Below are 72,089 nucleotides of genomic sequence, written 5' to 3'. Positions count from 1 at the left end.
ATAGAAACATATTCAGATGAAGGTGAGAGGACAGCCAAGATAAAGCTAGCCTAGTTAAATCCTGGGCCCATGTAAATTTCTGGCTCATGAATTTTGGACTCCCCCAGTACCTGACAGCTCAGCAAGCATAGTCTGTACCATTTTTGAATTTAAGATGGGAATGGATTATTATCTGTTCCACTGGCAAGCACAGCTCTGTCAAGTCTGGAAGCTTATCTAGTCCTAGCTCCACATCTGTGAAATAATCTTCTTTTGAGCAGCAAGATTCACCTCCATCTTTCCTGGTTCCTCTTACAAAAACACAGCTTCAGAAATTTTTACTACACTCTTTTAAAAATAACTTTACCAGTGGCACTGTCACAAGCAGATGTGGAATTGGGCATGAGACTGAGCCCATAACCTGTGGCAGAATGAAAATCACACATAGTTCACATTTTTACTGGTCCACACACTGTCTTGCCAGAGAGAAAAAATATGCCACACAGATGATCAGCAAAGAACAAGGAGTTTACTCTTTGAAATGCAGAGCAACATAGATACAGTCAATTGCATTGACTCACACAATGTCCTTTGGGAGAGATTCAAATAATCCTTAGGCGTCCATGTAGAAGATCTTCTTCCAGCAGCCCAGAAGCAAACCTGTCTTGATAAGCTCCTGCACGGCTAAAGACTACATATGTAACTGTTGCCAAAACTCCCAGGCTCAGCTAGTCTCTCGGACGTAGCCCAACCAATCAGCTTCATGCTTTGTATTTTCAGTTAACACACTCACCAACTGATTTTTACATGCTCTAACAAATCTCACCTATTTTCAAAAGGCGCTGAAGACTTTTCTCTTTGATTTCCTGGACTATGCAGCTCAATTGTCCCTGATGTTGTTGGGATGGATAGTGACCGGTATAATGTTGGGGGGTGGGATGTTGGGATATGGAAGCACAACTTCCATATCCATGAGGGGCTATGACACACACACGTGCACACATACACCCTTTATTGGCGTACAACAACAAAATTGACATACAACACTAGTATATGTGAGAGGAAGCCACAGGGAGGAGGGAGCAAGCTTGTTTTCTGCTTCCTTGGAGACTAGGACGCGGAACAATGGCTTCAAACTACAAGAGAGGAGATTCCATCTGAACATTAGGAAGAACTTCCTGACTGTGAGAGCCGTTCAGCAGTGGAACTCTCTGCCCCGGAGTGTGGTGGAGGCTCCTTCTTTGGAAGCTTTTAAGCAGAGGCTGGATGGCCATCTGTCAGGGGTGATTTGAATGCAATATTCCTGCTTCTTGGCAGGGGGTTGGACTGGATGGCCCATGAGGTCTCTTCCAACTCTTTGATTCTATGATTCTATATACAACAAGAGGAAATCACAGATAAAAAAGAAAACCTACTTAAAAGTTAATATTCTCAAGCATAAAATTTGCAGCAGTCTCACAAAAGAATGCATTAGAGTTGTTCATAAGATATGGAATTTTATAACACCCTTGCCACTGAGAACACTGAAAAATTGAATTCTTGTATTATCATATTTGGGGCAAACAAACAAAGAATGATGAAGTGTTTCCACAGAGACCAAGTCACAAGAACAGACCCTTTTGGAACATTGCACTTTGTTATATCTCCCATGCAAAAGAGCTGATGGCAACACATGGGGGAATATGTTCCCACACGTTGTGTGAATACGCAATAATAATAATAATAATAATAATAATAATAATAACAACAACAACAACAATACTTTATTTATACCCCACCACCATCTCCCCAAGGGGACTCGCAGTGGCTTACATGAGGCCAAGCCCAATAACAAATCAATAAAACAAAAACAATAAGCAAAAAAAAAAATACAATTAATATAACTCACATATAAACAATAACACGCAAGGATTTAAAAACCTATGGATGTGCCAAATGTAATAGTTCAAAATTTAAAAAATAAACGCTGGGCATGAACAGAGGTAGGATGTATCTGGTAGGAGGGTTTTAAAAGAAATGAAGGGAGAGCAACCCTAATAGCAAACCGTGTTGAAAGGAAGGAGTTTAAGTCAAATATACAACAGTCACACTGGTGAATCTAGATATTGCATAGAGAGGACATATTTTGTCAGATATGGGTAAATAAAACCATGGGTCTTGTGAATATGAGGGTTGTATTGTATTGTATAGTGTTTTGTTGTCTTTGATTGTATACATTTAATGTTTGGTCCTTTGGTGGAAAGGACATTATAAATAAACTTCATTACCATAATTTTTGTTTTTATGACTACATTGATTGTGAGATGCACACTAATTTCAGTACCACCAATAGGTAAAAAGCTATTTGTATATATAAAAAAGCATTGGTGATTCTAAGATGCACCCTATTTTTAAAGATGTTTTTATGGAGGCGGTGAACACATCTTAGAACTGAAGATATATAATGTCGTCATCATCAGCAGCAGCAGCATCATTATTGTCATTAACTTCCTTAGGAATGCAGTCCTAGAGTAGCCATAGAAAGGCCATGAAGAAGGTCCTCTCCTATTTTTCCATTAAATGTGTCTGTGAAGGTGGTCACAGACACATCTTCACAGACACAGCTATTTTAGAGTTTTAGCAAGTTCATATGGGAAAATCCACTTTAGACAGTCTGGAGCTGAACCAAGGTCTTTGCAGGTCATAACCATTAACCATCACTTTGAATGGAGTAGAAACTAGCAGTCACTTGATCTATTGTAACAATTAGCTCCTGTTAACAATCTGGCTGCAGCTCTTTGAACCCACTGAATTGTCTGGATTTTGTTCAAAGGCAGATTCACATAAGGGTATATTAAAATAATCCCAATGGGATGTAACTAAGGCACAATGTCCAAGTCAGATATTCTAATTAACAAATACAGTTGGCACAGTAGTATAAATTGTGCAAATGCAATCCTAGCCACTGCCAAAACCTGAGCATCCAATTCAAGACTGAGCCCTGAAGCATGCCCAAACAGCAAACCTGTGTCTTCAGAGGGCGTGTAACCCTAGCCATCATATCTCCAGGATCCCTTTCCTGATCTGGTCTGACTAACTCTCGTCTGGTGTAAGCTTCAATTGGTTCATCCACATCCAATCTATTACTATTAATAGATACCAGTTTAGAAGCAAAATAGCTTCTTGGATTAAGATAGAAACCACAGATAGTTCTGGATGTCATCAACATACTGCTGATACTGATCCTTCAAACTCCAGACAATCTCGCCCAGTGGTTTCATATTGAATTTCATGTCATATGTTGAACAGAGTATGCCATTAAAATAAAACCATAATCTAGCAAATGAGGAAAATGTATATATGCATATCTCTAGGAGTTTTAAAACATCACATCTAAAAATATATGTGTAGACACTTTTTTTATTTACTGTGCTCTCACCCTGAGATTCTTCCCTCTCTGAGAAGTGGAGAAGAGATGTCTGGCCCGGTGATCAAGGGGCCATGCCTTGAGATCTTACAATCCAAGGGAAAGATAGAACTTTATAAACCTTGGTAAAGTAATATCCAATTCGTAGTTCATTTGAAAGCTAGCATGGTGTAATGCAGTGGTTCCCAACCTTTTTTCGACCAGGGACCACTTGACCAGGAAGCATTTTGACCAGGGACCACTCTTCAACAGGGTTACAAATAAGCTTTTGGTCAACTTTAGATTTGGTTTGGTTATTTGGAGTGCTGATTCAGTAAATTGCATTGGGTAGACCACACCAGCTTCAACACTATAAGAGGGTTTCACATGACCAGTCACTTGTTGCAATGATGCAGCAACGGTGAAGCCACAGACCATATTTTAGTTCTTGCGGACCACTGGTGACCCACAGACCACAGGTTGGGAACCACTGATTGTTTGAGCATTGGGCTATGACTCTAGAGCCGTGGTTCCCAATCTGTGGGCCACAGCCCAGCAGTGGGCCATGAGAATTAAAATCTGGTCCCTGAACCTCCTTCCTCTTTATTTTTTTATTTTATTTTAGTTATTGTATTTTCGCTCCTTTCCACAGAGTTGACCAGCCCCATCCCTTTTGGTACTAATGTTGGAGAGTGGGTCCTGGTCAAAGTGGACCTGGTCAAAGTGAGCCCCAATAAAAAAGTTGGAAACCACTGCTCTAGAGACTAGCGTTTGAATCCCCATCCAGCCATAGAGACTCACTGGGTGACCTTGGGTGAGTCACACTCTCTAGTTTCAGAGGGTAGCAAGGGCAACTCTGTTATGACTAAGAAAACCCAATGATAGACCCACTTTAACTTTGCCATAAGTCAGAAATGACCTGAAGGCCTACAAGAACAATTGTGCATACAACTCCCATTGGGAAGTGATGCCGTCTTTTCCTCCATCTCAGGCAGCAAAAAGGATTCAAGTCCCCATCAGCCCTAGATCAACAAACAAGACATGGGAATGGCTACCCTTCCTTTTTTTTCAGCCTTCAAAATGGTTATTATGAAGTCCAAGTTTTCTGTGGGTTTCAACTGAAACCTTGATGATAATCATTTCTCTTTGCTGGCCATACAAAGATAAACAGCACTCCAAACACAAGGTGTCCATTGGTTCTTCAAGGAGTATAATTCGCATGAGCCTCTAGTAAAAATATTGCTATTGTGTTGTTGTCATGGAGATACCGAACACAAGACTCTAAACTGAGAAGTTGGTTTTATTATTGCAAAGTTTTCTTCAATTAAAAAGACATGCAAGGGTTAACATTTATTTAAAGGCCAATAAATTCACATGGAGGTGCTCCATGTCGAACAATTTGTCTCTACAGGCAGTTTTGGTGAATAGACTTTTATTAGCCATGGCTTTTTAATAGGTTGGATCAAAGTTCAGAAAGCAGGGTGTGTTGGGCTTGTCTTATGTGTGCAAAACCTCAGCAGGGAACATGTCAGCTATAAAACCAAAATGCTAGAGGGGGACATTATTCTCCACTGTTTCTAAGAAAGGGGCATTAACAGAGCCATCATTCATTTCCTTAGGAAGTATTAAAAACAGCTGTGTTTCACCGAGTGGGCAGTGCTGGGGAACTTTAAAAAGAAATATCCATTTTTTTTAAAGGAAATGCATCCATTGAATGAACACAATATTTCTTTTCATTTTTTCCCTTAATATATTTATTGTACTAAACACAGAAAAGGGGGAACAAGGTTGCATTTGCAAGACCCTAAACCCCATGTGACTTTCCTGGCACATTCCCAGCAGTGAACTATACATGGAACTATACATTCATTAACTTAATTTCACAAGTTGTTCTGTCCCAGGCATGAGACCAGCCTTTCCTTGTGTGGCGGTTTCCAGGTGTGTTACATTGCTAACACTACCACTCCAGCTATTTGTAGTCCCAAGTCTGAACTCAAGCCACCAGGTATATGTGCTCTGAGTGCTCTACTTTTCTTTCAAACCTATGCAACTGCACATTTCATTTCTTTGTAGGTTTTTGGAGTTTTCACGAATTCTCTCCACTGGACTAGAGCTACACAGCAGAGAATTCGTGAAAACTCCAAAAACCTACAAAGCCCAGGATTCCATAGCATGGTGCCGAGGCAGATAAAGTGGCAACACACCACTGTTAGTTGTATTGTGCAGATGGACCTTTAGTCCTGGAAGCACTTGAAAATTGAGAATTTGGTAGGAGCAAAGACACAGCTGTATAAAACCTACATTATCTACTTTGAACTGGATTATATGGAAGTGTAGGTTAAAAGAATCCAGTTCAAATCAGATAATGTGGATTTTCTGTTGGATAACCTGGATTATCTCACAGTGTAGAATGGGCTGTAAAGCCTTGATATGTCATCCTACCATTCTGATCTGGGTCACCTGCCCCTCACCTAGTTGGCTTCTTTTTTTATGTAAGGCTAAATATTGTCGTTTTTTTCTTTGTGTCAGGAGTGACTTGAGAAACTGCAAGTAGCTTCTGGTGTGAGAGAATTGGCTGTCTGCATGGATGTTGTTCAGGGGACACCTGGATGTTTTTAATGTTTTACCATTTTCGTGGGAGACTTCTCTCATGGCCCAACATGGGGAGCTGGAGCTGACAGAAAGAGCTCAACCTGCTCTCCTCAGATTTGAACCACTGACTGGTTGGTCAGTAGTCCTGCCAGCACAAAGGTTTAACCCATTGTGTCACCAGGGGCTCCTAAACATTGTAGTGAGCATCACTTTCATCTGGCCCGAGAAGGATGCAATAGAAGAAGCTTTGCTGTTTTTTTAAATTCTTAGTTGTCATGTTTTTAGCTTGACAGACAATCATTTTGAACACCAGGCACTAGCTCACATGTGGGCTGCGAACAACTGAATTCCACTTCCTCCCCCATCATCATAACAGCTGTCTCTTTAACAACACTTGGAAATGACTGCATTCATAGTCAGCTGATTTCTGTATAGCAAACAGCTTTTTAAAGGATTCAGGCTCAATAAAGATTGTCTTTTTTTTGCTTTAGCCATCTGGTAGCACGTTTAAGCCAACCAAGCTTCCTTAGGTTGTCAACCATCCCAATGTGTCACATTATAAATCATTGTCAGCTAGGAGCATGGTAAGTTCTTGAATTTGAAGTAGGGGAAATGATAACACTGCCACACTGGTGCCATATTATGACTATCTCAGACCAAAAGCATATTGGTTAAAGGTGATGGGAGTCACCGTCCAATGGTAGCTGGAAGGCAGTTGATTGGGAAAAGTTACTCTTACTTTCAGGGCCCTGAAAGGCTCCACTGACAAGGAGAGCCTGAATGTCAGCTGCTGCCCCCTGTTCACCATACAAATATGTGCATAGAGAGTTTTCAGATAAATTATACAAATAGGCCTGTTTTCTTTGCCAGGATTTTCTCACTACTCTAGGCTGTGTGTGTGTGGGCCCTCAAGTCACTTGTTAATTTATAGTAACCCCATGAATTTTACAGGGTTTTCTTACACAAGGAATATTCAGAGGTAGTAGCAAACATTTCAGGCTTCTCCTACTTTCTCATTTAGATACTCTTCTTTGCCCTGTGACTTGCTGATGGCTCAGGAAAAACAGTTTGGAATGGGTATATGGATCCTAATTGATGAACTGGATGGTAGCATTTGTATTGAGAGCCAGTATGGTGTAGTGGTATGAACATTGGACTACAATTCTGGAAATCAAGGTTCAATTCTTTGTTTGGCCATGGAAAACCACTGGGTGACCATTAACAAGTCACACAATCTCAGCCGCAGAAAACCTCATGATAAGTTCATTTTACAATCACCATATGTCAGAAATAGCAATAGCAAACATTTACACTCAATTTTTCTTCCAATGAGCTCAAGGCAGCAGTGGCAGTCTGTGCAATAATCAGATAGTCAATCTGCTCATGATTTTATGCCACACCACCTGAGCTCTGCAAGTGTAGCATTTTTCCAAATGAAGCAGAGAGTGTTTGAGGACAGGACAGCTGTAAGGTTACCAAGACGCTTGTTTATAAAGCTATTGTCCTCCCAATGCTGCTGAACGCCTGCAAAACACGTGCTGTCTACAGATGTCACACTCAACTCCTGGAATTATTCCAGTAGTATTGCCTCCAAAAAATCCTGCAAATCTCTTGGGAAGACATGTGGACAAATATCAGCGTGTTGGAATAAGCAAACACCACCAGCATTGAAGCAATGCTTCTATGCCATCAACTCCACTGGACTGACCACGTTGTTCGAATGCCTGATCACCATCTCCCAAAGCAGTTACTATACAATTCAAGAACAGGAAACATAATGTTGGTGAACAGGAAAAGAGATTTAAAGATGGGCTTAAAGCCAACCTCAAAAACTGTGGCAGAGACACTGAGAACTGGGAAGCCCTGGCCCTTGAGTGCTCTGACTGGAGGTCAGCTGTGACCAGCAGTGCTGCAGAATTGAAGAGGTACGAATGGAGGACAAAAGGGAGAAATGTGCCAAGAGGAGGTGCATCAGGCCAACCCTGACAAGGACCGCCTTCCGCCTGGAAACCGATGTCCTCATTACGGGAGAACATGCGGATCAAGAATAGGGCTCCACAGCCACTTATGGACCCACTGCCAAGACACTATACTTGGAGGACCATCATCCTTGGGCTACAAGGGATTTGCCTAAGTAAATAAGTAATTCTTAGTTTTAGTCCAGATTGTCAAAGGAGCTGTTCAGCATGGTAAACACCAACACAATTCAGCACCATGGACAGATCCCTTAAAGTTCCAGTGAAATACCACCACATCTTTCCTACCACACTGGCATGACAATTAGGAGCTGCTACTGACTGAATGGCATTTCCTGTCTGGAGGAAAGTGTGTGCCAACCTGGCTCATGTGCTCTATTAGGCAAAACAGCCTAATAAGGTGAATGAGATGCATTGCAAACACAAGAAGAGGTGGAGGACTCGCAGTTCTCCACGTCCCAGGCTTGTTGTGATTTCCCAAATACCTCCAGGCAATAACACTGCAGCACAGCATAACAGGAAACACAGCTTTCCCTTGTAAATACCTTCTTTGTAATGGGGCAGGGCAGAATGAACCTGTTCCGTCATGGGTGTTGCTGGTTGCATCCTGACCCATGCTGCATCAGAGAACAAGCGGTGGGCAGAGCGAGAGAGCCACGGCTGCCTGCCAGCTCTGTTTGATGAAAGGATAACTCTTCCGAGGCCTAGCCTCGGGGGCCGCAGCAGCTGAATGAGTCACTACTGTGGAGAAGTTGTCAGGAACAAAGCTACCTTGCGGTCAGGCTATCTGTGCCAACTGGATCGTCTTGACCTATTCCCACAGTTTTGGGGAGCAGAATGACACTTGGATTATCCACAGCCTGACTCAAACGCAAGCTCTTGGCATATTAACTGTTTTGATTTTGACTGCCTGAACACTCATTTTCATTATGTAAAGCTCAAGCAGCTCTGGTCAGAAAGTTCCAGGTGTTGATTTGTTTTGGGTCAGGCTTTGGCAAACTTCAATGGCACGCAAATTACCTGAGAACCCAAGAGTTTCAGGAGTTAGATTTGGGTTTTCAAGACCTGCTTTGCATCCTGCTTTGTCCTGCAACAGGGAAGGTTCATTAACTAGAGGGTGAAACAAAGGAAAGAGGAAAAGTGGCAGGAGAAGGGCAAAAGTGGTTATAGAGAAGAGGGTGGAGAAGGGGGAGAGAAAGAAAAGAGAGAAAGAGGAGGGAGGGGAATGAGAAAGAAGGCAAAGTGGAATCAGAATAAAAGGAGACATAGAGGAGAAAATTAAGGAAGAGAAAAAATTCAAATGTGGTTATGTGTTTGAATGTTTGTGTTGGCAATCCCACAACCCCAATTGGTTCCAGCTCTACTCCACTGATGGCATACAGCTTCCTAATAGCTTTTGCCCAAGGAAAGGTTATGATCATCTTCACAACTGAAGTTTTGACTCTTGCAGATTTAATTACTTATGTATTGGATTAAAACCATTTTCTCTAGGAATCTCTAGGTCATCTGGTGTGTCAACTTTTTCCAGTCATGCTGGAGGAGCAAGAGATTTCTAGAAAGAGCTCCTATCTAGAAATTTCTAGGTACTCCAATATATGATTTTCCTGCTTCTTGGCAGGGGGTTGGTTGGACTGGATGGCCCACTAGATCTCTTCCAACTCTATGATTCTATGATGCTATGATTCTGTCATCAGCTTCCAATGGATGTTGTCCAAATACTTGTGCAGAAGACCTACAAAAATTCCGAGAGGTGTTCTCTCAGGTAAAATAATAACAATTTCTTTATTTATGATATTTCAGTTTCATGGGGATCCCGTGCCTCTAATCCCAGTAAATGTAGAGGGCTGACTGTAGTGCCTGGGAGAGTTCCTTTCTCATCTTGTTATTCCTCACTCTCATGTTAATTCACAGCCATTGCTATCAAAGCGTACTTAATCATCACCAACAGTAACTTTGTTTTTCTCATTCTTATCTCAGTGTGGCAAACGGTTTGAACTTTCCACCACATTTCTGTTCAAGCTGTCAATGCCAACATTATGACTGAAATCCGGTTATCATCACTCCAAGAGTAGACCCATTCAGTAGTTAAATCCATTTGATTCACCAGTTCACCATTAGCCAGGACTCATAACATGATTTCAGTCAAAGTTTTGTTGTAACATCCAGAGTCACTTGCTGTAGGCATGTAGCTGGAGGGGGGGGGGGGGCTTGTGGAGCTTCACCCCCCCCCCCCCGAAATTCTCATGGTGGTCCGCGAGAAGGCCTTACTGGTACATTATTTAAACTGTTATGTTTATTCATATCATGATCTGATCACCATACTCAATATATCCCATATGCATGGGGGTATTGGGGTAATGATACAAAAGGTTTGCTAGGGTAGACCCTTTTTCACTCAGACTCACCCCCCCCCCCCGAATCAAACGCAGCTCCCCCCAAATCAAAATCCTGGCTACGGGCCTGCTGTACAGTTATACTATGATATCCTGCATCCTATGGAATCTTGGCAGTGTATGTTCAGGCAGTGGCGCTCCTTGGCTGGAGCTCTAAATGCCCCTTCCAGAACTAGAAATCCCAGAATATTGTAGGAATCTATAGGCTGGAACAATGGCAGTTAATGTGGAAGCATAAGCATGCAGTATGTCATCTCATTTTCAGGGTTGAATTGGATATATATAGGGGACTTTTGAGATACAATATGAAGGGAAGGATAACAAACATAGTAGGCTTATATCTAGTGTAACTGTTTGTTTGACCAGTCTGCCCAATTTTTAGAAATGGGCCAGAGTAATAAGCCAGCTTAATCTAGTTTTGCTCATGACCAATTCTGAAGGGAGATTCGGCTTCTGGTCTGGTCAGTTTTGTAGAAGGAATGGGGATGAAGACCACTTTGTTCCTTTTTCCAAGTAACAAAACAGTTTTGACTTCCCTGATGTGAAGAGGTTTGATTTGTTTGCCTTGAATCAACAGCCAGTTTCACAGGGTGGCTCTGGAGATCAAGGGTACTTCAGACAGAGGGCTCCTTGTGCTGCCAATTAACAGCCATTGTACATCAGTTCCACCTTGTCCTTCTTAATATTGTTGTGTGTAGAGAAAAATCTATAGAAAAAGTGGAGTGTTACAAGTGGAGGATGGAAATTCCATGAAGAAGGAAGTAAGTTGCATAATAAAAGCCTTGCCTGAAAATGCCTTAATATTTTCAGGGATATGGGGGGGGGGGGGGGGAATCCTCTCCATTCTGCATTGTGTTTGTATCATGAAAATATTTGATCAGGTACAATAGGCTTTCCACTTACTCAGGGGTTAGGTTTGTAGATCCCCTGCAAGAGTGGGAAAACCATGAAGGGAAATGAATGATTTTTTTTCCACCCAAGGGAACACCTCTCTAGGGATCTCTAGCTCTCCAGTGGAAGTTGACTGTAAAGTCATCACCTAGGTGTTCCAGTGTGACTCTATGATCAATATGCAAATAAACAAATTCTCAAAAGTTGTGCTTTTCCATCCTTCTGCAGAATAGCAACATTGTGTAACCCATTGCATATCCACCAATGTGTCTTCCCTATGTTGCATTGTGACACATAAGGATGCACAATGGCTGTTTCAATGAATTGGGTGGTATATTAAATCACTGACAAATAGTTTCACTGTATGATGATACTCAGGTGCACGTGAAGTGATTACACTTGCAATTATGAGCTGAATATGGATGTTACTTGGTGGACATAAAAGACACAACCATGTGCACCAGAGGACTTGTGTGTGTGTGTAATTTCAAGTTGCATGCTGGCTTGTAGCAAACTCATAAATTTCATAACAGTTTCTTAGAGCAGGATTTGCATGTTCCTTCCTCTAAAACAGTGATTCTCAACCTGTGAGTCCCCAGGTATTTTGGCCTACAACTCCCAGAAATCCCAGGAAGTTTACCAGCTGTTAGGATTTCTGGGAGTTGAAGTCCAAAACATCTGGGGACCCACAAATTGAGGACCACTGCTCTAAAATATAGTCTACAGTACCTGGTATTTGTTGGTGGTCTGTAATTCCAGTACTAAGCAGGACTGACCTGCTTAGCTTCAAAGATTAGACAGGATCTGATTCATTTAAAGGGCTAGGTGTTCATAAATGCACCAATGGATTCCACCCATTTATATGCATTTATAAATTGCCTTTCCTCCATGATAAAGGTGGTATACGTGTTGTTTCACCTTATATCCTCATAAGAAGCCTGTAAACTAGGTCGGGATGACAGATTGTGTTTGGTTGTCCCTGACACCTGAACATGTACTTCCCAAGCCCTAGTAAACACTGACCATCAGCATTGGTCAACAGGACTAAGATCAGAGCCAAGTAGTGACCCCATGATGCCCAAGTGCCCATAGCTTTATTTTTAGTCAGTTTCTTATTGGATGTGTTAAGGTGATGTAGGAACCTAAATACCATGAAGATGCCTGATCCCACCTGATTTTGAAGGTTACGCAGGGCCAGCCTGGATAATACTTGGATGGGGAATCACTAAGCAAATCAGGTGTTGTGGACTATATTTCAGAGGAAGATAATGGCAAACCACCTCTGAGTATTCCTTATTTAAATAAAACTCTGCGAAATCCTTGTGCCACCATAAGTCAACATAACACAGGGTGTTAAATATCAAATAAAGTCAAATTGCTTTGTTTTGGTGCAATTTTATAGTTGTTTTGATGATTTTCAACTAATATTTTGATAAAAGTAAATTTGGAGGAGTCCAGGGGCTTCAAAAGGACCAAGAGGATGGTGGGCTTCTAAAACCAGGTTTGGGCCTATATGGCTCACAGGCTGTTTTTTGCCCACCCTCATTCTAACCATTGTACAACAGTGCCTTTTCATATTTGTGTTATTAGAGATCATAAATATCATAAAATGTGATGCCAGATGAAACCAAAGAGGGTCAGAGAGACATTCAGACCCTACTCATCTTGAGAATCTCCTTTGAAAACAGAAGAAGCTGGAAATGTTCTATGAAAGCAATGAAAGAGGCCATAGCAACCTATTAGTTTTGCTACAAACACCAGCAAGTGGTTTTGTCATAACCTTTTGATCTGACATCATTCTGTGAAATTATAAGTTACCTTAGCAACAGTGGGTGGAGGCTTTAAAACCCCATATTTATTGGATCTGTGTGTTCTTTGTTCTCCACTATCTTGCCTGCTCAGTTCTTTTTGCTGACAAGATAATGGAGACCACACAGTGTCAAAATACTTACACCAATGAGTTGTGTTAAGCTGTGCATTTAATAGCACAGGTTGTTCAGTTCCATAGATTTTTTCTGCCAGTTATTGTTCCATTTTCCAATAATACGTTCTCTTCCCTTTTCCATTAGCCCATGATGTAACAAAACTTTGTTCTTGAAGTTGGCCCATATACACAGCCTTTTCAGTGTATATTTTATTCAAAGACATTGAGTGGCTTCATATCAATGGCAATGGATAGTAGTTTTGCCATGGGTTTTGGTATGACCAGTAGGAACTGTGGGTTGTGGGTATACAAAGCTATTTAGTCCTGAGCTGAAGAACACATGGCCATTTAAGGGTGCATATTCCATAATCACATACCAATGGCTTTGCTGACTAATGAGAGTTGGAGTCCAATAGCATGAATGAATAATTGAATTACATTTACCATATTCCAACAGAAATAGAGCTGAGTGCCATCAGCACACTAAGGGCATCCCATTCCAAATCACCTTGAGACATGCTCAGCAGTTTCATGTAGATATTGAACTGCATGGGGAATAAGATGGAACCCCACGGCTGATCGCCTTGGGGCTGAACAGGAATCTCACGATGTTGATCAGACCTTCTGACAGAAGTGGAGTCACTGTAGAATAGTGCCTCCTATGCTGCAAGTCACCCATCTCCGGCCCTTCCTCTGTTTGGATGTCAACCAGCAAGCCAATGCCTTAAATCAAGAAACAGCTTCCTAAAGATCTACAGAGATACTCTCAGGAACATCACAGCAAGAAAGAGTCCAAAGGTGACAGGTGAAAACCTGGCTGATACAATCTTCTCCTGGGCACAGAGAAGATTGGGCAACCTGGAATCCACTGAACAGACTGTGCTCTGGCACCACAAGATGCAGAGGCAACCTTAAGAAATGGGGCCACAAAGTGGAGTCCATGACATACGAGTGCAGAGAAGAGCAAACCATAGACCACCTACTAAAATGCAATCTGAGCCTTGCCACATGCACAATGGAGGACCTTTTTTACAGCAACACCAGAGGCACTCCAAGTGCCAGCTTCTGGTCAAAGGACATTTAGCATAATGCCAAGTTTTTAACATTGTTTGTGTTTTTAAATACATTATAACTGTATCCACAATGAATATAGTGCCTCCTATTCCCATCCCATAGAACAGGTCCAGTGAGTTACAGGATCAAAAACTACTGAGAGATCCAAGATCAAAAGGGATCCCTGCCCGGATCTTTCCTTAGGAGTAGGTTGCCAATCAGAGCACATACCACAATTTTGGTGCCATACTCTGACCTAAAACTAGACTGAAATAGGTCCATATAATCTGTTCCCTCCAAAAATGGCTGAGGTTGCCAAACTACCACATGTTCAAACACCTTGCCCGAGTAGGGGATATTTGGAGTAAGGCAGGAATTCCCATATACCTCTGTGTCCAGAGTACACCCCTGTCTCCTTCAAGGCAGCAGGCACCTCCCCCTGGTTTAGTGAGGCATTTACCACGCAGTCAAGCTATCACTGCCAGATTTTATCAGCCGAGAAGGGCAAAGGTCAGGCTTACATGTGGTGGGCCAAACTGCTTCAAGTATCTTGTTCACGTCATCAGGCCACAATAAATGAAACTGATCCCCATAAAAAAAAACTGACCAGATGGTATACTGAATGCCTCCCTAGGCTCTGTAACAAGTGTGGTGTCAAGTTCTGAGCAAATGCAAACAACTTTTTACTCAAAGTACCAAGCAAATGTTTCACAACAGGTAGCATGAGTTGAATATTTGGGCCCATAAACAAAAGACTCCTCATCACTTGGAAAAGCCCTACTGGGTGGGAGGTTAAGACTGTAAACCTGGGGGTGTAATTTCTTTTGCCTGTCTCAGTACTGCATAGAAAGCACAGCCAAGAGAAACATGGTGAGAATGCAACCATGTCTCTGGAAATTATTTGGAGATACGTTACTTAGGGAGCAATTTTTTATTTTCTTTTTGTGGGTTCAGCCCAAACTAAGAAAATGTGCTTTTCAATCTCACTGCAGTCCCACAAATGCTCTGCTTATGCTAGCTGTATCCTATGTCCTCTTATGAAGGTTGGATTGTTTAACTAATTTGTGTGGACAAAATTTGCAATTGTGTGTATTGATCTCCAAAATAAGTTGCCTGTATATACATGGCTAATACATCCAATCTCTCAAATGGGTATTTATTTTAAGCTTTTTGTTTTGCTTTATTTTTTTAAACGGGAAACTCAAAACACAAACACAATGGTGCAATCATCATCATCATCATCATCTCCTCAGCTCTAGGAAAACCAAGATGGTTCAATCAAACCATAATTCAGTTCCCTTGGAGCAGATATGCACCGCCTCTGATCCTCCAGGTGCCTATGACTCCCAGAAGCCCTAGCCAGCTTGTCCCATGGTCAGTAATTCTGGCAGCTGAAATCTAAAACAGTTGCGGGGCCACAGGTTGTGCTGGCCTGCCTTGGAGCCACCTTTCTGCCAAGTGAACCCAGAGCATTCACTTCTTTGCAAAGGTTCCCACAAAGCTAGAAATAGCTACTGAGGTCTCGCCCGCAGAGCCCAGCCCCTATCGGACTGGAACACCCTCATGATGAAAACATGTGGAGATAAAGTCATGCTCTGTTACTGAACCTCTTCTAGGCACAGTACACTAAATTACACAGCCTTTGTCAGAGAGTGAAACCTACTTTTGCTCAGTGTTGAGGTGAAGCCAGACTTCACAGGGTCAAAGTGCTAAAACTTTTCGATTAGCAGGAATTTGGATGCCATCTGGCACCACAGCACACCCTGTTCCTGCAGAGTCAAGCTGCAATGGTCACAGTTGTTAGGAGAAATGTCAGGGAGACCACAAATTTTCTGTACAACAGCACATTCTTTCAAGCTGTCTGTAATGTTCTGAATGACTATCAACTATAGGAGCACAGAGCGTTTTTGGAAAATAATTGAAGTATATCCAGTAGGTACAAATGTAGTACTGGTTCCTGGAACCCTGGAGGCGGGGAGGAGAAAAGGCATACAAAAGACAAAGAGAAGTCTTCAGTACTTTAGCTGTAGTACCCAAAATTGTACAGAATAATTATTAACTGCTGTTAATGATTCTTTGGTTTCAGCTTCCCTAGAAGATGATGGCTTATCTCCTTTGAAGCCCAAGTGTTGCACATCCTGTATGTATCAGTCTCAGTTATCCATGGAAGAGAATGCTTTCCCAACTGGCTGTCAAACTCACTACTCTGGAACATGAGTGGGAAATAAATGGAAAATAACTGGAGTTTCCTCTCACTTCCTCCCCGCAAGTGTAAGTCAGGGCATCCCAAGCAGACACATTTCATGGAAATCTGTTGTGCCAGTTAGGTATTGTACCAAACAGACAGACTGAAACTTCGTTTTTTTCATACTTATGGCAAAACTTCAAGCAAGATAATTGTTCTGAACTCACATCACTGAAATATTTTAAATAGCTGGCCCAACAAATCTGTATTCATTAAAAATACATGTGGTACATTAGTTCAACTATTTGCAAAATACATTTCAAGTATCTCATATAGCCTATATTTTAAGTTAGTTCATCCCAATCATGAAGTCCCCAGTAATGCAATGGGTTAAACCCTTGTGCTGGCAGGAGGAGCGGGGTGAGAAGTGGGGACATGAGAGAAGCCTCCCACAGGATGATAAAACATCTGGCCATCCCCTGAGCAAAGTCCTTGCAGATGGCCAATTCTCTCACACCAGAAGCCACTTGAAGTTTCTCAAGTCACTCCTGACATGAAAAAAAATCCCTTAAAATATTGCAAAGTTTTAATGAAAATATAACTATAATGCCCTAGATTCCCCAAAGCAAATTTCACGTACAACACATAACCTATATTTATGTCAGACCAGTTCAAAGGTACATTCCAAATTCAATGAAATTGTTTTCCCTAGTGAGAAAACAAAGAAGTTAATAGAAAAAACTGAAAACTGTGCAGTGTAATCCATGATACCTGGTGATATCAAGAGGATAAAAGCCCAGGGTCCCAATCAAATCTAATCATAAGGTGCCCAATGCACTGGTGCTGATTTACAATATTTTGGAAAAAATTGTTAGCCACTCTACATAGTCAGTAAAAATATAATTAAGTTCATCATTTGAAATTAGTGAATTATAGTATCTTCTGTGGTTTTCTCCAATTGGCAATTTCCCCTTATTTTAACCATATTGTTGTTAGTTTCTCCATTGCTGAAATATAACCATTTGTTTGTAATCATAAAACTTTAATTATGGCTAGCCTTGTTCTGCTGTGAAAAAGGCCAATATTGATTGTGTGGTAGTTAAAGTTTATTATGTAACAGTAAGCAAAGCAATTCATTTTACTGGATCTTAGGATGGAAAAATTATGCAAACTCCATTGCTTTGTTTTTCTTTTATATGGTGCCCACAGAGTGCACGCAGATGCATCTGTGATAGAGCTATAATGTGCAATTTATGTAAAAGAGCCCACAGGAACAGTTTGTGCTGACTTGGAATCAGTATGCATGTTCACTGTGTGTGTGTGTGTGGAATCATAAGATGTTAAAGATGAAAGGAGCCACACAGACCACCAAGATCAGTTTCTTGCCATGCAGGAATATACAACCAAAGCACTCCTAAAATATGCTTTAAACGTCTGTTGAAAGACCTCCAAAGAAGAAGAGTACACCTGCCTTCAAGGCAGTTCATAACACTCTTGAAAAGGTCTCACAATAAAGAAGTTCTTGGTGTTTAGATTGAATCTCATTTCTTGTAATTTGAATTCATTAGCTTGTGTTCTAATTTCACCATTTTCTCAATAGCCTCCTTCAGATATTTAAAGACAGGTATCATGTCACTTCTTAGTCTAAGCTAAGTACACTCAACTCCCTAAGTTGTTCTTGGTTTCCAGACTGTTGATCATGTTTGTTGCTCTTCTCTGGACATGTTCTAGCTTCTTAATATCCTTGAACTGTGGTGCTCAATATCCTTGAACTGGACAGTGTTTTTCAGGAGAGATCTGGCTAAAGTAGAATACACTGACAGCACTACTTGTCTTGATATGGACTATATATTCCTTTGCTGATGCAACCTAGAACTGCATTGCTTTTTTGACTCACGTTTGGCTTGTGGTTCCCCTAGATTCTTTTCACACCTAGTGTCACTCATCCTATATTTGTAATTTCATTCTTCCTGCCTAGATATAGAACCATACATTATTTTTGACCAAGTTTGCCAATATATCAAGTTCATTTTGAATTCTGATCCCCTCCTTGAGGTATTTGCAACTCCCCAAATTTGGTGTAATCTTTAAAATTAATGAGCATGACTGGGTTTAGCATGGCTGGTTAATCACCAGCAGCAATAGATCATACCAATCAAAAGGTTGGCAATTCGAAACCCAGGTCAGGGTAAGCACCCAACCTTCAGCCCAGCTCACTGTCTAGCTAAGCAGTTTGAAAACAGCTGTGAGTAGAGAAATTAAGCACCGCTAAAGCAGGGAGGTATTTTACGGCACCATAAAAAAGTAAATACCAGAAAATGCCGGCGATCAAAGGAAGGAGGAGATCTGTGATCAAGGGCTCTTCATCATAGAGGATGGAGTGACAGCACCCCCTGTGGCTGAAATCGAGCACAACCTCCAGGATGCCAAAGTTGGGAAAATGCCAACATATACCTCTATCTGTTGTCTGTCCTGTCTGTTTAACAGCATTGAATGTTTGTCGTGTATGTGTTCTGTGATCCATCCTGAGTCCCCTTCAGAGTGAGAATGGTGGAATATAAATGCTGTAAATAAATAAATTGTGTTTCATTCTTTGTGATTTATAAAGATGTTGGACAAGGCCCAGGACTGAACCCCATGGAACCACACTGGTCACTTATTTTCAGAGGGAAGAACAACCATTGGTGAATACTCTCTGGGTTCAATCTGTCAACTGATTACAGAAGCACCTAACATCAACACTGTCTATTCAATGTTTGAGAACCAGCATGGTATGGTGGTTTGCGTGTTGGTCCAGGAAGCTGGAGACAAAGGTTCAAATCCCCACTCAGCTGTGGAAACTTACCTTGAGCCAATCATACTTTCTCAGCCTCGGAAGAAGGCAGTGGAAAAATACTTCTGAGCAAATCTTGCCAAGATAACACTGTCATAGCTTTTCCTTAAGGTCACCATGTCAGAAATAATTTGAAAGTTAACAACAACACTATCTTTAACTAGCTTCTTTAAAAGAATAGTGTGTGTGACCATGTCAAAAACTTTAGTGAAATCATGAAATACTACTATAGTCTCCTCATCTGCAAAGCTCATAATCTATTGAAAAAAGAACTCTCTGAATATGCCAGTCATACCACTTCTATCTACAAGGGAGTAGGTGGATCCATCTCTGTTCAAGTCCTGCTAGCTGACACAACAGAAATGACCACACTGGGGGTTCTGCTCTGCTTACAACATGAGTTTTAGGAGACTAGCATTGGGAGCAATAGCTGTAGAAACATAGCTAAATTATATACATTTATTTCTTAATGAAGGATCTCAGCCCTGGATTCTCGATTAGCCAGAAAGATATGTTACTGTTGGAACTGCTCAATCTCTCTTGAGATCTTTGTTGCCACCCTCCAATTCTGCCACTGTGAACTTGCCAGTCTGGCTCTCCAAAGCAAAATATCGGTGGGATTACCCATTGAAAATGGTAGAAAACTGGAAAAGCATTGGTGGAAAGACAGCTGATAGAAATGCAGTTATATTTGGCACACAACTGAGCCACTCAGCTTCTAAATGCCTTGCTGCATGGGGCCTTCATACAACAATTTCCCTACGTTGTCACTGATGGAAAGCCCAATAGAAGATTTCCAGCTCACTTCTTGCCAGTTGATGTAAGTTTTTATGTCAATACCCATTGTTTCACAGTTAAGAAGCGTATGGGGATGGATAATAAAATGGCAATGGCCCTGAAGAGATGCCACAGATAATTTCATAACTATGGAATTAAGAACTGATGTAGCTAAACCTTATTCTGCAAATACTTCATACAAGCTATGAGGCAAGAGCTCTACAATTAATCCCAAACCACCTGTTAGTCCAGGAAGCTAGCCAATGATGACAAGGTTGAAGGAGATCCAACAGCATTTGCTTCCTACAGAATAAGAAATACATCAAATAGTTCTCGTCATTATGAGATAAGAAGTGAAACACAGCTTGACAACAGCTATAAGATGGTACAGTGGGCTTCTTTGTCAGCAAAATCCATTAGTGCAGCAGTCAAGGGGCACCAGCTGCTTTGCTGTGTCGGCCAGAATTTAGAGATATATCATGCTTATAAAGCTTTATGACCTGTCTTATATGAATAGAGGCATATTAATCATATGAATAGTTATTAGTTATTGGTAGTAACTTCAAACACTGGTAGATGATAAGAACACCCAGCCTTAGAAGTCATTTAACTGAACCCTATAAAAAGAGTTGGACTACGAGACAAAACCATAATTCTTTCAACCAGAAAATTCCAGTGGAATCTTAGGTCTGATCAGAGGGATTACTATCCTTAATTGAAACATGTTGTGTCTATAACTCTGCTTATTGTTGTGCTATGATTGAATATGTAGTTAGGTTGTTATGTGATGAATCCTTTCCTGACTCCTCAAAGCCCTACTTACCCCGCTGCGATTTATGTGAGAGTCCAAAAGTGGCAGGCTAAAACCCAGAATCTCAAGCCATGGCTGACACCGAATGAGAGACTCCCCCACCCCGGGCACACAGAAGATTGGGCAACTTGGAAGGCACTGAACAAACTGTGCTCTGGCACCACGAGATGCAGAGCCAACCTTAAGAAATGGGGCCACAAATTGGAGTGTACATCATGCGAGTGTGAAGAAGCAAACTACAGACCACCTATTACAATGCGGTCTGAGCCCTGCTACATGCACAGTGGAGAACCTTCTTATAGTGACACCAGAGGCACTCCAAGTGGCCAGCTACTGGTCAAAGGACATTTAGTTAAATGCCAAGTTTTTTAAAGTTTGTGTTTTTTTAATACATTACAACTGTACCCTCAGTTCACTTCTGATATGATAAACAAATTTCTTGTTGCTAAGAAAACATCTGATTTGCATTCCTTCCCCTCCCATGACCAATGACCAAATTACATGGGAATGGATCTCTGTCAATCAAAGTTGTTTCCTGGTAGGTGAAGTATAAGGAACATTCACAGTCTCTACATACCACCTAAACTAGGTGCAATATAGGAATTGTGATTACTCAACATTCATAGTTAGGAAACTAGCTTATATGTTTTGATGAGGAGGTGTCCCTACTATTTAAAATGATCCATATTATGATGTTGTTGTTCATTCGTTCAGTCATCTCCGACTCTTCGTGACCTCATGGACCAGCCCACGCCAGAGCTCCCTGTCGGCCGTTACCACCCCCAGCTCTCTCAAGGTCAGTCCAGTCACTTCAAGGATGCCATCCATCCATCTTGCCCTTGGTCGGCCCCTCTTCCTTTTGCCTTCCACTTTCCCCAGCATAATTGTCTTCTCTAGGCTTTCCTGTCTCCTCATGATGTGGCCAAAGTACTTCAGCTTTGTCTCTAGTATCCTTCCCTCCAGTGAGCAGTCGGGCTTTATTTCCTGGAGGATGGACTGGTTGGATCTTCTCGCAGTCCAAGGCACTCTCAGCACTTTCCTCCAACACCACAGCTCAAAAGCATCGATCTTCCTTCGCTCAGCCTTCCCTAAGGTCCAGCTCTCACATCCATAGGTGACTACAGGGAATACCATGGCTTTGACTAGGCGGATCTTTGTTGCAAGTCTGATGTCTCTACTCTTCACTATTTTATCGAGACTGGACATTGCTCTCCTCCCAAGAAGTAAGCGTCTTCTGATTTCCTGGCTACAGTCTGCATCTGCAGTAATCTTTGCACCTAGAAATACAAAGTCTGTCACGGCCTCCACAGTTTCTCCCTCTATTTTCCAGTTGTCAATCATTCTTGTTGCCATAATCTTGGTTTTTTTGACGTTTAGCTGCAACCCGGCTTTTGCGCTTTCTTCTTTCACCTTGATTAGAAGGCTCCTCAGCTCCTCCTCGCTTTCGGCCATCAGAGTGGTGTCATCTGCATATCTGAGGTTGTTAATGTTTCTTCCAGCAATTTTCACCCCAGCTTTGCATTCATCCAGCCCCGCACATCGCATGATGTGTTCTGCATACAAGTTAAAAAGGTTGGGTGAGAGTATGCAGCCTTGCCGTACGCCTTTCCCAATCTTGAACCAGTCTGTTGTTCCGTGGTCAGTTCTGACTGTTGCTACTTGGTCCTTGTACAGATTCCTCAGGAGAGAGACAAGGTGGCTTGGTATGCCCATCCCACCAAGAACTTGCCACAATTTATTATGATCCACACAGTCAAAGGCTTTAGAATAGTCAATGAAGCAAAAGTAGATGTTTTCTGAAACTCCCTGCCTTTCTCCATTATCCAGCAGATATTGGCAATCTGGTCTCTCGTTCCTCTGCCTTTTCTAAACCCAGCTTGAACATCTGGCAACTCTCGCTCCATGTATTGCTGGAGTCTTCCTTGCAGGATCTTGAGCATTTCCTTACTGGCATGAGAAATAAGGGCCACTGTACGGAAGTTTGAGCAGTCTTTCGCATTTCCCTTTTTTGGTATGGGGATATAAGTTGATTTTTTCCAGTCTGATGGCCATTCTTGTGTTTTCCATATTTGCTGGCAAATGGCATGCATCACCTTGACAGCATCATCTTTTAAGATTTTAAACAGTTCAGCTGGGATCCCATCATCTCCTGCTGCCTTGTTGTTAGCAATGCTTCTTAAGGCCCATTCAACCTCACTCCTCAGGATGTCTGGTTCTAATTCATTCACCACACCGTCAAAGCTATCCTCGATATTGTTATCCTTCCTATACAGATCTTCTGTATAGTCTCGCCACCTTCTCTTGATCTCTTCAGCTTCTGTTAGGTCCCTGCCATCTTTGTTTCTTATCATACCAATTTTTGCCTGAAATTTACCTCCAATGTTTCTAATTTTCTGGAAGAGGTCTCTTGTCCTTCCTATTCTGTTGTCTTCTTCCACTTCCATGCATTGCTTATTTAAAAATAGTTCCTTATCTCTTCTGGCTAACCTCTGGAATTGCGCATTTAACTGGGCATATCTCCCCTTTTCACTGTTTCCTTTTGCTTTCCTCCTTTCTTGGGCTACTTCCAGTGTCTCAGCAGACAACCAATTTGCCTTCTTCATTTTCTTTTTCTTTGGAACGTACTTTGTTGCCGCCTCCTGAACAATGTCGCGGACTTCTGTCCATAGTTCTTCTGGGACTCTGTTTACTAAATCTAGTCCTTCATATTATGATAGATACAGTATTTTTGTAGGAATGAGCCTTGATTTGGGAAAGAACAAACATCTTCAGTCAACCACCCACATTAGAGCTGGCAAAGTGCTGACAGATTGCTTTCAGCCGAACTTCTCCATGAAAGCAAAATTTCCCACACAGTGAGCAAGGCATTTCATAGGGTGCCCTAAGATATGGTTTATGTCCCAGAAGCTCTGCAGGGCACCCCACAGAATTTTTCTTGCCTCTGTCCAACTCAGACCAAGAAGGTAGATGAGCTAAGCAGCAGTAGTGGTAGGCAGCAAAATCTCTCTTCCTGCCTTTGGTTTTGTTGTGAAGAGTTTCAGCCAATGTTTTTATCAATGGTGACTGATGGGCATGTAGTCTGGTGACAAGATTGCCTGATAAGACACCAAAACAATCAGACGCAAAATCAAAGAGTCACCAAAAGAGGAGAGAACTACTTCTGGTATTGTATTCAACTTGGGTCAGCTAAGTACACCTCTCCTTGACCCATACATATGCTGGTTTGGAGAACTGTTGGGGGTTAGATAGTGATTATTTTGTTTGCACAAATAGTATGACTACCCCTGCTATCTGTGTATTATCTTGATTGACCTGAATCTATTTGAAGAAGCATCTTGCCATCCACATCACACCTGGAGTATTACACCCTGCAATGCCAGAATGATAGCTTGTACAATTGGAAGAGAATGAGTCATTTGGAGCCTATCATTGATTCTTGAGCAGGTAATGTACAAATGTTTTCTGAACATTTTTTCCAGTGAAATCCTAGAAGTTATGAAGACCAAAGAGTTATGGTTTAAATTGTGAAACCTCCAGCTCAGAACTGAACAATTCGATCACTTTATACTCAGGCAAGAGGCACATTCATGAGTTTATTTGAATGCAGGAGTGGAACTTGGTTGCCATATGATAAAGAGTTGCTAATTTGATAATAGTTTGCAAGATGCACAGTACATTCCCAGAGTCGTTGGTATGGAAACAACACAAACACTGTCAGTCTTTTGCAGTGCTTTTGCACTAAGTCCTGCTAAACTGTTTGAATTCAAAATAAAAGTCTCTGAGGACTGGAAAAACCACAAAGCAGATTTATAAGAAATATAAATTAGCTGAGATTAGAATAAATCAAGAATATGTCCATAAACTTAAAGATCTATACAGCCACTTTGCAGAAGAACATTGCATGACGAAATCATCAAAAATATAGCATATTGTAGTCTCTGACATTTATTTCCTCTCAAAGCTATCCTCGACTTTTCTTTTGGATCCATAAGCAAAGCTGAAGATAATGACCACATGCATCAATTGTTAACTCTAATAACTGTTGAATTATTCCAGGCAAATGTTTATTGCTTCATCTTTCCAGCATCTTCTGTGATTGCTTCATCCTATTCTCTTTTCCCCAGACCAGGTATCACCATTGTCTGAACCAAAGATTAAACCAAAGGAGAATATTTTCTTTCTCTTACAGCTCTATCTCTCAATTTTCCCCACCCTTGTTAACTTGAACATTGCTGGAGGTCATGGAAGATCATATTTAATTCTTGTTGGCTCTGTAAATGAAAAACATATAAATAATTTCGATTCTGATTACACTTCCCCCGATAGTATGGACATTATCATCAAAACCAGATTCTACACTATGAAAACCACAGGGCTTAGTCCAGGCTGCTGAGAAGGGTTTGGCATATAAAGGAGAAAATTAGTAAAGTGTGCTAGTGCCATACAAGAAAAACCATAGGCCAGAGCTGTGTTAGCCCTATTTGATCAATTTGCCACAGCTGATTGGTTACTTCATTGCTAATGGACCAGTGAATTCATTCCTGATTTGCGAGGGACATTCATTAAAGATTTCCCCTGACCCACTTCTATTTATCACAGGATGCTGAAACTGCATGAGTGTAATGATATAAGTCTCTATAGGTGACGTGCCAATTTACAACTCAGAACTGATAACGGTCTTGATTTTACAAGTGCTGAAGTGGTGTGAGGTTTGATAATGGATCCAGTGGAATAGAGAGCAGTCATCAAGTTCCTTTACTTGATGGAGATGTTCGATAAGATGAAAGATGGTGATGATTCCTTATCATATGATGTAGTCAAGAACTGGCATCATCAATTCAAATGTGGTCAGACTTCGGTGCAAACAGCTCCAATTCCAGGGCGACCCCACTTTGCTATTGGTGAACACACCATCCAGCAAATGGAGGTTGCCATTTTGGAAAATCACTGTGTAACCATTTGCCATCTAGCCCAAAATGTCAAGATTAGTGTGGGGTCAGTGGAAAAAAATCATCCAAGAACATCTTCACATGTATAAGGTATCCACTCGCTGGGTTCCCCTGCTGCTCACACCTTTCCAGAAGCAGGAACGAGTTGAATGCTCTCAGGCTCTATTGACAATGATGTGCCATGGAAACCAGGAGGACTTTTTCAACAGACTGATGACACAGGATGAAAGCTGGAACCATCAATCTGATCCTGAGACTAATGTCCAGGTGATGCAATGGAAGCATGACTCACCTCCTTCAAAGAAGGCATGTGCAGGCAAGGTCATGCTCACAGTATTTTGGAACCAGTACGGAGTAGTATTGATGGATTTCCTAGCAAAGGGTATTATGATCAATGGGGTATACTATGCTTCACTACTGCAGAAAATGCGAGAGGCCATCAAAACCAAGAGAAATGGCTCATCAACGGTGTCCACTTTCTTCAAGACAATGCACCAGTTCACATCTCACAGGTCACCCAAATGGAAGCATGTTCCTGTGGTTTTGAAATTCTACCACAACTCCCTTATTCACTTGACCTTTCACCATTGGACTTCCACCGCTTTCCAACAATGAAGTTATTTTTGAAGGGCAAGCATTTTTCAGATGACGAGACTCTGATTTCCAAAGTTACAACATGGCTTTTGGAGCAACCTGTCAACAAGCAAGGTGTTTACAGGGTTGTTCTAGGTTTTTCGGACTGTATGCCTATATTCTACAGCCCCAAAAACCTACAACAACTCAGTGATTCCAGCCATGAAAGCCTCCGACAATACAAGGTGTTTACAGTTGCTTAAAAATATGGGAGAAGTGTGTGTCCCTAGGTGGCACCTATGGAGAGAAGGACTAATAACTGAGCCAAGTTTCATTGCTCTCAGTCCACAGGAAGTGGATGAGGGGAAATCTTTAATGAACGCCCTTCTTCATTCTCTTGAAATTTAAAGAATCTATCCAAGGTGCTGGATGTCTTTTGGACTAACATCCAGAGTGGAGACAAGTATTTATAGAAGTATTTAAACACAAAAATAAATGTTCTATTCTTTACTAAATAAAGAGGGGTACATTTAGGTGCTCCCCTCCCCAGTTCACTTGGTTAATACTAACCTCAAACTTTTAACAAACCTGGATATGCGTACAAGAAATTATTTCCATGCTAAAGAACAGATTCCTCCTGTTCTCCCACAGCTTGTACCTAACTGGCAGAAATCACATTATGTGAGCAATGAGAAACAGCTTCTTCTCGCAATGAAAGTTAAGTGTTTCCTTTGCTAGGTGTAGAGTGTGCCCTTTGTGTGCGGGGAAATGAAGATAAAAGTCATTACAGATGGTAGTTTATCCATCTATCACACAATCTGTTTTCTGTACCAGGGAAATGGAGGGCTGTTGACAGACTAAAGCACAGGGCTGTGAAATGAACTGAAAAGGAAAGCAATAAAATATAAACCAGGTGTTCTGCCCCAAGTACCATTCTCTCATATACATACACTTCTCAGAAAAGTCATTACAAACCAATTTCCACAATATTAAGGAACAAGTAGAATCGTTAGATAAAAATTCTGATAAGAAACTCATGGGACAGCAACAAAATGGCAATAATCATTAAGTATAGTGGTTGGTGCCACAGTAGAATGCAGTGAAGTTAATAGAATACTTTAAAAAATATGGATAGCTAATGTGATCCAGTGAGCAATGTGCACACACATGAGAGGATGTAGGAATCTGGGAGAAAACTCATAGGAAATGGGATCTGATCCAGAAGCAGTTGACTAGTAGCCCTTGCTATGGTTAGGCTACCACATTTCATCAACATATACATCTATAAAGTCCACAAGATCCAGATGCTCGTGTTTAAATTGTAATGAAGGAAAAATATTTAATGGAGCTTCACATTTATTTCCTCTGCATTGTGCCTGCCCTCCCTCTTCTTCTTTAAATGCTAATTTTCTTAGTAATCTTTTGTTCTTTTAGCTTAATGCCTATAAGGCCATTATTGAATATTTTAAGATCCTTCCCATACTGCAGGGAAGTAAATGAAGAACAACACTCAGAAAACAGGCGAATTCCAGACAAGAAACAATCGGGGCCGGCTATCACCTCCCAACAAAGGATTCCCCCAGGCAGGAAGCAGCCAGGCTTTGAAGCTGCAAGGCCATCCAATGGTAATCAAGCTCTCCAATTTCAACATTCACACGTGCCTCAAACAGACAAGAGTTTTTTCTCCCACACTGGCCATTCCACAGATATATAAACTTCACTTGCCTGGTTTCCAACAGACCTCACAACCTCTGAGGATGCCTGCCATAGATGTGGGAGAAACATCAGGAGAGAATGCTTCTGGAATGTGGCCAGACAGCCTGGAAAAACCCAGTGATTCCAGCCATGAAAGCCTTCAACAACACAGTGTAGACACTGTTCTGAAGTATATGTGCTTTGTGTGTGTGTGTGTGTGTGTGTGTAGATTTTGGGATGGGGAGGGAGGGGAAGCAATCATACCAATGATTTGTATTTGGTCTTGATTAAAAATATAGTTTTGCAATATGATTGTTGAAAAATGAAAAAGCTTTTTAAAAAGTGGATACCCGCCCTGTAAAGTTTGAATTTACAGTAGAAAGAGATGTCATTTCTATCACTTTTGTGTAAGTGTTTCAGGTACTTCTCCCATTAATCCAATGAAGGAAAAACTCTGACCTCGAGGTCAAACTCAGTGTGGGGTTTCAGTATCTCCAGGGATTGCCCAAATGACCATGTCTCTTTGTAGTTCTCCAGCTTTCATATGGGTTTTCCCACATTTCAAAGACTGAAAAGACTCCTAAAGCTTTGCTACTGGCAAATTAAGAAAAGCAAGCTAAAAAATGCAGATCTTTTTATAGTTGGCTCCTCCCAGCAATGGAAAGCAACGCCTAAGAACTTTTTTGCAACTGAGCCTGCAGGCTGAAACAATTTCTTTACCCTTGCAGTAATCCTCCATCAAATGTATATGGATATTGTATTGTCGGAGGCTTTCATGGCCAGAATCACTGGGTTGTTGTGAGTTTTCCGGGCTGTATGGCCATGTTCCAGAAGCATTCTCTCCTGATGTTTCACCTGCATCTATGGCAGGCATTCTCAGAGGTTGTGAGGTCTGTTGGAAACTAGGTACTAACAAAATGGGGTTTTCATATCTGTGGATATATAGATGGATAGATAGATAGATGGATGGATAGATGGATGAATGGATGGATTAATAGATAGAGACCCCATTTTCCTAGTTCCAACAGACCTCACAACCTCTGAGGATGCCTGCCATAGATGCAAGCAGAACATCAGGAGAAAATGCTTCTGAAACATGGCCATACAGCCAGAAAACTCACAACAACCCACTATAAAGATATTTCAGGAAATGGAACTACAACTGACGAGTTTGGATCATGATTCTAGTTATGAGACGCCACTGAATGTTTATTACTGTTAAATTGTTTAATTTGTTTCTGTGTTAACTGTTTTTAAGTACCTTGTTGATGCCGCATTGAATTTTTGCCTTGATTGTTCGCCTTGTTTTTGCTTGTTGTAAACTGCTATGAGTCGCCTTAGGGCTGAGAATGGCGGTATACAAATGAAGTAAATAAATAAATAAATATTGCCAATACCATTCCCTGTTTAGAGATGGAAGAACAGAGAGAATTGATGTAATAATGAAAAGTGCCCTGGCAAAAAGGTCCTGGGTGAAATAAATTTTGCAGTCAATGACTTCCCTGTTCATTCTTTTAATCTCTACCCCAAGTTGCTAATCTGCACTCCTTCAGCTGCTTTGGACTTCAGTTCTGAGAAATTCTATGTTCCATAGTGAGAGATTCTGGGAGTTAGTCCAAAACATTGAGACCCAAAGGTTGTTAATACTTGACGTAGAAGTTATATTTATCTCTATGGCAAGCTACTCCCATTTGAAGTGCCTTCTCACCAGTAAGATCACTCTCTGTTAAGGATAGCAGAGACATATTTGTCCTCAAACCCTCACAACTCGTGCTTTCCATGAGGCCTACCCAATTGATTTTAAACTACGAATTTTAAATGTGCACTGTATTAATGTTATGTAGTTTTGTATTATGCATTTTAATGTATGTATTTATGGTATTGTGCCTCACTTTGAAACTTGAGGAGAAGCAGGTAACAAAGAATGCAGTATTGTTGCAACCCTCCATCAGCTCTTGTCAATACAGCTGGTGATGAGGGATGACAACATGGAAGGTTGGAAGGCTGCTTATACGACTAGCTCTGAATTATTGTGCATCTTCACATCATTTCCAAATTCTGGAGACCCTAGGACAAACCTGTCACAAGATTTTATTGACACGATTTGTTCAGAGGGGCGATACCTTTGCCTCTTCTGAGGCAGGAGTACAACTTTCCCAAGGTTACCCCATAAGTTTTCATGGCTGAATGGAGATTTAAACCCTGGTTTTCAGAATCATAGTCTAGTGCCCAAACCATTACATCACACTGACTCTGAATCAGAGAAACACCTTTCAGTATTATCTTGGTGTAATATTATTTGAATGACTGCATTGCTGAAATGGGATGGATCCAGGAAGCAGGAAGACTTGCAAAGGGTGCCAACTGCTTAGGCATGTGGCAAATCATTGCTTCCAAGCTTCTGAGAGTTGCAGAAGTTGTCTCTTTCTTCATCACAAAAGGGCAAAGTGACATTATAGACAAGCCAGAAGGAATAACAACCTAGTAAAACAGTGAAAGGCATGCACACCCACACACGCATGTCTGCAGCCAGATAAAAAGCAACAAAAGGATTTATCAATATTCTTCAACTTAAAAAGGCAGAACGTCACTTTTACCTTGGGTACACAACAGCACAATCCCCATTCATTTACAGGCTGAGGTAAGCAGACCCCAGAGATTACGCCAAGGAATGTCCAACCTATTAGCCATCTTTTTTTTTTATTTAATGGCATTGAAGTAGGTTTGGAAACCATGATTTTCAAAGTTGCAGTAGCACCAGTTTCCTGCAGCTCTGAAACCACATTGCTATGCATGCTGTTCAAAAATAGCCTTATGTTTCTTTCAGCACCCTCCAACTGTCTTGGGATAACACTTTGTACTATCCTCAGCCAGGCATATGGAAGGTAGTGTCCAAGCCATCTGGAGAGCACCAGTCCAGGGAGGACTATTTCCAAGTGATCCATGAGCGCAGAACCCTTGTAATAGCTCTTGGTTAAATGGAAATGGAAGATGTATACAGTAAACGGCAGCTCCTGAGAAATATACCATTATGTACTTAAAACAATCAATGAGGTCCAAATCTAGGTCCAGAGTGCATCTTGTTCAAACATCCCTTCCCAATTTTATTGCCATCCAGTAAATGGCTCAGCCAAGAGGAACCACATTATATACAGATAGGTTCCATGTGATGGATGCATGGTGATCAGATGGGACATGCAAGCAAAGTATGCACTAACTTCCTTATTTCTAAACCCTTGCTCTCATTTGCCTGCAAACAAGCTCTTCACCTGGCCTGAAATTCGAGTTTCCAGTCCCATGCCTGCCTTTGTGCACTGACATTCCACAGCTTAAGAGGCCTGGAGATGGGAGAAACCAATGTAAATGGATCTTGTTTTCCTTCCAGGCATGTGATTTTGGTCTCAGGCATTTCTCATTCATGCAAAATCAAGCATACAACATTCAGGATGTTCGAATACCATCAGATACTGGGAATTTGGGGATCTAGCTTCTTCTTCTTTCCTCTGTCAGTACTCTATGCAGATATAACCCTAAATTCTTTCTCTTCCCATAACATTAGCCAAGGGACATTACACATGAGCATGGTTTTCCCCATCTTGCTTGTAGACAGTGTTGTGAATAGACCTTGAGATACAACAAGGCTCAAATTCACAATAGATGAAAGCAAAGGCTTGCTGCAGACTTCAAAGAGCCTCTTCTCTGAACTTGGATCATGAGGGAATGACAACTTTACATCAAGTAAAGTAAGAATGATTTTACCAAAAATTCAACAGGTGCCAATTCTGCTTCTTCAAGCTTGCAGAGAACCAACTGAATGAGGTAAGATTTCCAACTGATCAGATCATGCTGGAAGTATGCTTTTTGGCTTGAACCACAACTTAATTGCTGAAAATTAGTAGGTGGAGCATTGAATGGTATGGAGGCCAAGTGTCTGTAGAACAGCTGTTCAAAACACTGAAGCAAGAATGGGTTACGAAGACGACAACACTAGAATGCCAACTCTCCAGGCAAGCCAGACTTAACAAACATCCTAGACAACATTAGGTCACTTTGAGGTTTTTTTAAAACATTAAGTTTACTAACATAAATAGTGTTTATAACAAAAGGCACAGTTGTTTTCTCAACTATAAACAATGGAAAATATGTACAGTTTGCACAAAAAATAGCAAGTGCACAATTGGTCTTGTCAGGACTTTTAAAAAAATGTTTATTTCTTCACCCTGTCCCCTCGGAAAAGTTCCATCATTGCTTCCCTCTGTTCTCTGATCCAACCAAGGAGGCCACTCTACAAATATCAGGTTAAAGTTTGTTACAACAATAATTTATCAACATGAAATATATATGTATTTTTTTCAGATCACAACAGTGTTACTAACTTCTTCATATTGAATAACAAAATAGGGGTAGCTCTGGTCATCATTAAAAATGACAAAGATCTGAGGCTCAAAGTAGTTGTCCACGCAGGAGTCGTACAGGTCACTGGTGATACTGGCAGGGTTGACAGGAGGTGGCCTCCTCATGGTGTGGTTGCCAACTGTGTATCTCCCCGTCAGTACTTTAGCCAGAAACATATAATGAATCCCTTTGGGTGACCGCTTGGAGAAGTTGTGGGAGTAGCTCGCTTTCCGGGCAAAGTAACTGCCTTGGCCAAACATGGTGGCGTGCTTTCCGCAGACACGGGGGTCGAAGTTGTGCTTGCAAATACCGTCAACGACTTCTTGGGAGGTCCCATGGAACAAATGTCTCTCATTCATCATCCTGTCAGCTCCTGTCATTTTTTTACACATGAATTCCTTTTTTCTGGAAATGAAACACACATATAAGCATATAATATAAACTCATGTCAGTAGAGATCCTACATCATAGCTATTCAGTGCAAATCTATGCATTTGGAGTGATGCGCTGATTGCTGAATGACCACTACATAACTCAATGCATCCAGATGCCCAATTCTGGTTCTGGGACCTTGACTAAATGCAGATGCCATGCACAGGACAAATATGTCCACTTTATATATGACTAAAACAAAGATGAGATTCTGTCATCAGATTTTAAGTCTGTCCTGAAACTTTAGTTAGCATTATCACAAGCTTCATTTCAGCTTCCTGACTGTATTTTTTTTCAGACCACAAAAACACAACTTCCCAAAAGTCTTATATTTGTTCTTTGTACATGAGATTAATCCTTGAAGCAGCCAGAAAATTCACTGTTCAGAAAATTCACTGTTGTGAACTAAAACCTCCCATAAACTGTGAGCCAGACTGTGTTTCTACTTCAAAGTCAGACAGTATAAGGAGAACTGTTCCAAATTGTTTACTCCTCCACTGACTGAAATGGAGGTTCTGCTCATTGGTTATGTGATGCACAGGCCATGAGCAAACAGGTTACTGGAATAAGAAGGAACCTCTCTCTACTGACGGCTTGCCAAGGTCAACGTGGAAGATGAACCTAGGGACCAGAGGTTATTAATCTCAGTTTACTAGATGTTTCTAATGAGAAGAGCCAATGCAAGACATGTGCTTCTACTTAAAATGGGGCTGAGGAAACCATTGGCCTGATTTAATCTACAAGTCTGCTACAGTGCCATCCAGTATGGCCAATGTTAGATTGCAAAGATCACACAGAAAGTAGTATGAAAAAGGCAACAAGTGTTCTACCTCTATCTAAAATGACCTGGCACTGTCAAAACTCTCTGGTTTTGTTTCCTATGGTTTTATTCTGGTTTTTGCAATTTAAACGTTTTTGTTGATAAACTTTGCTACTGTTTTAGTGAAGTATTTGAAAGGACACTACCCACTGTGTTAATGAGTTTTAAAAATTAGATACAGAATTTGATGCAGCATTTACCAATTTTCAACAAAATCTGTTGAGATGTAATCAAACTACATAATTAAGGAGAGGGATATTGACAGAATGTTGGCTCACCTCTTGTATTTCTCCCATAAAAACTGATTTTGAACTCTCAGAATCTTCAAGAGTCTGTATTTGGTCTCTGGCACAGTCTTATGAAAGAGATTATAAATGGTTCGGTAGCTTTTGTCTTCTTTCAAAACAGGCACTTGAATGAAGTCCTGAGATGGATCCATGGTAATCCAAGTTTCAGGATAGAAGTTCGGAGAGGTAACAGCAGTCGGGGATAAGACTTGTGAGGAGATGGAGTCAGCTGTTGGTACTGTAGGGCTGCCCCCCAGGGTCCTATTGTGGGAAGAAATTAAAATAAAGACAATGAATCAATATGTCGATCCATCCATAGCAAAGGCAAAGGTTTCCCCTAACATTAAGTCTAGTCATGTCAAACTCTGGGGGGTGGTGCTCATCTCCATTTCTAAGCTGAAGAACCAGCACTGTCCATAGTTCGAACCGCCAACCTTTCAGCCAGCAAGATTGGCAGCTCAGAGGTTTAACTTGCTGCACGACCAGGGGGCACTAATCAATATATATGTGAATTAAATGATTTAGCACTTTTGTTCTCTATGACCCTTCCAGGAGAATTTGAGAAGACAAATTTTCCATATAACTGTATTTTCATAATAGAAAACAAATACTACAACAAACAGCAAAGGGCAGCTTTCACAATACTGCTGGCTTTTATGGACACTGAATGATAAGGGATTGTATTCTGTCCACTACATTTGTGGTAACACAAGAGCACTTGCATGCCTTGATTCATTCTTGAATACCCACCCCCGCCTTCTCGTCAAAGTGGTAAAATTGATGGTTTGGGACCAGAGTTCCCAGAAGCTACTGGCTACAGGATTCTATGAGTTTCATTCCAAAGAAGCAACTTTCCCAAGCCCTACTAACAGTTGCCCAAACCAAGTACAGGTGGAGAATATTTTCCCTCCCCTTCTTGAGGATGAGTGCCATGAAGAGGAACATTCCATTTCCTTAAGCAGCAGTCAAGAATGTAAGAAATGCACAGGGCATGCAGTGTTTCCTCTTAAGAAAAGCCAGGTGTTGGAGCTGTCTAGCAGCAACTGTAGTCAACTGCATGAGGTCAAAAGTGTTCCTACTGATATTTCAAATAATTATTAACTGGTCTCTACAATAGTCTCTCATAGAAGGCTGGATCTAGATTGAGTTGCACCTTTCGCCCTGATGAATACAAAGTGAATAGCTGGTCATTATCAAGTGAAAAGGTTGCTTTTAAGGATGACAACACCAAGAATTCCCTCCTGTAACTATTCTAGCTGTGCTTAAGTCCCACTTATTTCATCAGAAGTCACTTTTCATATAGACTTCAATGGAACTCCCAAGCAGCTAAATGAGCATAGAGCGGTGGTTCTCAGCCTGTGGGTCCCCAGGTGTTCTGGCCTACAACTCCCAGAAATCACAGCCAGTTTACCAGCTGTTAGGACGTCTGGGAGTTGAAGGCCAAAACATCTGGGGACCCACAGGTTAAGAACCACTGGTTTACAGGTAGTCCAGCCAGGGTTCAAATTCTCACCCAGCCATGAAGCCCACTGGGTGACCTTGATACATTCTTGAGAAGGAGACAATAGCGAAGCTCTTCTGAACAAATTCTACAAAGAGAACCCTGAGATAGGGATTGACACAGATCACAAACTACTTGAAGGCACACAACAATAAAATGACTTTGGATCCAACTCAGAGGCTTGTGAAATGGTATTCAAGTGATATATGTGATGAAGGACATTTGAGTACACATGCCCTAAAGTCTAGCTCAGCCAGTCTTCCAAGAATCACAGGAGACCAATTAGGGTCAGGGACTCCCAGGACATTGTTCTCAAGTCATAAAAAGGGCAGCTGAAATGCTGCAATGCACATGCATTAACTGCTGTTATTGCATCCATTAATCCAAACATGACAGAGCTGCTCCCCAGGCTGACCCTTGCTTGTTATCAGCCCATGCAAATTGCCAAGATAAGAACTGAGGACTGGAGGGTGACTCAATGTGAACGATTGTATCATTCTGAACATGCAAGCTCTCAGTAAGCTCTCTCCTGGCGGCACGTTCTGCAGTCCTCTCACGCCACCAGCATAACACCCACCAAATACTGGCACAAACATCTCCTAGCAAGGGGAGGCACGTATTTCCAGGAAAGATCCCTCTCCCCAATTAATGCTAATTTTTTAAAAAAACAAAGATTACTACACTGACCCATAAAACGAAGACACAATCCGAAATCCACAGGCAAGCATACCTTTATTAGTTCAACTATAATTTCACAACAGTAGTGTGCAACTTTCAAATCTCATTAGGCTGAGCTAACTGTATGTCTCACAATTAAAATAGCTTGCAAAATTTCCCATTTACCTTCCTTGTCTCAATCTCAATAATACAATACTATGTTAAAAATAAGATTCTCCCAAGCTTGGTTTAACCATATATGGCTGCATACTTTTGCTATCTTCTTCTGCAAGACCGGCAAGTATAATAGAACTGATTGCATTACTATCCCTAGTTGGCCCTCCAGCTGTTTTGAACTTCAACTCCCACAATTCCTAACAGCCGATATGCTTTTAGGAATTGTGGGAGTTTAAGTCCAAAACACCTGAAGGGCTGAAGTTTGCCCATGACTGTCCTAGTGAGAACTTCTCAAAGTAGTAACTGAGATAATCTCTTGCAGCATAAAAAGCAGGAAAGGGGGGGGGGGTGAGAAAAAGAAATGTGGAGGCACCATTAAGACTAACTAGTATTTATTTTCATTTCAGGTTTTAGCGATAGAAATCCACTTCTTTGAAGAAGTGGGTTTATATCCACAAAAGGGCATTCAAAAATAAATACCAGTCATCTTAACCCCCCCCCCCCACTTCCTTTCCTCTTTTTATCTTACTTAGAAAGTTACCTATAAGCTCATTAAAATGCAGCTTATGGAGAAGCAATCTATTTCCTTCCACCCACCCAATCACTGGCCTTTAAATGCTTATTCTTACATTGTTAAACCTTTGCTGTTCTATATTTATTGGAACTGCAAGAACAATAATTCTCTCTTAGCTTGCAGGGTGATTATAACCACACTGAAATGGGTATGTTTGCTCCAGCATACAAAGCCTGGCTTCCTCTAAGCGGGCCAGGCACAGCTGTGCAGACTAATTGTTTGAGCAGTGTTTGCAAAGAGGACACGATGTTCACAACAAGTGGACTCCGATATTTCCAGCTGCGCCGGCAATACCACAGCCACACAGAAGAAAAGTTTATAGAATTATATTTAAAGAAGCATTGTCTATGTTCCTATTTGTTATGTTTGCAAAAAAGATCACACCGCTCATTGCAAAACAGTTTGGGGGAAAAAGTGTTTATATAACTATGGAGCAAAGGAAGAAAAACACTTTAAAAAGACCAGGTGACCAAGATAAAGTGGGGAAAAGGCAGGGCCTGAAAACAAAAATGTACCACACAGGATAAACTTGCACAACTGAAGTAATTAAGGAGCGGGACCAATTCTCTTATAATTGAAGTCCTTTTTAGCTTTGAGACAAGACGAAAGGGGAAACATGTATTGTCAAAGGCTTTCATGGCCAGAATCACTGGGTTTTTTGTGAGTTTTCCAGGCTGTAAGGCCATGTTCCATTCTATCCTGACGTTTTGCCTGTATCTGTGGCAGGCATCCTCAGAATTTGTGAGGCTACAGATGCAGGTGAAACATCAGGAGAGAATGCTTCTGGGACATGGCCTTACAGCCTGGAAAACTCACAACAACCCACTGAAAGGGGAACAAGTTAGAAGTGCATAAAATTATGTAACATGAGGATAAAGTTGAGAAGGATAATTTTCCCTCTTTTGCAAACCTAGCAGCTCGGGTCATCCGAATTCAGATAAGTATTAGCAGACTCAGGTCACACAAAGAGTTGACTTTTCCGGTGGTTGGGAGAGTTTTGAGAGGGGATTAGCTATGATGGCAATATATCACATCCAGTAGCATAGGTTGCATTGTTTTACAATGCCAAATGGAGAAAAAGACAAGAGCGAGAGTACTATAGCACTCATATAGAATCATAGAATCAAAGAGTTGGAAGAGACCTCGTGGGCAATCCAGTCCAACCCCCTGCCAAGGAGCAGGAAAATCACCTTCAAAGCACCCTCAACAGATGGCAATCCAGCCAATGCTTAAAAGCCTCCAAAGGAGGAGCCTCCACCACACTCCAGGGCAGAGAGTTCCACTGCTGAACATCTCTCACAGGAAGTCCTTCCTAATGTTCAGGTGGAATCTCCTTTCCTATAGTTTGAATCCACTGTTCCGCATCAAATCTTCAGGGCAGCAGAAAACAAGCTTACTCCTTCCTCTCTACTACTTCCCCTCTCATATATCTCCAAAGGGGAACTATCATAACCACTGTGAGAACAAAACTGCAGGTTAAACAGAACTTTGGTCTGATCCTGCCACCATTTACTAGTAAGAAGACATCTGAAGGAGGTTGTGACACATCAATACAAGCTCAGTTCTATCAGGAACATCTAAAGTCCAATTAATTCAAAAGCTTTTCTGCATTTATTGTATTGTTTGAGGTAGGGAGGATTTTATGGTTGGCTTTCATTGTTGTTGGCTGTTCTTAAAATTGCCCTGAAGTGCAAACTTTAATTTTTTATAGATGTAAACAAAGAATATGTCAGGAACTCTGGTTAAAGTCTCACAACTCACTTGTATGTAATTTAAGAACAAGGCAAAGGGTGGGTTTGTCCCAAGAATAACTGCAAAGGGATTCCATTGCACGTGGAAGGTCGTCCTTACTTACTGCAAGTATGGCATGAGGATCACACAGGAGCGGAAGAGAGGTCTCTTCTTGATTTCTCTTCGGATGCACGCGTTCTGCTGGAAGCCATCTTTAATGTTCAAGATGTAACGATTGTGCCATGTAACAAACCGAACCTCCGCCAACCCGCGGCAGTTGGCTTCTTCTATCAATCGTACAACAGGCTGTTATAAGAAAAACATATACACACAAACTTAATTGATGCTAACACATATAATAGTCATTTAGAGTTTGCATATAAACATACCAACACCAGTTACAGGCTGGCACTACTACATTTCATTTTGGAAGAAAAAGCTTGCAATGCCCACTCAAATACCAGCACATGCTCACATCAATGAGAAAAACTCAAAATGGAAAGGTTTATGTGAGTTTTCCGAGCTGTATGGCCATGTTCGAGAAACATTCTCTCCTGACATTTCACCCACATCCTTGGCAGGCATCTACAGAGGTTGTGAGACCTGTTGGAAACTAGGCAAGTGAGGTTTATATATCTGTGGAATTGACACTGATTGGCCTTACACACCTCCCAACAAAGGATTCCCCCAGGCAGGAAACAGCCAGGCTTTGAAGCTGCAAGGCCATTCAATGCTAATCAAGGTGGCCAATTGCAACATTCACACTTACCTTCAACAAGTAACAGTTCTTTCTCCCACCTTGGACATACACCTCATTTGCCTAGTTTCCAACAGACCCCACAATCAATCAATCTATCTATGTATCTATCTATCTATCTATCCATTTAGAGCTTTTATAACCCTGTCTTCTCGACCTCTGAGGAGGGACTCAGGCCAGCTAATATCAGAGAATCAATATACAAATAAACTAAAGCATAATAACATCATAGTACATTAATACATTAAAACACATTAAAATTCAAATCAAAAATTACATAAAGCCAATTTGTCAAGGTAAATCACAAATTCACCACCATCCGCCTTGTGGTCAACAGTTATTGATTCAATTATCAATCTGAGAATGCTAAGTTCCAGAGCCAAGATTTTACCATCTTTCTGAAAGTCAGGAGGGAGGGGGCATCCAACCTCTGTGGATGGCTGCCATAGATGTGGACTAAATGTCAGGAGAGAATGCTTCTGGAACATGGCCAGACATCCTGGAAAACTCACAGCAACCCAGTGATTCTGACCATGAAAGCCTTCAACAGTGCACAAAATGGAAGCCTTAAAGACTTGTAAATGCTGGGAGAAAATGTATCAAAAGGTTACATTTTTCTAAAATAAAACCAGATTCTTAGCACTTGTCAGGGTTTTGCAGAGAACCCTATACCTTTGAGGTTTTTTTTCTCTGAACATGTCAAGAGTTTTCCCATAATCCTTCATCTACCCTATGGGGTGTTAAGGAATTTGGAGGGGGGGGGGGGGAAGAGAGATTATAATGAAGTCTCCAGGAATGACTAATTGGGTCACACTAAATAATAGAACCAGGCTGAGAAATGGAGAATGGAAGAAACAAGAGGTGTAAGCAGGGAGGCAGCAAGAGCCAGAGAAAGTCTGAGGTTGAGATTAAAAGGATAGAAGACTTAACAGAATAAGGGTCAGAGAAGGACATCCAAGAGGGAAAGGGAAGAGAGAAAGAGATGGGTAGAGATGAAGGGGTCACATGACTTCGAGAAAGAAATGGCATCTGAAATACCCATCTCAAATAATGGTTGATGCTCTCTAGTTTACCTATAAAGTAATGAATGTATAATTTTATGTTCAATGAAGAAATATGTAGTCATAGTACACATTCTCATTTACCAGAGATATTATTGGCTTTCAAACATAACTTTTCAGGGTACATGGTACATAGAATCATAGAATCAAAGAGTTGGAAGAGACCTCATGGGCCATCCAGTCCAACCCCCTGCCAAGAAGCAGGAACATTGCATTCAAATCACCCCTGACAAATGGCCATCCAGCCATAAACCCATTCATTTATTCTATCATTTTGCAAAATTGAATCAGATCAATTAATAGCAACATAATCAAGACCGCAGAGTGGACTTCATAACAAGGTGGAGAATTCCCACTTTCACCTCCCCCCCCCCCCCCAGCCAAATATTATTCTACAAAGATAGTGGAAATACCTCTGAATATTCTCTCCAACCAAAGTGATCCCTGCAGAAATATTTCCAGATTGTGTAGTAGTTGGAGCTGGCATTCATACATCCAGGTGTTGACAGCCTCCTCAGTTGGTCAAATTCAGTCGTATCATAAAGCGTCAAAGCATTCAAGTCTACTAAAAATTCATGACCTCTAGGGAAAAGAAAAATACCAACAAATTAATTTTCCATTTGCTCAGTAACTGATTGGAAGATATTTAACGTATCAGCAGTATACCTTGGCTAATTTTGTCCACAGCAGACTGTGGGCCAAGCTAAATATGTTATTAGTGCATAAAAGCAATTAACACTCGGATTTTTTGAAATCTACATGGTAAGAATACATGTATATGGGGAGGGGGGCATTGTGGAGGATTTGTCTGTTATGGGCTACATAGTTATTGTAATCTGTCAAATGTTACCACTCCCTTCTGGAGCTGCCATTATGTACTATTTATACATGTGTCCACTTAGGATAAATATTTTCATTAGGATCATGGTGTCAAACAGTGGAAAGATTACCCCATCCACGTCTTGGTCTTCCTTTTTGCTCCTCAAAAATCAACTATTAAAACTTAATAAATAATATGCCTTTAACTTTTTCCAAAACACTTAACACCATGTTTACACAGAACACCAAACTAGACTACCGGGAGATTAGATAGTGACAGATAATAATGTCAACAATAATGATCTTCCTGGCGAGGTAAAACAAGATGAACACTATGAGGGAGAAGCCTGCCCTGTGCTGGGCCACAATAAACTTTTCCTCTGTTGCAAAAAAGAGAGATTCAAATGGTCCCCCCCCCCTTTTAATATTTAGAACTCAGGTGAACAAAGTACATCTCTTTAGTGCATCCTAGCATCCTTCACCCAGGCAATGATGGCTGTGGTGATGGGAGTTCTAGTCCAAAAATTCTGGAGGGAAAACTTTGCCCAACTTTTCTTGTGAGCCAGCATATCAAGAGCCCCCGATGGTGCAATGGGTTAAACCCTTGTGTAGGCAGGACTGATGACCAACAGGTTGGAGGTTCGAATCCGGGCAGAGCCCAGATGAGCTCCCTCTGTCAGCTCTAGCTCCCCATGCGGGGATGAGAGACACCTTCCACAAGGATGGTAAAACATCAAAACATCCAGGCATCTCCTGGGCAACGTCCTTCAGACAGCCAATTCTCTCACACCGGAAGTGACTTGCAGTTTCTCAAGTCACTCCTGACACCAAAATAAATAAATAAATAAATCAAGAACTATCTTAAATAAAGTAACTCCTTTCTTCATGAGTTCTCATGCACAATCTACTCTAAGGTTATACTACCACCTCCTCTTGCCCTGCAGTTGTAGAAGAAAAGAATAATGCCCTATTAAAAACCCAGAGGCAACTCTAATCAAACAGGAACCAGCTGTACAACTCCCACCCGCAACAGCCTCAACAGGTGAAAGATATTGATTTATGACACCATCATTTACAGTGGCCAGGAGGGCAGAATGGGTGGGAATTGCTCTAGTTACAAGGTCAGCAGTCTGTAGTAAACAGAAACAGAGTAAATAAGGCCTCGATGACTTTCCTCCATTAGTCCGGTCCTAGACCCAGAAAGTCAGAATAGTTACTTTTGAGAAAGTTTAACTATCAGAATCCTGTTGACTAGTAGCCATGCTGGTTGGAGTATCTGTAGAACTAAAAAAAAAAGGTAAAGGTTTTCCCCTGACATTAAATCCAGTAGTTACCATCCAAAAATGCCACTTTTCCAAGCTCTGCTTCTCTCTTTAGGCAGCACATGGTGATGCTGGTGGAGAACAGCTGTGGTGCCAACTGAACTGTATTATTTTTCTTTGTTTAAGGGCAGAAATGGGCATGCCACAAAACCTGTTCTCGGTTCCCTAAAATGGCCAGCTGCTCAAGATATGGTAGATAGTCTCTCCAGACATGAGACACCATCTGAACCTTTCCAGATCACGATGTTTTAATGTGTACTCTCGAGCTGCTGGTAATTTTTTCTTCTCAGAAAACAAATGCCCCATGAGGCATTTTAATCCTACTCCAAAAAGATCTCCCATACAAAGGAAGCATAAGTTTACATGAAGCACTACACACTGGTTGCCAATTCATTTGTGTGTGGGATTGTGTGATGTGTGTGTGTATGTGGGGGGTTAGAAACAATGACATATTTGTTATAATCTTCCAGGAAGGAGACAGCTCAGAAAGACCCTGGTACAGTTCAGAAAGTACATTTGGTTTCCCTCAGTTACAAGATTGAAACCCAAGTGGATTTGTTTTGCTACTATGAGAAAGACAGGCACACAGAGGCCCATCCTCTTTAACACACAACTTTGAACACAGTTTGAAGAGCTTGGAATGAATATTAAGTATACAGCATCCAACTCTCCAACTAGTCCTGGAACACAATGTAGCTTCAAGAGTGGGTTTGGTGAAAGAACATTCCCAGCATACTTTCAATTTAGTTTCAACTATTGAGAAATACAAGTCATATCAGGTCACCTTCATATTGCAGAACAAATGCCCCCCTGATTGGTTAACCAGGGGGTCATACCAGTTTTGGATGAAATAAATGGAAAGACTAGGACTCTCTTGATTTTATTTCTTAAAGCCACAGGAAACTTCACATAGCCCTGACACATATTTTTCTCTACAGAATGTAGTAAAGCTGTTCCAAATTGCTCCAGATGGTGATATGCCTCAGTTAAAGAGCAATAGATAGATCATTTACAATTCCTTCGTTTTCAGAGGTAGACACAAGCAACTGACTTGATATCCTTTGGGGCTTAATCAGATCTTAAACTAACTCTTTGAAGACTGGAGTCTCCATGTTAGGTCTTTGGCAACTACATATCCCATGGCTATAACATCTGTCCAGGATTATGTTGCCTGTGAGATACAAGAAGTTTAGTTAAATTCTCAAACTCTGGGAATCTGAGGGGAAATGATGTTTAAGACAGAGACCCATCATCATTGTATTTGTTTTTATCCTGCTTTCTTCTCAAAATTGGGAGTCAAAGATGATCACAATGTAAATCTCACTCATGGGAAGAATGGTTTCCAGCAATGTGATGTCAGGAGGTGTGACATGGGGGGGAAAAAGGAATGGACTGGATTCAGCTGGTTCTTGCAGGAGCAGGCTGAGCACATGGTGGGTTTTACCTCTTGCCCAATTCCCAAGGTAAGACAAGCAAAGACAGCTGCGCACTGTCATGAACCAGTGTGGTGGTCACCTCAGGCGGAAGATGCCAGGGGCCAGTAGTAACATCCTCATGCAGTTTCTCCCTCTTGTTGGGAGAACAGGCATCTGCACACTACACGAGATTGCTGTGAAGATAAGGAGGAGGAAAGCCACCTGGTCTGAAGAACTAAAGCTTCTTTTACAAAGGGTGGAATCATTTAACAACTGTAATAAATGTTTAGCGCCCCCACAAAATATTTCTATAATACTGAGCCAAGCGATTGATAATAATTTATTAGTAGCAAACACTTGGGGAGTAGTACTGTACATTTGTACCAGGAAACACTTCTAACATTCAAAATTATTATTCAACATTACTTCTGCACTACCTTCGATATGAAGTGCTCAGAATCCCTACAAAGCAGTTTGGAACATTAACAAAGAGCATACCAAGATCTCATTGTACCATTTGTTGGCAGCCAACATAGATGGAAAAAGGATCCACTGCTTGTTGAATGGAATATTTAAGAATTTAATCTGACAACTGCATTAGTGAGACTCAATACATATTGATTTGCTTGCACATTCCAAGGGAACAACTGCAGTTTATATTATACTCTTGCAATTTATGCTTCAAATCCCAGAGTGGGGAAGGCTTTGAACAAAATATCAGTGTTATCATCTCCTATTATAGCAAGTGAAGAAATGTCTACAATTCAAGGAACTTTTAGGAATCTGAATATTTTACATGTCTCCAGCAAAATGTAACAAGTATTTTCTAACAGGGAAGAGCACACATTTTAAGACTTTTATAATCAAGAAAGGAACTGATTCAGACTATTTTGGAAGCCAACTGACTTGACTTCAGTCTGAAACAGACCCATGTTTCAGGCTTGAAGGTTCTTGCCAACCATTAAGAAATAATTTATTTTTCATTAAGAAATAATTTATTTATTTTTGAGATTTAGTCTACCATTTTCAGGTGAACAGGTGCAGAAAGTTGGGTTACATTTATGCCTTTGTTGGCGGGGGGGGGGGGGGGGGGGGTCTTAAAGAGATTTTGCCTTATCCAGGATATCAAGCTGACATTTCCCATACTATAAAATATATACTATAAAATAATGTTTCTAGGTCCCATTCAAGTAAGGTGGCCCAATAGCAAATCATGGTCAATGGAATAAAAACCCAATGAGAGGCCCAACAGAACCATCAATGACACAATTCCCCTATCCCTGTGGTTCTCAACCTGTGGGTCCCCAGGTGTTTTGGCCTACAACTCTCAGAAATCCCAGCCAATTCATCAATAGTTAGGATTTCTGGGAGTTGAAGGCCAAAACATCTGAGGACCCACAGATTAAGAACCACTATCCTATCCAGATCCCAGAAAAGTAGCCCAAACTGTCTTCATACTGTAGCCAGCTTTGAAGTCAGATTGAAATAGACGTAGAAAGTAAGTCTCATACCACTTTCTCTACAACCTTTCCCATGAAAGGTACATTGGAGATTAGCCAACACAGTAATATTCAGAGAGATTTCTCTCCCAGTAATGGCTTCATTACAAGCTCTTTTAGGGCAGAAACCTAGGTAGCCACATAAGGCAATTTTCCACTGCACTTACTGATTTAGCCAAATGCTCTCAGGCTGCTTTTAAGAGCCAGGAAGCACATAGTGACTTTTACATATCCCAAGAATGTCCTCACAACTTTTCAAACTGAAAATTATTCATTCAATGGTGCAAGACAAGCAAGAGCCAAGTTTATATTATTATTATTATTATTATTATTATTATTATTATTATTATTATTACATCCACCAAAATGATATCAACAGCATTCAAATCAGCTGTGTAACTACAGTATGAAAGACATATAAGTCTTTGGGTTGCTGTGAGTTTTCTGGGCTGTATGTTTCACCCACATCAGGAGAGAATGCTTCTGGGACATGGCCATACAGCCTGGAAAACTCACAGCAGTCCAGTGATTCCGGCCATGAAAGCCTTCAACAACACATATAGATCATGTAGGAACTTTGAACAGGCAGTTTCTGTTCATGAATTCAGAGAAAGTAGGAGTCGGATCCAATACATATGGGATGACTGGGAGTATGACCCACATTCGCAGTCCCAACCCCGTTCCCACATTCAGACCTCCTGCAGATTTTGCAATGCTTGTAAGGAGCAACTGTCTTCCTTTATATCATTCATGAAATTTCAGACTAGATCACACTTGCACCCCACTGGGTTGGGATGTTGGGAACTTTAACCCAGCCAGCACATTTGAAGGGTGGTGAGTTGAGAACTACTAAATGTATCCCTACATAAGCAGCTTTCAGCAGAACTCTAGCATTACAGGTTCAGATCTGGTGTAGAGATGGCTCTTCTGCATAAAGAAAAATTCCTTTGGAGATCTTGTGCCAAGTATTACAAGGACTATGATATAAGGCAGTGCCTCACAAATTGCATCTATCAAGGCCTGTCAGAGCTTCTACTCAGAGCGACACAACTACTGTGTTTCCTGTCACTCACTAGGCCATTTCCTCAGAAAGGACAAAGCTGTGCAAAGATTGCTTTGTTTGAACAGCAGTAAAGTGGGCAGTTGAACTTTAGCACAAATACTTCCAAGACCACCAGAAGAGATTCTCATCTGCCTTCTGTAATTTTAAGCATTTATAAATAAGCCTAATACATTGTAAAGACCACCTGGCCCTTCCTCAGCCCACCCCTGCAGCTGACCTGTAGTGAGTAAAATGCATTTGCTGTTTAAGATAGCAGAGTTTGTGCCTATCCCTCTGGAATGTGTCACTGACATCAAGGGTATTTGTAAGAAGATATCTACATGAGGAAGAGTAAGGAACACAGAGAAACAACCCTAATCTGTACCAGTAATACATTAAATAGTGCCAATATATGTTCTGATTAGCAGTAAAGGTCATTCAGTTTCATATCAAAACATTCAAATGGAAAGGAAGAGCACACAAGGAAGAGCCATGCTTCTCAAAAGGCCATCTCGAGCATGGTTGGTCAAGGGTAGGTCCTAATACATTTTGCTGGTTGATACAGAGCATAAATGTCACCCTCTCTATACCCAAAGCCAAGGAACACCCAACAAATTGGCTTGGTGGGCTAAAGTCCACTCTTCCCTAGTGATGTCCCCATATCCAAAAACTAGAGTGTGATCAGATATACACAATTGCTATAATATTGAAAGCCAAGTGGTGCAGTGATTTGAGTGTTTGGCTGCAACTCAAATCCCCACTCAGCCATGGAGGCTCATTGATTAACTCTAAGCAAATCACACTTTCTCTGCTTCGGAGGAAAGCAAAGGCAGTCCCTCTCACAAAACCTTGCTAAGGAAACAATGTAAGTTAGAGTAATGGTGAATCAAAATGACTTGGCGGCACACAACAACAAAGTATATAACGTGCAAATTTATATACGCTCCTCTTTCCTTCTGATGCATTTATTAATGGGCAGTCATTTGTGCAGCCTAATCCTTGTTTGCAACAGGAGGGGAAATGGGCTCAAGAAAATCAATGGCAGAGAAACTGCTACCATTGCTCCTCCCTCAACATCTGCTAACTGATTCAGCCCCTTTGTTTGGCCTAATGAGAAGGTTGTTGCTCCAACTTAATTGATCAAAACAAATCCTCCTAGTTACTTCTTTCAACTAGGAACAACACTATGGTAACTACTGAATGTGTGTTGCAACTGCACGTGGTGCAATAGTTGGTGCCAATTGCAGAATTGATCACACAGAAAGTCATACCTTTCATCACCAGAATAGAAGACCTTTTTAAAGACCTGGTTGCTGTAGAAACAAGGAAAGGAATCATGCAGTAATACAGAAGCTGTTGCACTGCAACTCCAAAGATCCCTTGCCAATGGTGATAGATGGCAGGACCCAAAGTTAAAAACAATAAGAAGACTGCCTGAGTAACCACCATTGTGGTAAGAGACAGACTAGGAAGTGCACCAAGAGTCCTGTTGAATGAGACTGAAAGTCAACCTGGTTCCACATTCACCTTTCCAAAGTGAGCAGACATGTGCGTCTGGGAAGCCCACAAACTGATAGCAGGGGCTCTCAATTGTCACTCCACTGACATTCTATGGCTCTTGGGACTGAAAACCAAAGACAAATATTCCAGATTTGCATTGGTCAAAAACCAGTGTAATATCTCAAATGTTTCCTTGCCTCACTTCTAAAAGTGACCATCATAATTATGTTCTCACTGTTGAAAGCAATGTGTATGTAACAAAAAACTAAACAAAACAATGCAATCTGCATTTCTTGGCAGATGACATCCCTACCCCATCCCCACAACATGAAATACAAAACTTTCTCTTTCTGAATCACTTCTACTGAAGTATCCATACGACCACAATGAACTATCCCTTTTGACTTCTAAGCAGCGCTGCTCCAACTAGGTTTATCTATTTGTGCTACACAAAGGAGAATGTGTGAGCAGAGAACATTTTTTTCTATGAAAATTCAGCCTATTTGAATTTTGTGTTGTCTGAATATACTAGCATCTTTTGATGAGCAAAGTCAATATGTTGGTGGGCTCCCAAATCCCAAGACATCATGAGTAACTCACTCAGATAAAGAAAGTACTCACAACGTAAGAAGTTAACTTTAGCTTGTGAAGCCCTATCCAACAGGCGCAGCAGACTACTTCCTTCCCAAGCCCTGCCACAGTCTCAAAGACCAGCCAAGAACACCCACTTGGCTGCAACCTCTGTGCCCTGACAGGAATTTGGCACATTGGAGTCAAGTCACTGTGACTCTCCACTGAGCATGGAATTTTGATTCGCTAAAGATGAACTCAACCTCAAAATATTTTAAAGCCAGATTGGGTTGGTGAGATCTGTAAACTTTTGAATGTTAGTTTTAGTAGTTCAGCATTTTTAACACCACCAAGAAAATACTTCTCATGAGACATGGAGGCAAAAAGTTGCCCTGTCGCTTTGATTTTCTCTCCCTCTTTCTCTCTCTCTGGATCACAAATCCCAGTGTGATTGGGTAGTTCTCAAAGTTGCACCCCAAGAACAGTAAGTTTTCCAAGCTCTGACTTGTCCCATGTTGAAATCTGGCAGTCTCTTGCACACCCCACTATGAAGCCTACGGCATGGAATTTACATGCAACTAAACAGCTAATGTAAGGCACAACAAGAGTCTGAACCATGATCTAGCAGTTTCCAAATTAAATCTCAGCTAAGCCATAAATCCTTTCGCTTCTTGGCCTCAATGCGGCCCTCACTTCAACACTATCATTCTACCTTATGATGGGCAAATATGTACAGACTGAGAATGCATTGACAGTATTGTGACCTGTCAAATACATCAAAATTATTTGTTTTCAAAAAGGTATACATGATTTGCCTTCACTACCATGTATTATGCAACTCACTATTTGTTAAATGCATGATTTCCAGTCAAGGCAAAAATTAGCATAGAAACCATTTGCATATTTTGAAGGGTCAAGGAAGGCAATGCATTCAGAAACAAAAGAGCTGTAACTGGAAGAGCTTCAGATGCAGCTATAAAAATCTAGATGGATATAGCATCTGGAAAAGTTGTGTAGCTAGCTACTCGTGTCTGTTAAAAGTGAGAGCACAGTTTCACCCACAGATAAAAACAAACACTGTGCACCCCGATATGATTCCATATATTGTCTGTGCAGGCCAGATGTGAAGACAAGTATACAAGTATACAAGGGAGCCTCTCCTAATACCATGGCTATATCCACACCAGAATTACAGCAATTTGATACCACTTACAACTGTCAGGCCTCATGCTACTGTACCATGGGATTTTTTAATTCTGTAGTTATAATTTCTGCCAGAAAGCTCTTGTGATAAGACTCCCTTGAACTATAACTCTAAAGCCCTCTAGCAGAGAATTCTAAACATTCCATAAAACTACAAACCCCAGCATGTCACAGGGTAGAGCCATTGAAGTCAAAGTGGTTTCAAACTGCTATAACAGTGTAATGTGGATATGTTCCATGTGCATCTTACATGCCAGGTATCTCTGCAGATAAGAGTATTCAGATAAGGGTCTGGGAACAACGTTTAAATATACAAATTCCCCATCAGTGTTGATTTTGTAGTCTTTAAGAAAAAGGAAGATGGATCCGACCATGGTAAAATTTACTTTGGTTACATGGAATTTGGATTACTGTATTGTACTCTACATAAAGAACATTTTGAAAAGTGATAATAAACTTGAGTTGACCCAAAGAGCAGCAGCCAGGCTTGACTATAGGAAGCACACAACTTCCATGTTGCAACAGCTCCATGGGCATAAATCAAAGTGCTGGCAATAACCTATAGTCCTTGGGTTCTGGCTATCTGAAGGACAACACTTATCTTTATGCATCCAGTAGAGACCTCAGGCCCTTTTCTCTGCCTCACCATCTTCCCAGGTTTGCTACATGGGATCAAGGGAGAGGCTTTCCCAGATTTCAGAAATTCCTTTCTAGGAAGGTCCTTGTTGTTTAGGTAGCACATTATTGTTGCCAGGCTTTTGGAAACTGGCTAGAATGGGCTTTTAATACTGTGTGGTGTTGGATTTATAATGTGATCAAAGCTTTTGTGTACTTTTAATCTGTATTGCCTTTAATATGTTGCTAGGTGCCTTGAGTCTCACTGAGGGAAAGGCAAGCAATTACTGCATAGAATAATAATAATAATAATAATATGGATTGTTGATGTTGCAATCCCAGGCGACAGCAGGATTGAAGAGAAACAACTGGAAAAGCTGACACGATACAAGAATTTAAAGATTGGACAGCAAAGACTCTGGCACAAGCCATTGGTGGTCCCAATGGTAACAGGCACACTGGGTGCACTGCCTAAAGACGTTGGCCTGCACTTAAATACGATCAGGGCTGACAAAATTACCATCTGCCAGCTGCAGAAGGCCACCTTACTGGGATCTGCACGCATTATTTGCCAATACATCACACAGTCCTAGACACTTGGGAAGTGTCCGACGTGTGATCCACATCGGACACTTCCCAGCAGAATGATCTTGTTTGCTGTGGACTCATAATAAAAATGTAGGGAAATAAAGTCGACTTAAGCCGAGACAGGGCTGATTGCAAGAATCAGCACATCATCAGATGAATATTCTGCATGCATAACATCAACCATAATATACAGGCCTGAATGCATCTGATTTCAGGCAGAATGACAATGTGCCCCATCATTTAGACTCTGAAAACTGATCCCACTTCAGTCACTATTCTCTGACTCATCTGTATTGATCTAGAGGTGCCTGGCACGTAAATAGTCTGCTGTTTGGAGGGAGTGGGGTGGTGGAAATACACAGAGATACAAACACAGAGTGAGGTTTTGCTGTATCACTCTTGGAAACCAGTTGACAAAGCCCTTTGTTCCCTTTTTGCCTAACCCTTTGTGGCCTAGCAACAGTAACTGTGTATACGTTCAATACAAGCAAAGTTTTTTACCTAGTATAGTTTCCAGCTGTAAACTTCTTATAAGATATAGAATCTGAATGGAGAAATGGGGGTTAAAGTTACTTCTAGCTTCCAAGATACAGACTAGTCCAAGGCAATGTGTCTAGTAATTGGATGCATGAAGCAAAAAAAACAACAACCCAGGATTTAACGCCAAATATCCTTGCTAAGATTATGTGGCAAGTATGTATTTAATTTAAGTAACACATGCATACACACCCAAATATGCGCATGGAAAACCAGCTCTGCAAAAGGAGTATGGAACTCTATAGAGTTCCTCAACCTTGCACAATATTTATAATCATAATAAAACAATCAGAGCTCTAGGGGAAAACAGGGGCTGCCAGCATTTACACAGGTTAGTGAACAGTGTCTTTGAAGAAACCCAGAACCACTCTATCTAATTTTTTTTGTTGTGTCAGGAGTGACTTGAGAAACTGCTAGTCACTTCTGGTGTGAGAGAATTGGCCATCTGCAAGGACGTTGCCCAGGGGACGCCCAGATGTTTTGATGTTTTACCATCCTTGTGGGAGGCTTCTCTCAAGCTTTGGATGCTACTCCCCCAAACAGAAAACAGACCTTGGGAGAAAGGAAAAAGAGTTGGCAAAAATTATTTCCAGTATAGTGGGGATACTGGAAGGCATCCTATGGGGGGCCACATACAGCTTGCATATTGTTCACCCATAACTTAGAGAGGACCTATTTGTATGTGGGTTTTCCTGGTCCACGCCAGCCCAATGACCTCATTTGACTACATAACCAACCCAGATAATTTTGTGAAGCCTTGCTGGCTGTTGTACACTAATGTGGATGTTTTGTTTAGATGTATGTTATTATAGAATTTTGTCTGACTATGTGTAGTTATAATTTATTGAAGTTTGGTTTAATTTACTGATGTTAGGCTTTAATTTGATGTTAGGTTTTAATGATACTTTCATATGTGGTGTTTTTCTGGAATTTTATGTAGGCATTGAATGTTTGCCATTGTTATGTTGGAATCTGCCCTGAGTCCCCTCGGGGAGATAGGGAGGAATACAAATAAAGTATTATTATTATTATTATTATTATTATTATTATTATTATTATTCTGACACAAAAATACAGTATGACACAGCAAACAAGATATATATGCTGGATTTCGTGTCACAAAATTACAAGTCGAACACTTCCCAAGCGTTTAGGACTATGTGTTGTTGTTGTTATTGTTATTGTTATTATTATTATTATTTTATTATTATTATTATTAAGACAACAAACTGTCTATGGCCCCTTCTACACTCCCATATAAAATCCAGATTACCTGCTTTGAACTGGAGTATATTGAAATGTAGACCATGATAATCCAGTCCAAAGCAAATAATGTGGATATTCTGGTTTGAGAACCTGGTTTTTCTGGCAGAGTAGAAGGGGCCTATATTATCATTCCAATGACATTGTTGCCTGTGGGATGCTAAAAAAAAGTCCAAAAAAGCTGTACCGTGGCTAGGTGAAAAACACTGGAGACAATCTGTGGAGAGGGTATTAAAATCCCATCATCCAGATGCTCCTTTTGTCATCTTTCCATGCAAGGATGAATGACTGGCACTGAAAAGACATTTTGCTATGATTTTATATTAGCAGCATTGAAAAATCAAGCAGCTACAGTAAATAGGCCATCATACCAATCTTTCCCACAGGAACTATTTGTAAAGACTCAAACCAGATTGCTGGGCTCACCTACAGCTTCACTTCCTGTTAAAACTGCATGCTTTTTATTTTTATGAAGAGTACACAAGGAACAGGCTGACCTAGACCTGAAGCCAGGTGACAGCTGCTTCCCAAATCTTAACTGCTGTGTAGTAACAAAAATAAATAGGAGACTGCTGGCAATTATGCCCCAGCTCCCAAATCCTCCACTTAAACGCCTTTCACCTTCCCCAGATCTGTATAGATAAACACTAATTTCATATGCAAATCCAGCACACAAAGAAAGGAGGAGTACCAAGCATTTGCTCCAATGCCAAGCAGTGATAATTTCCATTTTTCATGCTTAGTTATTGGTTCTCTGAAAACTCCCTCTTCCCTTTCATACTCACAAAGCACACACGAGTGAGTGGATTCTGAGAAACTACCCCAAGAGGTAAAAGGCTGAAGCCAAATGCACTGGTTTTAATTATTCACAGATTGTGTCTATTGCTGCTCAGATCACCAACTTTTGGAGGACCAGAGAACTCCAAAGTTCAGGAGGATGGAGGAAACAGAAAAGCAAGGAAGGGAGCCTCGGTCACAGTAGCTCGATTATATAGAAATAAAAAGATCCAGTATGCACAAGAATTTCTTTCCAACCAAACACCTGCAACTAAAATAGCAATCTCATTGCCGCAACAGGAGTGGTTTTATACTCTTTCATACACTGCCAAAAATGTAATTGCTATATTCAGTTTTGAAAAGCTGAATTGTGCGAAACCTCTGAACTTCCTGTTCCAATTCAATGGGGGTGGGACAGCACATGCAGGAGACGGAGGTATAGGAATCCAATCCAGCTTCAAGTTGATATCGCTGGTCTATAGAGACATATAAAATTACAGGTTTCTGTACAGGTAGTGCAAGAAGAACAAGGCTGAGCCCATTATGTGCTCAATTTTAATTTTACAAGGGTTTTCTACAGAGGTTTAAAAGGTCACTTTTTTGGTCTACAACTCCTAAAATGCCCCAACCAGTATAGTAAATGCTGCAAGATTCTCGGGGTTGTAACAACAACAAAATGACAGTTGTCCTTATATTTTTCATAAAATCACTGAGTTGGAAGAGACCTTGTGGGCCATCCAGTCCAACCCCCTGCCAAGAAGCAGGAAAATTGCATTCAAAGCACCCCCAACAGATGGTCATCCTGCCTCTGCTTAAAAGCCTACAAAGAAGGAGCTGCCGCCACACTCCAGGGCAGAGAGTTCCACTGCTGAACAACTCTCACAGGAAGTTCTTCTTAATGTTCAGCTGCAATCTCCTTTCCTGTAGTTTGAAGCAGTTGTTCCACGTCCTAGTCTCCAGAGCAGCAGAAAACAAATTTGCTCCCTCCTCCCTATGACTTCCCCTCAAATATTTATACAGGGCCATCATGTCTCCTCTCAGCCTTCTCTTCTGCAGGCTAAACATGCCCAGCAATTTAAGCCACTCCTCATAGGGCTTGTTCTCCAGACCCTTGATCATTTAAGTCACCCTCCTCTGGACACATTCCAGCTTGTCAACATCTCCCTTCAATTGCGGTGCCCAGAATTGGACACTGTATTCCAGGTGTGCTCTGACCAAGGCTGAATAGAGGGGTAGCAGGACTTCTCTAGACATGATACTCCTATTGATGCAGGTCAAAATCCCATTGGCTTTTTTGCCATCGCATGACAATGTTGGCTAATATTTAATTTGTTGTCTACGAGGACTCCAAGATCTTTACATTTGTGGTTTTGACTGTTGTGGGTTTAATTAAAACAATTATCTCAAAGGGCCCTTCCACACAGCTATATAACTCAGAATATCAAGGCAGAAAATCCCACAATACCTGCTTTGAACTGGGATATCTGAGTCCACACTACCATATTTTCCAGTGCAAAGTGGATAATCTGGGATTTTGTTCAGCTGTGTGGAAGGGGCCTAGGAATCTTGAAGTCCTTAAGTGTGATTCTATGGTCAACTTCCTTCAGCCATCTAGTGATTTCTAGAGAGAACACCTCTTTGGGAATCTCTATGTCCTCAAAGTGATCTTATGGCCAGCTTCCAGCAGACTTTGACCATAGTTGATCATCTGAGTCATGCTGGAAGACTCAGAAATTGCTAAAGAGTATTCTCCCAAGTCCCATCTACGCTATCATATAATGCAATTAGAATCTGCATTGTATGGACAGTGTACATGGGGCCCCACATTGAAAAAAAAGCAATTTCTTCACATGATCACATGAGGCTTTCATATAGTCCCCAGCTTTTCTCCCTCAAAGTCGCCCTGAATATCAAAAAGGAATGGTAGGGGAAACACTCAAAATCAGAATGCAGCCACATCTAGGGCCCTTCCACACAGCCATAAGACCCAGAATAATAATGATAATAATAAAACGTTATTTATATACCGCTCTATCTCCCCAAGGGGACTCAGGACAGGTTCCAGCAGGTTCCAGGTAATATCACCGAAACATACAAAGTAAACAGCATAACATAAAATTGACAAAACAACATAAGCATAAAATTATCACAATAACAATAATCCTGCCTATTCAGAGCAATTAAAAAGCTGGGCCAAGGCTAATGCAAACTCAAAATATGAGGGGGCCAGGAATTTAGTACATTGTTATAACAGGCTATGACAGTGTGGACTCAGATAACCCAGTTCAAAGCAGATATTGTGGGATTTTCTGCCTTGATATTCTGGGTTATATGGCTGTGTAGAAGATCCCTAAGTGGTAGCATATACTTGTAGGTAAAAAGTGATTGCACCTGTCTTGCCTTGTCCTAGAGCAAATGTGGGATCCTAGTCTCTCATTAACCTTCCCAACGGAAAGGTAGCAGCCACCATGAGATGTGGGCAGCAACTTTGGGAAGGACCCCCCCTCTCCAATCTACCTTCTGTTCCACAGAGTCCTACACAGACTGGAAGGCTAGAACATTTCCTTCCCTTCTGGAAGACAAGAGTGAAAATCCTTGCCAGCTCCTCCTGTCTCAATGGAGCTACCTTGTTCTGCCAGTATTGACAGCAGCACTGATTTCTGCAGTGATGGTAACTGCAAAAAAGCCTGAGTACTGCCCACCCTTGGCCTGCAGGGAGAGTGAAACTGGAGGATTACAACCCATCCTCTTGCCCTTGTTACGGTCTGCATGCCTGAACACGGCAGCTGTATAAGCAGAAGGAGCAGAACTAGGGGAACAGGAAGGATCTACACAAACATAAACGCACAAATAGTTCTAAAAGGCTATGGGAGGAAGGGGAGAGGTATTGAATACCAGGGTGGTAAGACACATAGTTCTTTAAGCCCTGATTGAGTCAGCGGCCCAGAACCATGAACTTACTTGAAGCAATGAAACAATGAAGATATTATGGACACAGACTGTAATGATGGGTCACTGTGCCATGTAAGCTGTATTCAAAACAAAGCAGAAACAAACAACCACCCCCTGCTGGTTACTACCCGCGGCTGGCTGCGGCTTGTCTCTTCTTGGAATAGTCAGAACTGCTGAAACAGACATTTCCTTGTTGGCGGCAAGCTTCACAGATAGGCTTCTAAAGCCAGCCTGACCAGAAGAGATTAATGTGAGTGGTAACTATGTGAACTTGGAAACTCACAGAGAATACAGCAGCTCACAGTATCTAGATTCAAACACATGGCAATCTGCATCAGGTTGCCAGGCTACACAGCATCACCTGTGCAGAACAGGATAACTAAAGTACACTTTAAGACAGGTAGGAATTGCACAATGCCAATCTCAAACTCCTAGGTAACCAATGATGGGAAATGCAGCCTAACACCATCTTAGGAACCATGACATTTTCAACCCTGCCAAAAAAAAATTATGCTGAGCTAAAGCCATTTTAGGTCAAGATAAGCAATCTTTGTGGCTCAGAAAGGGGTTTGGGCTACTAAGTTGCAATATTCCAAAAGCTACATTATCATGAATGTGATGATTGACACAGGAAGGTCTGCACTATCATTCAATCTTTGTTTAGACAAATCCTGCTGCCTGAAATGTTTGCATCTCTACGTCTGTCACATTTGATTACAATGTCCCTCACCTACCTAGAAATTAAATATTCCTGGAATGGATAAGGACTTTTCATCACTATGTATGTGTGAATCTGTCTATTAGCGATATTGTTGTCTCCTTCCAAAAGCTATCTATTAAATCAATGCTAATCAAAGTGGTTATTTCTAGACTGGTGGAGGTCCTTGAGCCACCACCAGTCCATTCTGTTAGTTCTTAGTGAGAATGAGACAATCATGATGGTCATAAATATGGTGCCAACTCCTCTAACACACTAGAAAAAAAATGCCAACCTCCTAAATCAGATAGTTTGGTATTTCATTATGTTAAATAGAGACAGCATGGTGCAGTTGCTTGATTGTTCTGGATAACCACAGTTCAAATTGTTCCTCAGCCACGGAAGTCCACTGTGTGACCCTGGGCAAGTCAAGCTTTCTCAACCTTACAGGAAGGCAATGGCCAATTTCCTCTGACTAAATCTGCCAAGAAAGCCACCTGACAAGGTCACATAAATTGGAGCCGACTTAAAGGAACTTAACAACAGCTGTGCTAAATAACTACTGTTAACATAATCATTACTGCTTGTACTTTTTAGCTTTCTGCTTCCCTATATCCCACTCCTACTCAAACAGGTATATAAGTTACCTGGCTGTTCAGAGAACACTCCACACCTCTGACTGGAGTGAGTTGCACCCTACAATTTGTGCCAAATAAGACCTATTATTTTGGGGGTAGGAATCCTACAGACCTTTAGATGTCATTGAATTCCAATTCCCTCTTCAGGATTTGGAGAGACAATTTCTGCCCATGCTATTTTGTAAGGTGACACAAGACTGCCATTTCTGCTGCAACAGACTTTATGCTTGCTCCCTGAACATGAAAGTGGGTTTGACACTTTAGAGCAGCGTTTCTCAACCTGGGTGTCAGGATCCTTGGGGGTGGGGGAGGGGTGTCATGAGAGGGGTTTCAGAGGGGTCACCAAAGAACATCAGAAAACATATTTCTGATGGTCTTAGGAACCCCTTTGGCAGAAAAGGCTGAAGATGTATCTGCCTGTCCTTCTCTTCCTTTTTGGGAAACATATGGTGAATCCTCCCACCAAAGGCCCTCCTCCTGCTGTGATTGGTTGGTCTCTCAGCCAAGGGGAGGGCTGTTTCTGAGACTCCAAGCGGGGAGGGAGAGCAGGTGTACTCTCGCCTAGAATCATAGAATCAAAGAGTTGGAAGAGACCTCATGGGCCATCCAATCCAACCCCCTGCCAAGAAGCAGGAATATTTCATTCAAATCACCCCTGACAGATGGCCATCCAGCCTCTGTTTAAAAGCTTCCAAACAAGGAGCCTCCACCACACTCCAGGGCAGAGAGTTCCACTGCTGAATAGCTCTCAGTCAGGAAGTTCTTCCTCATGTTCAGATGGAATCTCCTCTTCGCCTAAATTAATGTCAATTCCTCCCAAATCCCTCCAGTATTTTCTGTTGGTCATGGGGGTTCTGTGTGGAAAATTTGCCCAATTCTATTGTTGGTGGGATTCAGAATGCTCTTTGACTGTAAGTGTACTATACATCCCAGCAACTACAACTCCCAAATGACAAAATCAATTCCCCCCTCCCCCAACAGTATTCAGATTTGGGTGTATCAGGTATTTGTGTTAAATTTGCTCCAGTGAATGAAAATGCATTTTGCATATCAGATATTTATATTGCGATTCATAACAGTAGTAAAATTACAATTGTGAAGTAGCAACAAAAATAATTTTATGCTTGGGGGTCACCACAACATGAGGAACTGTATTAAGGTGTTGCGGCATTAGGAAGGTTGAGAACCACTGCTTTAGAGTTTGAAGACCAGAGACTCAAGAGACTGCTCTACTTATTATTCACAGTGAGCATACTGACAGCCTTCTCAGCTTCAACCCATCCCTAATAGATGTTCATCCAGCAGCTCATTAATTCCAGGAACAGCAATGCCTTTAACACCCCCAGGCTGTTCAGCCACCCAGCTGTTCCTGCTATTAGATATGCCTCCTTGCCCCACCTCCTCTCTCCAAGATCTTCAACAGATGCAAGTTGAAAACTTCACTGTGTGCTCTTCCTTCATCAGCACAAGCACTACAGATTTCCTTTGCTCCCTTTGCAGCTTGTGCCAGAATTCTGGGCACTGCCTCCAAGACCAGCCCAAAGTGCAGTCAAACAAGATTTAAGCAGGGATAATTAAGTACAGCCCTTCAATGTCCTCCAGCAACCCCCCCCCTCCCCCAATTTTAGAAAAAAGTAAACCAGTTTCCAGTTTACTTTTAGATTAGGAAGGGCATGTCTTGGGATTAAAGTGGGTGTATGTAGGAGCAACTTTGATGTGAATTATCTTTTAAATAAAACAGGGTGGGAGCTACTGTCTTTCAAAGACCCTTTTGAGGAGCAATGTGGCATCCTAGCATTTACCCATTCCTGATTTAAAAGGATTAAGTATATCCTGGGATTCTTTTGATGTCACAAAGGTTATCTGGGCAAAAATTCTTTAGTCGCAGAGTGTGACAGCTTCATGTGGCAAAATGCCCTGGACTCAGGTAGAATATCTATAGAATCCACATCTGCTCTTTGCCGCAGAATGTGCTGCAGTTGATCCCTTAATACTATCAAGAGCAGAGAAAGTTTTTTTAAAGTGGCAAAACATTGTAACTGCAGGCACACAGGTCAAATCTAGCCAAGAGCCCAGGCATTTTTCTACAAAGGGAAGAACACAATTGCAGTAACAGAAACCCATGGCAATAACATCATAACAGGAAGGAAACAGAAAAAGGATGCATTTACGAAGACAGAGTTCAAGCTTATTAAACACTTGCTTAGCTTCAAGAGGTTTCTTGTGGCTTATTTTCTTGGCTGGCTTGAAAGAAACATGCCATGCTTCTTTCAGCTGCACAAGATGCAGACAACTGTTATACTGTCAATTTCCTCCATCCACTACAACAGGCATGGGCAAACTTTGGCCCTCCAGGTGTTTTGTACTCCAACTCGCACCATTCCTAACAGCCTACCGGCTGTTAGGAATGGTGGGAGTTGGAAGTCCAAAACAACTGGATGCCCAAAGTTTGCCCATGCCTGCTCCACAACAGCTTACACAAACAGGAAGTATTTTTATATTCCATTTCCAAGATGCTACTGTGCTTGTCAAACCCAAATAATGGGGATGGTGGTTTGAATACTGATCCTGATGCCTCACATTAATTATAGTTACAAACTTTAAGAGATAAGCTTGAATGCATGGTAATAGACCCATACCAGGACACCCATCCCCTCCAGACCCACAGGATTTGCATGAAGCTGTTGACTCTCGATCACCAATGCTCAACCCCAACTCCTGACAACCTTCCCATGATATAGGTAACCGAGTACTAAAGAACAGGGAGTGGATCCTCCTTCATAATTTACTTTCCAATATCTGAAACGTGATCCTTTATAATAGTCGCAAATACGAATATCACCTGACTCTATTATCCTGCATTAGTCAGTGTCTAGCATAGAAGTCTCATCCTGTTTACACAGTTCCTTGTTCAAACTGCAAAGTCACTTTTCTATAATCCAGGCCTCTTAGTGCACCAACATCTCATGATAACAGCAAATAACTTTTACAATGTCTCTATGTTGATCTATTATTCTGCTTCCGCTCATTAGACAGCAAGAATTGGAGAGGGCCATTACATCCGTGTCCTGCTTGTGAACTTCCCAGAGGGACCTTGTGGGATACAAGGCTGCTCCTCTGCAGTAGCTGCACCAAAATGTTGACATTCATTGATTGGAGAGTCTATGCTACCACCCTCTGACTGCATTTCACTATACAATGGAGATATTCCATTTCTGGCTGGCATTTTTGTTGAGTCATATATAATATATTATTTTTTGGCTACACTTTTTATTGTGTTTTGTATTTTTCTTTTATTCTATTGCTTTTAAATGCCTTTGACTACCTTGAGTAATGTGTTGAACACTACAGGAACAAAATACATGTTTTATCTATGGGAATAGGAGATTGGATTGCACATCCCACTGGGTGAACACTGCAAAGCTCTGAATATTCCCTCCTTTTTCAATCTAGTTTCCTCTATCATCAAATGGTTACATACTGAGAAGTAAAACTTTTTGCTTTCTTGACCTCTGAACTTCAGGACAATGATGTCCCTGACAACTTAGTACCAGATAAATGAATATCAACTTCAATATAACCAAAACCAGCCATCTGTGTTTACCATAGTTGGTTTAAATGGTAAAGGTTTCTCCTGAAATTAAGTCTAAATATGTCCGACTCTGGGGGATGGTGCTAATCTCAATTTCTAATCTAATCTGAAGAGCCAGCATTGTTCATAGATGCCTCCAAGGTCATGTGGCCAGCATGACTGCGTGGAGCGCTGTACCCTTCCTGCCGAAGAGGTCTACTGATCTACTCACATTTGCATGTTTTCAAACTGCTAGGTTGGCAGAAGTTAGGGCAAACCGCGGAAACTCACCCCTCATCCTGCTCCCTGGATTCAAACCACCAACCTTTTGGTCAGAAAGTTCAGCAGGTGAACTTACTGACTGAAAGTTGGCTTGGTCAACAGTAATTAATGAAATGGTCCATAATAACCAATAGACTGATGGGAGGAACCCCTGTTATATCAATCCACATAGTTTAGGCAATCAAAAACAGAGTTTCTGGTGGCTGAGTTGGTCCCAACTCAAGAATGGGAAACGTAATGTTGGTGGACAGGAAAAGAGATTTAAAGATGGGCTTAAAGTCAACCTTTTAAACTGTTGCATAGACACCAAGAACTGGGAAGCCCTGACCCTTGAGTGCTCTAACTGGAGGTCAGCTGTGACCAGCAGTGCTGCAGAATTTGAAGAGGCACAAATGGAGGGTGAGGGAAAGAAATGTGCCAAGAGAAAGGCGTGTCAAGCCAACCCTGACCGGGACCGCCTTCCATCTTGAAACCAATGTCGTCACTGTAGAGGAAAATGCGGATCAAAAATAGGGCTCCACAGCCATCTACGGACCCATCGCCAAAACACTGCACTTGGAGGACCATCCTCGGGCTACGTGGGATTGCCTAAGTAAGTAAAGTTTGGTTTTGATTTTAAAAGGAAAACAGAATGAAGAAATCCTTAAAATATTTAATACTTATGAATACTTTAAGAAAACAAGAGAAAGTCTTCACATTAAAAGCTACTAAGTGAAGTTAGAAGAAAGACGAGTGGAATGGAACGCTAGGTGAACATGAGAAGCCAGGCTATGCATCTGAGACAGTGATCTCAAGTTCATTTTTCATTTTCATTCTCAAACTCACTTGTGTTTAGCTCTGTCTGGGAGTACAACAATGTGCTCATGACTCACCCGTATCTTACTTTGACCTTGTCATTGTCTGGATTGCAGTAGAGTCTTTCCAGATGCTCCTGTGAGTCAGTGGTCACACTCTGCCACACTTGGGATGCAGTCCTCCTGACCTGCCAGTGATATGGCAGGACCGTGTGGTGTTTGGGACAATCGCTGCCATAGACACACACCCCTTGCAGAAAATCCACACAGATATCAATCCCATCTTTCTGGTGGGTGTGATACTGCAGCTGGTTCAGGAGTTCAAAGACGAGGTCAAGCGAGGCCTCCTCACTTTTGTTCTGGAAAAGCCCAGCCCCAAACTTATCCACTGGGTCTGTGTTACACTGGGTTAGGCAGCTGTTATTGTTCTGGATCAGTCCAGGAGAGTAACCTTCAAGTATCTTGCCAGGGCACAAAAGAAAGGCGTTGGCAGCAGCGTTGTTGGAGGCAGCCTGCAAGGAGAGGTCCTGGAATGGCTCATCAGTAGGAGAGGTAGCGGAGGGGAAGCCCTGCTCGCTGGTTTGGGCCTCCTGCTCAGGATCTGAGATTTGTCCCTGAACATCTGGGGCTCCAGGTGCCAACACTGGAACACTGTTATCTGGCTGTGGGCACGGGGCCGTGATACCCAAGTTATTTTTCGAAACAGGTTCACACAAGTTACTATGGCCACTGTTCTGCCCCCTGGGCACAAAGATGCCATCCAAGGTTCCCGTGCCAAGCAAGCTGGTAAAGATCGGCCGCAAAGCCCTCAGGGCTTCCGTGTCCAACCTTTTCTGTCCTTGTTGCTTCTTCTTAAAGCATGGCTTGATCGGTGGTATCTTCTCAGGAATCCTCATCGGCGGAGGGAAGACCTCGGAAGGAGCAGAATGCTGCATTTCCTGGCAGTGGGCCTGCTGAACCACACAGGCAGGTTCTAGCTCCGTTTCCATCCCTTTTCAGATCCTTCCTGTAGCCTCCCACCCTCCCTCCACCCTCTTCTGAGTCACTCTGCAAGTTTCCAGCACTTTGCAAGAGCCAGACCTGGGGCAAGAAAGGAGAAAAAAACAAGGAGAGGCAATTAATATCACTCTAATTGCTCAGGGCCAACACAAATTGCAATTACCCAACCCAAGGGAAGATTCCAAAAAGACAGCTAATTTCTCACCAGCTCATGCTTTATTTTATCTTATGGATTAACCCACAGGCAAAGTCAATCTCAAATCTCAGGCCCCTTCCACACAGCTGAATAAAATCCCACATTATCTGCTTTGAACTATATGACTGTGTGGACTCAGATAACCCAAACCAAAACAGATATTGTGGGATTTTCCACCTTGATGTTCTGGGAAAGAGGGCTCAGCCCTCCATAGAAAAACTCACCCCTCTCCTGTTTCTCACCTCCCCAAACCAAAGTTGGGAATGAAACCGTCTTCTCAGATCTCCCCATTCATTTGTGAATTCATGACAACAAATGCCCTGAGTTTTCTTTTACCCTGCTCATAAAGATTCACATTAACCAAGTATATACTTGTCCCATCCATGCCAGTTTGCACTTTCCTCAACCCTCCAAAAAACACCTCACATACACTCTTTTTAGGCAGCAGCAAAGAGTCAGTCTGTTCTAAGGTATTTTTAAAGTTAATTGAGTCCCAAAAGGATAGGCTAGAATTTTCTTCTTCCTAAGCAGTTTCAAAAGTGCTATTTGTGTGTGTGTGTGTGTGTGTGTGTGTGTGTGTCAGGAGCAACTTCAGAAACTGCAAATCGCTTCTGTGTGAGAGAATTGGCCATCTGCAAGGACGTTGCCCAGGGGATGCCTGGATGTTTTGATGTTTAACCATCCTTGTAGGAGGCTTCTCTCATGTTCCTGCACGGGGAGCTGGAGCTGACAGAGGGAGCTCATTGGCCCTCTCCCCGGATTCGAAACCCCCGAACTGTTTGTCTTCAAGGGTTTAACCCATTGTGCCACGGGGGCTCCAAGGCGCTATTAAATTCCTTTATTTCCTTTTTTACACAATCTCCCTTAGTCACACAAAAAGGGATCTCTCTCTGAGCCCCGAAATTACCAAACCAAGCTGTGCAATTCAGAGCAGATGACTAAAAGTATGTGGGAATGCGAAACTGTTCAAAACAAACAACTCTTCCTCCCCGGAAGGGCAGATTCCTCAAAGGGACTGTCTTTCTGTCACTCACACCACACACCACTTGTGGCTTCACAGAACTGCCTCGTCACTCCCCCTTCCGAGCCCTTTCAGGAGTTTCACATTCCCACATGCTGCCAGTCATTCCCTCTGAATCACACGCTGAGGCCCTTCTGACTTCAAATGACACAGCAGAGGAGCTCGGCCTGCCTTGCCTGCCACCTGCAGGCCCTGGGGAGATATTCCCAGGACCAAAAAGTTTGCAAAGAGGGAAAGAACAGAAATAGGGGCCCAGAAAAAAAGTTTGCAATGAGTGTAGACCAGGTATGGGCAAACTTGGGCCCTCCAGGTTTTTTGGACTCCGACTCTCACCCTTCCTAACAGCCTCAGGCCCTTTTCTTTTCCCCCTCAGCCGCTTAAGCGGCTGAGGGGGAAAAGAAAGGGGCCTGAGGCTGTTAGGAAGGGTGGGAGTCGGAGTCCAAAAAACCTGGAGGGCCCAAGTTTGCCCATGCCTGGTGTAGACAGAAGCCAAGTTCCCCTGTCTTTGGTCTGCACCCAATACAACTATGGGATAACATGGCAAGGGAAGGAAAACTGCCACTCTGCTTAAAAGTGTGGGAAAAAAATCTATGTATAAAACTATAGCAGAATGCAGAAGGAACATGAAGATTTTTGCTTTTGCAAGTTGTGGGTTTATTACCGCAAGTGGTCTTCAAAATAGCCTTCTGCTTTGCAAAACCCAGCTTCAGACAAACACCGGCAACTTGTCTTTTCACTTTTCCCCCACACAAAGCTAGCCCTTATTTATTGACATTCTGCCAGCAGAAAGGCAAGGTTCTCGGTTCCCTACCCAACCAGTCACAAGTTGAGATCCCAATAAAAAGAAGCTGTATATACAAGAACACTCAGAGCCCTTCCACACAGCCCTACAACCCAAAATATTAAGGCAGAAAATGCCACAATATCTGCTTTGAACTGGATTATCTGAGTCTACACTGCCATATATCCCAGTCCAAAGCAGAAAATGGGGGATTTTATTCAGCTGCATGGAAGAGGTCTCGGTGAGAACTATGAAATCCTGTGTCCTAGAGGAAGGCACCTCAGTCTGCAGTAATGGCTTTCCTGTGCGTAAGATCCCCAAGAGTCCTGCAGCCTGTATGGTGCACAAGGAGAGCTTCTTGGGGGTGCCCCAGAAACAATAAGCAGTTGCACACCAGCCATTCCTCATTCTCCCTAAAGCTGTTGGCTAGCAGACTGATCCTGCCAGAATTGCCAATGGGCACTGAGACCTCACCCCACTTATCAATCAATCAATCAATCAATCAGATCAATGAGGGACACCTCCTGGAGAGCAGGGTCATTAACCCTTTACAAAAAACACAAAGCTCAGGATGTGAACAAGGGGAGGTGAGTCCTCTGTTGCAACAAATAAAAAGATGTGTTGTCCAAGGCCTTCATAGCCAGAATTACTGCTTGCTGTGAGTTTTCTGGGGTGTGTGGCCATGTTCCAGAAGCACTCTCTCCTGACGTTTCACCCACAACTATGGCAGGCATCCTCAGAGGTTGTGAGGTCTGCTGGAAACTAGACAAGTAGGGTTTATATATTTGTAGAATGTCCAGGGTAGGAGAAAGAAAACTTGTTTGCCTGAGGCAAGTGTGTATGTTGCAACTAGGTAGCTTGATTAGCATTGAATAGCCTGGCAGCTTCAAAGGCTGGTTGTTTCTTGCCCAGGGGGATCCTTTGTTGGGATAGCAGAGCACTTGATAAAGCAACCTGGACACAACAGATTATTTGAGAATACAGAAATGCTGGCAATGAAGGATCCCCCAGGTAGGAAGCAGCCAGGCTTTAAAGCTGCAAGGGCATTCAATGCTAATCAAGGCAGCCAATTGAAACATTCACACTTGCCTCAAGCAAACAAGAGTTCTTTCTCCCACCCTGGACATTCCACAGATATATAAACCTCATTTGCCTAGTGTCCATGAGACCTCACAACCTCTGAGGATACCTGCCATAGATGTGGATGAAACATCAAGAGAGAATGCTTATAGAACATGGCCACACAGCCCGGAAAACTCACAGTAACCCAGTCATTCCTGCCATGAAAGCCTTCTACAACAATCAATCATCTTATGAGGGACACCTCCTGAGAAGACCTCTTCCAGGAGAAGACTATTAAACCTGAGGAAGAAGAAGCCTTGGGTTTCCTCCCTCGAGGAAGGGGACCTCTTCCAGGAGAAGACTATTAACCCTGCGGAAGAAGAAGCCTTGGGTTTCCTCCCTCGAGGAAGAGGACTTCTTCCAGGAGAAGACTATTAAACCTGTAGAACAATCCTGGGTTGCCTCCCTCCAGGATGAGGACCTCTTCCAGGAGAAGAGTATTAACTCTGCGGAAGAAGAAGCCCTAGGTTTCCTCCCTGGAGGAAGAGGGCCTCTTCCAGGAGAAGACTATTAAACCTACAGAAGAAGCCCTGGGTTTCTTCCCTTGAGGAAGAGGACCTCTTCCAGGAGAAGACTATTAAACCTGAGGAAGAAGAAGCCCTGGGTTTCCTCTCTCTCGAAAGAGGACCTCTTCCAGGAGAAGACTATTAAACATGAGGAAGAAGTAGTCTTGGGGTTCCTCCCTCGTGGAAGAGGACCTCTTCCAGGAGAAGAGTATTAACTCTGCGGAAGAAGAAGCCCTGGGTTTCCTCTTTCGTGAGGACCTCTTCCCAGAGAAGACCCGAGGAAAAAGAAACCCTCTTCCAGGAGAAGACTCTTAAGCCCTGGGTTTCCTCCCTCTTCCAGCGACTCCCCACCGGGAAGGGCAGCCAAGTCCACCTCCGGAGGGGCTTTACTCCAAAATAGAAAGAGAAGGGGTGTTTTTTCCTCCCTGAAAGTGGGCTCCCAACACCTTAAGGGCGAGCGGAGAGCCCCGAACCTGGAGACGCCGAGCGCCGAGAGGCAAAAGGGTCGCGCCTCTTGTCCTGGCGCAGAAGAGCTTGGAAAAAAAGAGAGGAAAGGGGAAGAAAGATGAAAGGAACGAACCGTGTGGGGTTGGCTCTGCAATGCTGTCTTCCCTTTCCTCCGAAGTAGGTCCAAACCAAGCTGGGCAGACGAGAGAGACTCTCCGCTCCTGGCCTTTCCTTCCGCAGGGGACAAAGAAGAGAGAAGTTCCCCGACTTGGCTGTGTTTGGAGGTCTTCTGGCGCAGCGTCCGGCGCCGGCACAAGTCTCCCAACAAAGCCCCGAAAGGAGAAGCCAAGGCGACGAGGAGTCTGCAAAGCCGACACTGCGGATTCAGGCTGGTGCTCCGTTTCCTCCGTCCGGACGTGACCCAGAGCCCATTCCGAGGCAGGAAAGAGACACAAGGAGGAGGGAGGAGGAGGAGGAAGGAGAAGGGGGCGCGGCGCCTGCACCCAGCCTGGCCTTGCTTGCTTTGTGGCCCCCTCCTTCTTCTCTCCCTTTCCCTGTCTCCTGCTCCACTCCGGTCCTCTCTCACATGGGCCCCGCGTTAAATACCGCTTCCTCTGAAGCCCAGGGCCTGGGCAGCAGCTGCACGGGCTAAAGGCGGAGCGAAGCCAAGGAGAAGCCCCCAAAGGCTCCTCCTCCTCCTGCTGCTGCTGCGCTTCCAAGAGGAGGAGGAGGAGCTGGGGGAGGAGCAGGAATGGGCGGGGCTTGGAGGACTAAATTTACATGCATTGACTGTATTTGCATAGGCAGAGTCACCCACCGTTGCTGCCTTGCCCTCCAAGGGTCAATGGGAAGGGCGAGGCGAGGAAAGGACTCTGGCACGGAAGGGGAGGCTCCGCACGCACCCCAGGCAGACCGGTTAACCGGCCCGGGCTCTGCTGAGCATCCGAAACCAGCGCGGTCTGCCTGGGGTGCGTGCGGAGCCTCCCCTTTCGTGCCAGTAAGAGACCGCCAAGAAGGGCCATCGCATGGAAATCCCAGTCTCACCCACAGTCCACAATCCTGGGAAGACCTGGGAAGCAACCAAAGATCTCTATGTCATCCCAAGGAAGCAGATCCCCAAGGAGAATCTAATGACCTGCAGCCGGTCAGAGTTGGCAATGCTTAGGCTCCTCTTCCACACAGCTGAACAAAATCCCACGGGATTATCTGCTTTGAGCTGGAATATAGGGCAGTATGGACTCTGCTAACCCAGTTCAAAGCAGATATTGTGGGATGATCTGCCTTGATGTTGAGCAAAAACCCACACTATCTGCTTTGAACAGGAACATATGGCAGTGTGGACTCACAAACCAGTTCAAAACAGATATTGTGGGATTTCCTGCCTTGATATTGAGCAAAAACCCACATCTGCTTTGAACTGGAACATATAGTAGTGTGGACTCTGCTAACCCAGTTCAAAGAAGATATTGTGTGATTATCTGCCTTGATATTGAGCAAAATCTCACATTTTCTGCTTTGAACTGGAATGTATGGCAGCGTGGACTCATAAACCAGTTCAAAGCAGATATTGTGGGATTATCTGCCTTGATGTTGAGCAAAATTCCACATTTTCTGCTTGGAACTGGAATATATGGCAGTGTGGACTCTGCTAATCCAATTCAAAGCAGATATTGTGGGATTATCTGACTTGGTAACAAACAGAATCCCAAATTTTCTGCTTCAAGCTGGGATATATGGCAGTGTGGACTCTGCAAAACCAGTTCAGAGCAGATATTGCGAGATTTTTTGTCTTGATATTCTGGTTTATATGGAAGGGCCTGAGGGCCTATGTGGAAGGGCCTGAGGCTCCTTCTGTACTGCCATATAAAATCCAGACTATCTGCTTTGGACTAGATTATATGGCAATGTGATATAGTCAGATAATCTGGATTATGTGGTAGTGTAAATACAGCCTGAAAAATCTAAATGCTGCTGCCCAGGCCTGTAGCCAGAATTTTGATGGGGGGGGGGGGGGGACGACGACGACGCTGAGTTTGATTGGGGGGGGGGCTGAGGATCTACCCTAGCAAACCTTTTGTATCGTTATCCCAATGCCCCCATGCATATGGGATATATTGAGCATGGTGATCAGATCTTGATATGAATAAACATAACAGTTTAAATAATGTACCAGTAAGGCCTTCTTGCAGACCACCCTGAGAATTCCGGGGGGTGGGCTGAAGCCCCCCCCCCCCCCCCACATGCCTGCTGCTGCCAGTCAGTGGGGCCAATGTTAGATTAGAGATGGATCAATGGCCTATATAGCAATTTACTTGATCCAGAGGGGAGGGGGAAACTTCATCCCCTCCTCCGCTTTTAAAAACAAGCTAGGAATATTTCAGAAGAACCGGCACCTTTGTGTTGTTGAAGGATTTCATGGTCAGAATCACTGGGTTGCTGTGAGTTTTCCAGGATGTCTGGCCATGTTCCAGAAGCATTTTCTCCTGACATGTTGGCCACATCTATGCCAAGCATTCTCAGAGGTTGTGAGGTCTGTTGGAAACTAGCTAAGTGGGGTTTATATATCTGTGGAATGTCCAGAGTAGGACAAAGAACTCTTGTCTGCTTGAGGCAAGTGTGAATGTTGCAATTGGCCACCTTGATTAACATTGAATGGCCTTGAAGTTTCAAAGCCTAGTTGCTTCCTGCCTGGGGGGAGGTGTTAGCTGGCCCTGATTGTTTCATGTCTGGAACCCCCCTGTTTTGAGTGTTGTTGTTTATTTACTGTTCTGATTTTACAAGCTTTTTAAATACTGGTTGGTTCATCAGATGCTCTGCTATGGCTGACTTCTCTGGTTGAATTCATCTGCAGTGCCTTTCATGTTCTTTGATTTGTGTTTGGACGCTGTGTTTCGTAGTCCCTATGTAGACTTGTCCACAGCTGCATGGTATACGGTAGACTCCTGCAGAGGTGTGAGGATCCCTCTTGTCCTTTGCTGAACTTTGCTGGATTTTCTTAGTGGGACTGTAGATGATTTGTAGGTTGTGTTTCTTCATCAGCTTCCCTATATGGTCAGTGGTTCCCTTGATGTATGGTAAGAACACCTTTCCTCTGGGTGTATCTTTATCTTTTCTCTCATGGCTTGTTCTTGGTCTTGCAGCTCTTCTGATGTCTGAGGTGGAGTGTCCATTGGCCTGTGGAGCCCAGTTTAGGTGGTTCAGTTCACCTTGGAGGAGGTGGGCTTCGCAGATTCTTTTTGCACGGTCTGCCAGGGCTTGAATTGTGCTTCTTTTCTGACTTGGGTGATGGTTGGGCTTCTTATGTAGGTATCTATCCGTGTGTATAGCTTTTCTGTAAACCGTGTGGCCCAATTTTTGATATGGTTTGCAGATGATTAGGACATCTGGAATTGGCAGCTTTCCTTCATTTTCTTTTTCCATAGTGAATTGGATGTTTGGGTGGATACTGTTGAGGTAGTATCCACCCAAACATGGCTCCAAATGGTGAAGGTGTCCAGGGCCGTAGCCAGAAAAAAATTTCGGCGAGGGTTGAAAATTTCGGGGGAGGGGTGGGGAAACCTGCCTCCTAGCTCACGCTGAAGCAAAGAGCACAGCAGGGGGCAGAGCAGCCTTCAATAGCCTGCAGCTCCACCCCTGTCAACCACCTCCACCAAGTCTGGCCTCCTTAATGAGAGTATTCAACACCCCCCCCCCCCAACTTGGTTGCTTCGCTACATTGGCTATTGCTGCAAGTAATGACAGTGTGAATAAATTGTCAATATTTGCTTGAGATAGTGCTTACAGTTCTGGAGGGACTCTTAATTTTTTGCATCTCATAGACTTAGCCTGGGGATTTGGTTAACCAGTTAAAATTCATGAGTGAACCAGTTTTTTTAAAAAAATCTGAAACATTTCGGGGGGGGGGGTTGAACCCCTAAAACCACCCCCTCGCTACAGGCCTGAAGGTGTCATCCACATATCTGAACCATACAACCACCTTTCTTTCTGTGCCTTCCTTGCCTAAGGAAACCCTATGACCATGTTTCTCAACCTTCCTAATGCCACGACCCCTTAATATAGTTCCTCATGTTGTGGTGACCTCCAACCATAAAATTATTTTTGTTGCTACTTCATAACTGTAATTTTGGTACTGTTATGAATCATAATGTAAATATCTGATTTGTAGGATGCATTTGCATTCACTGGACCAAATTTGGCACAAATATCCAATTTGCCCAAATTTGAATCCTGGTGAGGTTGTTGGGGGAGATTGATTTTGTCATTTGGGAATTGTAGTTGCTGGGATTTATAGTTAACCTACAATCAAAGAGAATTCTGAACTCCACCAATGATGGAATTGAACCAACTCCCATGACCAAAAGTTTTGAGTTTTGGAGTTGTAGTTCACCTACGTCCAGAGAACACCATGGATGCAAATAATGATGGATCTGGACCAAACTAGGAATGAATACTCAAGATGCCCAAATGTGAACACTGGTAGAATTTGGGGGAAATGGATTTTGACATTTGTGAGCTGTAATTGCTG

At 42.2% G+C, this 72,089-nt stretch overlaps 1 protein-coding gene across 1 annotated transcript; it reads right to left on the bottom strand.

Annotated features, from left to right (window-relative positions):
- Positions 1-32,197: 32,197 nt before the first annotated feature.
- Positions 32,198-68,251, bottom strand: TIPARP (TCDD inducible poly(ADP-ribose) polymerase). Its single transcript, XM_060767646.2, has 6 exons — positions 67,698-68,251; positions 62,571-63,572; positions 40,822-40,990; positions 38,715-38,896; positions 33,942-34,211; positions 32,198-32,816 (listed from the first exon to the last, which is right to left on the bottom strand). The coding sequence occupies exons 2-6, from the start codon at positions 63,479-63,481 to the stop codon at positions 32,369-32,371; spliced, it is 1,980 nt and encodes a 659-aa protein (XP_060623629.2). The 5' UTR covers positions 63,482-63,572; positions 67,698-68,251; the 3' UTR covers positions 32,198-32,368.
- Positions 68,252-72,089: the final 3,838 nt, after the last annotated feature.

The sequence above is a fragment of the Anolis sagrei genome, chromosome 3 (assembly GCF_037176765.1).
Source record: "Anolis sagrei isolate rAnoSag1 chromosome 3, rAnoSag1.mat, whole genome shotgun sequence".
In the NCBI taxonomy this organism is placed as follows: Eukaryota; Metazoa; Chordata; class Lepidosauria; order Squamata; family Dactyloidae; genus Anolis; species Anolis sagrei.
Note: the sequence above shows the minus strand (reverse complement) of the source record. Positions and strands in the feature narration are given on the sequence as shown.

What these genes read in the sequence shown, in the direction of transcription:
- TIPARP (XM_060767646.2), bottom strand. Translation starts at nt 63,481, where the DNA reads ATGGAAACGGAGCTAGAACCTGCCTGTGTGGTTCAGCAGGCCCACTGC. An exon ending in AAGGTCAAAGTAAGATACGG is followed by an intron (nt 40,991 to 62,570) that starts GTGAGTCATGAG and finishes TCTTTTCCCTAG; the next exon opens with AGGTCATGAATTTTTAGTAG. An exon ending in ATCCTCATGCCATACTTGCA is followed by an intron (nt 34,212 to 38,714) that starts GTAAGTAAGGAC and finishes TTCCCACAATAG; the next exon opens with GACCCTGGGGGGCAGCCCTA.